At 37.7% G+C, this 72,089-nt stretch overlaps 1 pseudogene; it reads left to right on the top strand.

The window, feature by feature from the left end:
• The first annotated feature begins 29,851 nt into the window (after window positions 1-29,851).
• LOC119255824 (tubulin alpha-1A chain-like) lies at window positions 29,852-31,152 on the top strand (annotated as a pseudogene).
• The last annotated feature ends 40,937 nt before the right edge of the window (window positions 31,153-72,089 follow it).

Consider the following 72,089-nt stretch of genomic DNA (forward strand, 5'->3'; position numbering starts at 1 on the left):
GACTGAGCATAAAGAAGAGAGGATGATCCCATAGTAAAGCTCTGGTGCTGGGGTAATTATTTTTGCCTCACTTTAAAGCAAGAAACCAGTGACTGTTCCTCTTTGCAGCTGCTCCTGGGAAGTATGCTTCCTCATAGACAAGGAAGCCCTTTTTGGCCTTAGAGTAATGCTGTAGAGAGTGAATTCAGTCCTTCCAGCAACTGGACTAAGAAAGGGTAGTTCTGAAAGGGGGTCTGAACAGCATATGGCGTTATCTACTTGTAGATTACTTTAGATCTCAGTCATATCTGTAAAGCCAACTTCCAGCATGGAACCTGACCTGTAATAGGTATAAGTGTGGTTGGCTCTATGAATGTAGGTGGGATGGTGAGAAATGGCTATCATATTAAGTTAGAGATAAAATTTAGGGATCTAGGAATATTGGGCTTGAGCATTCATTGTGACTTGTTATGACTGGTATAGATTTCCAACAAATGTTTGACTGAATTAGCTGAAATACAAGGGGAAATAAGAGTTAAAACAGTAATTTTGGAGGAAATCAGAGTATAAATATGCTTAGAATTCTTCTTCCTTACTAACAGAACTCTTAATTTTAGAAATAAACTATTTTTGCAGTGTCCTTTTCAGATGGATGTAGCTCTATAACAGGGTAATCTTATTGTGTAGAGAGTCTTTAAATGCCCCTAAAACACCTAGTGACAGATTCAACTAGTTCTTGTCTCTCTCCTGCCCTCCTGATGATTGAAGATCTGCAGATCTTACTGTTGGAGCTTCAGGAGCCAATAGTAACTGACCATGAGAATTAGGTCAACAGGCCTCAGCCCTAACATAATTGAGCCACTATACAATCTGAGGATGACTTACCTCAGAACTCTGCAAATTTCTGTTCTGATTCTCTTATGTGATAAATGCCATCTACCAGTGATAATGATCTTGGATGATCTGGCCCCAGAAAAGGATTTAATGTGGAAAGAACTGATGCTATCAGAAACTTTTTGAATGTTAACGTTTAAGAAGACATGAATAAAGGAAGAGTAGTCCAAAGGACATGGGCAAGATAGCTAAGATTAGTTGTAGATACAAGGAGAGGCCACAAAGAATGTGACATCATTGAAGACAAAGGTGTTATCACCACTTTAAAATGCAGCAGACCACACCAGTAGGAGTTAAAACATGCCCATTGGGTTCGGTACTTAGGAATCTACCCAGTTTAGTGCTCCAATAGAGAAGGCAATTGACAGATTGTTACCAACATTGCTTAATCCTGAATTGATTGTTATGATTGCTTCATTCAACAAATAGAAAACCAACAAACAATTTTTAAGCAAGTGTAAAACATTATGTTTATGATGACTATCAAAGTCAACTGAAAGTTTAGAAACTCTAACTTTATAAAGATACTTCCCACTGACTACTAATGAAAATGTGATTATTTACAGCTTTAAATTACTAAAATGCATAGGTTAAAATTCTGTATACAGCCTACATTACACAATTGGTTCTTCATGCTATTTCATATATCACAAATATCCAAATAATTCAGCCACATTACAGATACTAAAGGTAGCTATGGGGTAGGACTTATGTATATGTCTTAGGGAGAGAACTATGAAATTGGGTCATAAGTTAACTACACCCATTTAACCAGATGTGATTGAACTAGTGCTATTCTAACTATGTTGTGTGAATAACTAAAATACCAGAGAAGAGGTCTTGGATCAAATATTATATTTACATGTATAGATAATAGCAACAGGGAATATCTATACAGTGTTTTTGAAATGAAATGAAATAGACTATCATCAAGATGCATGTAAAATCTTTATTCATTTTCATTCTTTTATCTATGATGTAAATAGATCATTTGCAGGCTTGAAAATAAATTCAAATGTATAGCTAGTAGCATATCACCATAATTTATCTTCATTTTGGCAATTGTTGGAATTTACCTGCTGCTTATTGTAGAAATAAAAAAAAAAAAGCACTTCATGGAATACGAGTAGTTATCATATCTTATTATAATGCCCACTTCAGAATTGTATTGCTGTGTTTGAACTCTTTGACGGAGTGAATGGATTTCCATTCTTTCCCCAAGCCACTTTAGCTCTGCAGGTCAGTAACACTGTCGATTTACGGGCAGTTGCAAAGCAAGTCAAAGCAACAATGGGAACTGATTATTATAGGAAAAGAAATAAAAGGGATCGGAAAGATTTTTTAAAAGTGGGCCAGAAAATATATATTTTTTACACTCTGTGTTTGTTAGATATAAATTGAAGTGGGCATGAGGCGGGGCAATGACAAAGAAAGATAAGCATATTTCAACTACTCCTTAGTACTTGTCGGAGATAGATGAGTGAGAATTCTTTATGTTAGAGTTACTACAACTTCAATTTTGAACACTGCTAACTCAACAAGAGCTTTCCCAAGGGCTTCACATAATAAATATGTTTCACAAGTATTAGAAGTTTGTTTCTTCAAGGTATTTTATTATTTTTAAGATGTATGGGTGGTCAGGTCTAAGCTGGGAATATGATCCCTCCCTTAGAAGCCACTCTACTACATTCCCCAGGGCCGTGATGATAGGTAACCTATTGCTTTCAGAGATATTTCTGTTCCATTGAAGGACACTAATCAATGCCTGAGGAACACCCATGAGTTGTTTAAATTGATAATACAGAAGGTGCAGCAGACTTCTCCCGACCCGCCCGCTGCTTCCCTCAACAGTGTGTTTCCGTTGATATGCCTGTTCTGTTCCCTGCTCTGTCTCTAGTGAATCCTCTCACCCCCCCACACATACACCTCTGGCCTGTACCCCAATTCTTGTATGCATACATAGATAAATCTTTTAAAAAGTGATAACACAGAAGAGAGCAACTACTACAGAAATATTATCAATAGTCTTGTCTACCACAGATTGTCCAGTGCCTCCCTGAAACTTGCCCTACTCCTACATGTTCACACAACCCTTTCTTTCTTAGTTAATCTTCCCCTACTTGCCACTTGAGGAGGCAACCTTTCTCAGTACTGGCACTGCTGTCCTCCTGACTAACTAATAAAGTGCTTCCTCTGTGCACACTATCTCATGGTTCACAGTTTGGCTTTCTGAGCATGAATGATGCAACCTGGTTTGGTTGGTAACATATTGAGAGCACAAAGTCAAACAAAAATATAGGGGGACTTTTCTGTTTACCATAGACCCTTTTGGGCATTTTTCATTAGTATCCACATGGAAATTTTATTGAGTACCGTCGTATGCAAGGTAGTATGAAGTATTCAGAAAGGGATGGGAAAATGCAATAGTAGTTCAGTGTGATATATTCAACCTGATTAAATGACTAATATAAGGCATATATACTTTATGAATGATATGCATCATATATAAAGGACAAAAGTCAGAATAAAGTTAATCACAATAAGATATATTGAGAATTAAATAATTTGATTAATATCAATGGCAATATGTATTCAATTTTAAGCACTGTACATGTATTATAAAACTCAAACAAATTGACTAAATTACTTATTATTTGGAGACGTTGACTTGAGAAAGTAAAATTGTGTTGAGCACAGGAACAAAGTCTGATAAGTGACATTTGATGAGATTGAGATTGTAGTGCATAAAATTATGCTGTGCATTTTAAAGAGCCGAACAAATGAATGTAGTAATTATAATAGCTGAAGAAGATGTAGGCAGTATTAAACCACAGTGGGCAAAGAGCAGCTCAGACACATGTTCTTTTTCAAGATGACCCAGAACCACTTAGAGCTGTCCAGCAAAGATTATCATTCAAATATCTATCTGGATAGCTAAGTGCTTAACCACTGTGGTTTTTAGCATCAAGTGTAGCATTTAAATAATATTCAGCCATCTTGGGTTGAAATTAATTGTTGTAGGGAAAGCATATGTGGTTAGTTGGGTTGGTCAGAGAACTGATTGAGTGCTGCCAAGTTTCATGCTGGCTGGCTTAGTTCTACGCCTCAGCTACAGTCTGTATTTCTAAACCCAGTAGTCCAAAACCTCATACTCTTAACTTAAAGGGGATTATTTAGGGGACTGTGGTTAGTCCATACAAATCTATCCACACAACCAAAAATTTGAAATAATCTTCCTCTATAATTGGTAGCTGGTAACACTGACTTTTTATGAAAGATAACATGTTACTATTTTATCATTAATTCTGCTTTACTTCTGCCTCTGGGAATTTTGACTGTTGAAACAATTGTGCTTTCTCTAGGATAAGGCATTGAGAATCTCAAATTTGGAAGATACCACAAAGGTGAATCATCTGTTCTGATGCAGAACAGATTCCTATGAGATAATATAACTCATAAAATGTTATCAAAGTTGAGTGATCTTTTCATCATAAAATTTCTTCCACTGAGTTTTCTTAAAATATTAAAAAATATATCTACCATTGACCCAGCAATTCTACATGTAGATCTCCACCTGAAGAACACAAAAACACTTTGAAGGAATATATGTACTCTGTGTTCTTTGTGGCATTGTTTATAATAACCAAGTTACAGAATCAATCTTAGTGCCACTGACAGATGAGTGGACTAAAAATATGTGGTTTATATTGCAAAATAGAATATTATCCAGCTATTAAAAAAAAGATGAAAATTTGTCATTTGTAACCACATGGTAAAATGAATCAGTAAATATAAATCAGTAAATATAAATCAAGTAAAATAAATCAGGAGGGGGAAAAACAAATGACAAATGATTCCATTCATACATGAAATACAAAGAAACAAAGCAAAGCAACAGACAGGATTAAACAAAAACAAACTTTACACAACTTTAGAATTGAGCTTATCAAGAGGAGCTTACCAAAAGGGAGCTAAGAGAGGAGAGGACCCTATGGACTATGGTGGAGGACTATGAGTACTTTGGTGGTGGCTGTGGTGTGATAACATACACCTGAATAAAGTGAACCTATAACCCTAAGACATTTATAGTGTTGTAAATCAGCATTACCTCAATAAAAATATTAGAATTAAACAATTCTCCATTCTCATCTATTCCTACATATAAAAATCATTTTTAGCCTTTGCAACCACAAAAACAAATAAGAAAAACAGTAGTCATCATAGACTGAAACTTAAATGTTTCATTCTCATAATTTTAAGTATTTCTTTGTGGAATTATGAACAAACTTTTTAAAAACTCACTTCATCTTATTAAGAAATATATGTCCACTACAATTTTCGTTTTCATGCTCAATATGTATGCTCCTAAATGTGTAATAAATTTTGCTATTTTATACCATGGGAACCTAGGTCACAAGAATTTTTGAAATTTCATATTTAAATCTCTATATATCTATATATGTGCATACATATGTATGTATGTATGTTATTTTAAACAAGTTGAAAACTGATTAATAAGGCTTTTAAATATGAAAATATGGAAAACTGGAAGAAAATGATCCATACTTTTAATAAGGACCAATATAAATTGTCATACAATTAAGAGAAGTATTTTCAAGCATTTTATAGTAGATGATCTAAAGTAAAAAAAAAATATTAAATTATCCAAATTCCATTGGCTGTATTTAAAAGATTCAATTAACCATTTTATTTCTTAATGTCAACATCCCAGAAATTGCATTCATTGGAATGACTTAAAGAATCACATTTTTTTAACTACTTGTGATCAAAATTCTTTAAAGCTACAGATATCAAACTGAAACTATGCGAAGGGCACATCTTTTTTCAATGAAAATTAAACAAATTTTAGGCTGATTTTCCTTTTACGACCAAAAGAGCTCAAATACCACTCCCATAAGCCTCTTACTAAGGAACCTGGTGTTACTCACCCACACTCAGGACTAATTAGGACACAGAAACTGTTTGAGCTTATATATCAGCCATATAATCCTTTCCTGCCTTTGTTGAAGGCAAGGTGCTGAGAACTGAAACAATGCACTTAATTGTCAGTATTGCAGTAGATTTGGAGGGATGGGGCAAAGCCAAAAATAATATAGATACCTTTATCCATAGCTCATTACTTAAGCATATTGCAATAGACCTTGTCTACTAGACTTTTCTAATGAAATTGATATTTACCCGATTTACTACATAAAAGTAAAATATTTTATGTTTGTGTATCAGGTGAAAATGCACAGCTCCAAAAGAACATATAGTTTTGTTTGCTTTTGAAATTGTTGAAGGTTTAATGAGTGTCAAAATTCCCTCTATGGGCTCTCCATGGTCAATTTTAGTCATGCTGCTCTTAAATGATTGAAACCACTTCTTGATTATTGATTTTTCATGCCATATGAAATAAAACCCTGTCTCTCATGGAGTTTTGGAAAAGTAGATAAAGATACTACAATGATCTTTCATTTAATTTGAGGGTCTAATTTCCTGCCCGATTGAGCTCATGTTCTTCTATGGAAAATTATTCACTCTCATCAAAACAGTCTCTTAAGTCAGTCCTTTGGGAGAAACAAGAGAGGTGGGCCCCTTCTATTCATGAAAAGAATGTCTTACTCATCAGTTTCCAGCAAGAAGAGAATGCAGCCCTGATGTGATTGATACAAATATGCCCTAAATAGAGTTTCATTTGACAAAATTTACATTTTGGAAATTTACAGGTTTTCATTTAATTTGATAATTACATTTAAATAGAGCTTTTAATGGTCATAGTCATTTCTAGATTTGACTATATGCTGAATGGCTAGGCACATCTGGACTAAAAGCTAAATGTATAAATATTTTATGAAGAATAAAATAGAAAGATTAATTTTCTTCTGCTAGACCAGGGTAACCATACCTCATAGGTAAGGGAGTTGTACACTACTTTATCTCCATGGTTCTTTCCAATTCTATCAATGGTAATCTATACACATAGATGTGGCAAATCAATAGAAAATCATCACTGGAATTTTAAAAGGACCAAAAATTATAATAATACCTTGTCAATAACTAATTAATAGAATCATGGGCTTTGAGAATTAGTGATAATATTAGAGGTTATCCTGGATAGTGTTTATTTCTACATGAGGTAAATTGCAGCCCACCAAGTTCAGATTGCCTATTCAAAGACAAATAATAGCAAAACACACTTGAGAATCCTATTCTATTACCCACTTTTTGTTTTTCAGACCCTTTGTTTCTCTTATCTTGGTGTACAAAAGAGATATACTACAAAATTAATGAAATAGTCCTTTCTTTCTTTGACAGCTCTTTTCATTAGCATACCTAAGAGCCTAAATCCCTCTTTCCTGCCACATTACCTCAAGTGTGGGAGCCAGAGAAGTTAACACTCCCATTCTCTGTGTCCATGGCAGTTAGAGGTGTTCATAGATCCGGTCAATAAAATACAAATGAATGTCTGCCAGGGGCTCAAGAAGATTTTGCCTTTTGGAAAAAAAAAGAAGATATATGGAATGACATTCTCTTTTTCTTTCTTCCTGGCTTGAATACATACTTGCAATCTGGATCTCAGCCAGACATCTTGTAAAGTGACAAACATGAAGAAATACCCAGGAACTTTGTAGAGATGTCCTAATAAGTTTAGACCACTGAAGCATCAACAAGAGCTAGTTATTTCCAGATTTCCTGTTAGATGAGAAAAAATAACCTCTTTGTTTAAGCCACTATATTTGTAGCTTCTGTTATCTGCAGCCAAAAAATTCCATACTGACATTTCCTTTCCCTGTTCTGTGTGTAAAATCATGCTATACCAAAGAGATCCAGAACACCAACTTGGGAGCTTAAGCTGAGAGTAAATATGTGCCATATGAGTTAGGTCACCTGAGGAAATTAGGGGGAAGTGTTCCCTCAGTATCTGCCACCTCTTTCTAAGTTCTCATCTTTCAAACTCACTCTTTGTAGTGGATTGAAGTGTCCCCCAAAGATATTTCTCAGTCCTAACCTTGAATATCTACGAATGGACTTCATTTGAAAATGGGACTTTTACAGATGTAAACAAGTTCAGAATCTTGAGAAAACATCACCCTGATTTTAGGGTGGGTGATAAATCCAATGACCGATGCCTTTATGACAGAAAAGAGAGGGAAAATGGACACCCTCAGACTCAAAGAGAAGAGGACCAAGTGAAGATGCAGGTAGATCAGAGGGCAGTCATAATCTGAGCAACAACAAAAAGCTAGGAGAGAGGCACAGAATGGATTTTCTCTCAAAATTTTCAGAAGGGCAGGGCCCTGCTGACATCTTGCTTTCAGACTTCTGACCTCAAGAACTGTGAGAGCATAAACTTCTGCTGTTTCATGCTATGAGGTTTGTGAAAATTTACTATGACATCCTTAGGAAGTTTATAGCTTCCAAAAATACTTCGTGCTTTGATGCTGCAGGAGAACAGGCTGAAGAAGGGAGACTGAGGCACACTTAACATAAAAAAGAAAACATGTTGGGCCTCCCTGTTGCCGCAAGGGGTTAAGCACCGCACTAAGAAGCAATCTGCAGCCTCTGCAGCACGAGTTTGATCCCCAGCCAGCCAGGGAGCAACCCACATGGTGCAGCAGACCTCTCCCGACGCGTTTGTTGCTCCCCTGAGCAGTGTACTTTAGTCAGTCTGCCTGTTCTGTTCCCCACTCTGTCTCTGGTGAATCCTCTCACCCCCCACATCTCTGGCCTGTTACCCCAACTAATGTATGCATAAATAAATAAATCTTTAAAAAGAAAAGAAAAAAGAAAACATGTTACTAATATGGTGGACTTCTAGGCATCGATAGGATGTTTTTTCAATCAAATTCAGAGCAAAAATAAAGTGTCTTTAATTTCTCATGTAAACACTACTCCAGAATAGAGTGTAGGGCAGGAAACACTAGAAGTTTGATGGAAAAGCTGTTACTTTACTAAGTCTCCTAGGAATTTTTTAAAAGAATGAAGATAAATAGTAGGTAGACATTCTGCCCAAAGGCCAGGCATTATGCAGAATCTTATCTGGTCTTTGAGAGTTAAGTTGAGGAGATGAGCTTGGGAATGAGTACAGTAGTTTATCTTACTGAATCTAAGAAACAGTGATGGTGGGGGAGGGTCACTGTTATTTATTAGTGAAGGTCAGAGGTGCAAGTGTTCTCCAGCTCTCAGGATTCCGCAGAATCAAGCATTATCTCATTGCGAAAGAGTCCTAGAGAATGCTGGGAAAGCTCAGCTACCAACACTCCTATTTCCATTGAGAATCACAGATTTTGTCCCTGTGTCTATGGTACATGGGAAACCACCTCCTTTTCTACACTAACTTTGGCTACATTGTCTATGACCGTGACCATAAGTTTGTGTCATCCTGCTTTCTCCTCAGTTCCCGGGAAGGGGAAGAGAGAATGTAGAAATTCAACTAATTAATTATTAATCAAGAATAAGGGGTTGCATTTTATTTTAAATATCCTCTCTCCATTATGAATTCTAGTAGAGTGCATATTAAAATTGTAATTAATGAAAGAAATGTTAATTCAAGTGATATATTATTTAATGAGTTCATGATTCATTAACTTGAAAAGAATCCATTTGTTTGCATAAAATGAATTTCAATGATGAACTATATAATTATTTAGTATAAATGATGATACCACATTTAATAAAATTAAAACAAATTTTTGTGAATTTTAGAGATTAGGATTAATTAATAACAGTTGCATATAACACTCATATATTACATATGTAAATTACACTATGAAAATAATTAGAATCTTTTAATAAGTTCTAATGTAACAACTTCAATTGTCATACTCTCTCCTTATTTTTACAGTAAACTTTATTCTAACTCACAAAAATGAACCCCCAATATTAAATCTGCTTCTTTAATAACAGCTATATTTGTCATGGTGAGACAGTGGTTTTATTTCATCTGAGTTGATATAATATTCTGTAGCAATTACTGTCACCATAAAGTCTTCATCATGCTCTTAAAAATAAATGGTACACATGAACTGTAGAAGTGCATTGTGTGATAATTTTTGACTCCTAGAAATAAGCAGCAAGGTAAAGAAGACAGTAACTATAGTTCAAAACAACTGCTGCTCTTAGAAACATCATTTGGCTCAATTATTTTTTTTCTGCATAGAAAAAGGATACCCTTTTAAAATTACTGAAAACCAGCTGCATATAAATTATAGACATTTCAGTCATCAAAATCCAGGCAAGACAAATATTTTGGATTATAGAGCATTTATTTGATTATGAGACTCTAATAACAAACTCTTCTGTATTAATGACAAAAAGAGGCAGACTATTTTACACCAAGCAAAAGGGAATCATAGATGCAGGAATGACATGCCCTTGCCAGCAACACGACTGAAACTGAAACCCAGATGTCCTGAATCTCTTCCCAATGAGCCATCAAAATACTAGGAAGTTCCTAGTGGGAAAACAGGGAAAGAAAGAGAATTCCATAAAGGTGAAAACAATCTGTGCCTATGATAGACTTCGACAGTAAAAACGCCCTGCACAAGCTCCGTAATTAATCCAGAAAGCCTGACCTCTCAGTCCACTCATGGGTGAAGGGGTTCCCTTCTGGGTTGCCCTCCAGGATTGTTTTGGGTCAATATCATGCAGACTTTGGCCAACTTAGTTGTATATTCAGCTGTAACAGTATGTGAACCCCCAGCAAGTTCATCTGTGGAGTCTCCTGTGAATGGGGCCTTTTCACAATAGGGTGAACACATGTTTATGTGGAAAAAGGAAGTCCAGATTTGGAACTGAGCCCAGTAAGTTAGGGGGTCACAGAAACCCTAAACAGATAAAACATATTTTCTAAAAATATTCATTAGACTTCATATTACTTGGATATCCCCACAATAACTATGCTGATTGATAAATTACAAATCTCCATTTCAACTAGTACAGTAGACTTAGTTTTAGGCCTGGTGAATTGAATTGTCAGGTGAATTGAATCAGAACAAAAAGCAAAAACAAAAAAAACCCTTTCAAGTGTCAGTTTATGGAAGGGACTGAATTTATCACAGTAAGTGTTTTTCCTACCTTTTCTTAGTCTCAATAATTCTATCAATTCATGTAGGGTTATCATAATTAATTGGCGACTTATTTATCCATCTATTCATTCAACAAGTATTGATTGAGAAGCTTCCATAGGAAAAGCTTGGGCAGAAGAAAACATGGAGACACAACAACCTTGCTCTTAAATTTTCAACAAAACAGCGGGAGATAGTTAGCAACAGTGCTGTATCGACAAGGTTGGGCCAGTGACATGGGAAAGCATTGGAAAAATATGGTCAGCCTTGTTTGGGTAAGCCTGAGGGAAAAGCATCCTGTCTGGGCTGGTTTCTACCTTGAGCCTTGCACTGCTGGGAAAGATTTCAGTCACCCTCAACACTGAATGGGAAGAAGTGAGTTGGAAAACGAATGAATGAATAGAAATGATTGTTTAATATTAGAAGTGATTTGGATCTTTATATAGAAGTGAGATTTCAGTGACAGAAATATGCTGTAAGAACTTAACTATCATTTATTTCAATAAACCTCAGCTAAATTGATTTTGTTATATGTGATCTCATGTAAAGTTTGTAGGCTTCTAAGAAACTATTGAAGGACTACTGTATGAACTTTGAATGCTCACACTAACCCTATGGGATGGATTTACTCATTTGTACGGAATATGAAAACTCAGGTCCAGAATAGCCAGATCACTGTCCCAGGATGTCAGAGGTGGGATTCTAGCCAAAGAAAGACATCTGTATCCTGAGTCCTCACCATCCAACAGCACATAGAGAATTGTGAGTATAGACATGGAAAGTGATTTGGTGTGACTGAAGCATAGTTGGTTTGAAGTAAGATGCAAGGAACCAGGAACCATACATGTAGGAAGCTGTTCACAGTGTCCAAACCTCCATGGCTGACCAGGGAAACCAGCCAGAGCAGAGGAGCTTCCAGAAACATCCAGTGTTCGGTGCGGGGCTGTTATGAAAGCCAGGAAACAGAAAACAAGCACTAAGAAACATGCATCAATCACCATAATGTGGATCTAATTTACATAGACAACTGCATAATTGTTAACCACCATAGTTTTCATTCTTTTGTGACATTTTTGTTCTTTAGTCAGTCCCCCTCAGGAGTTCTATGACGTGTTTATTTTCAATACAGATGTGGTATTGGGATTATTATGAGACTGCCTAACATACCAGGGGACATTCTGAGGTGTGACAAGCCCCAGAATGGATGGTGCTGGGATTTTCTTACTTTGTTTCTCATAGCACAATACACGTGCCCATGGTTTGCTTGTCCTGTGGGTATTTCTCTCTATATAAACAAAAGAGCAGAGTCATCTAATGAAGTACTTGAGTCCAGTCAGGGCCTGGGGTCAGCAGCCTCTCCACCTCCAAACTCCAGCCATCATGCCCCTTGGGGAACTCTGTGCATCTCTGTGACCTCAGCAGGTTCTGAGGGCTTTCAAGCTAATGGCTGGTGACCAGGCTTTAAGATAAAAATATATCCCTGTGTTTCATGTGGAAAATAGCAAATGGACAAAAGATGTTGATCACCTGGAATTTTCATCAGTAAACTTGAGAGCAGTCCGCTGTCTTCTGGGGCACAAGGCTCCACAGCGCCTCACAATATTCTCTCATTGACCCTGATGATGAAGTTAGCTGACAGGCATCGGAACATGGAGAAACTTGATTTTATTCCACACCTACTAGAAGATCAATACAATTATCTTTCTTTGTTTCCTACCATTCTGGGTGGAATTGTCTCCAAGGTGTAAATATATAGAAGATAGGAGCTTGCAAGACAGAGCACTCATTCTTTTCTAACCTCTTAAGACTGATTTTTCTTTGGAGACTAATAATGACAGAGGTGGAAGGGAAGAGAAGAAGAGGAGGTAAGGGGGGAGAGGGCGAGGAGAGAGAAAGCAGTCTCCTCCTTAGGGCAGCAGATATATCTCTGTGTCTGCCATCCTAAATCCCCATGGTCATCTGGTCATGACCTAAAGAAATGTGTCTGGTCACTTGGTCTGAAGCCCCAGGTGCAGAAAGGGAAGCAGAGCCTTCTTTATTTTCAAAGATACTAAAACACACTTGTCTACTCCACTGTTATCCTGCTTCTGGCTATTTCTTACACCATTTTCATCTTGAAGTGCTTAGCAAGAACTGCTTTTGGTCTGCTGACTTTGAAAGAAATGGAAATGTTTTCTTGACTTCTGAGTGCTGAAGGAGAACAAGAATTCTGTGTCCTTTGCACACTTATTCAAAGCCACAATGTGTGGAGCACTTCCTATAAGATGTCAGTTATTTTCTGTATTTGTTTTATTATTTTAGGCAACCATTTCCAAGCATTTTTATTGTCAGTCACAATGAAATTGTTATCTGCTTTTTCTTTCTCATTTAATCTTCTAAACAACTATGTGAGATAACTTAAGTATTCCCTCACTAGGGTCTTGGAGAGTTGGAAATAATCAGCAAAATCACATACCTGGTTAAGTTACAGAGCTGAGATTCAAACTCCAAATCCAGTGGCAATGTTTTAGCCACTCAATTGCACTTCAAGGAACTTTCTGAGAAGGCATCAAGCCACTCTTTTGGATACTTACCACATTCTGCTTTGTATGATTTCTATCGATGCTTAAAGCACTAGAATGAAACTATTTCTGGTATGAAATAACACTTAAAAATCTGTGTTGGAGCCCCATTTTTGCTTACTTGTTTTAAAATTTTTTATTGACTTACTTTAAGGTAACAGTGGTTGACACCATTGCATATGATTAAGAGAAATAGGTCCACACCACCTCAGATGTGCGTCATCACACCCCCTCCCCAAGAGCGCCCATACCCCTAATGGTTTACTATTGCACACCCCCTAATTTGATCTTGCCTGCATCTTCCCCCTCTAGTAGTTTTCTTTTCTTGTCTTTTTTTTGGGATTTTTTTGAGACTGCCTAACTACCAGGGGACATTCTGAGAAATGCTGGTTCAGTCTTCCCTTTGGTGGTTGGGGTCACATATTGGTGCTCAGTCTAGCTCATGATGTGGGATTTACTTTTTATAGAAGTATTGTCAAAGGGGTTGGGGTTCAGCTCCTTCCAGAGGCAAAACTTGTTCACAGGGTGACAAGCTAATGGCTGGTGACCAGGCTTTAAGATAAAAATATATCCCTGTTTTCATGTGGAAAATAGCAAATGGACAAAAGATGTTGATCACCTGGAATTTTCATCAGTAAACTTGAGAGCAGTCCGCTGTCTTCTGGGGCACAAGGCTCCACAGCGCCTCACAATATTCTCTCATTGACCCTGATGATGAAGTTAGCTGACAGGCATCGGAACATGGAGAAACTTGATTTTATTCCACACCTACTAGAAGATCAATACAATTATCTTTCTTTGTTTCCTACCATTCTGGGTGGAATTGTCTCCAAGGTGTAAATATATAGAAGATAGGAGCTTGCAAGACAGAGCACTCATTCTTTTCTAACCTCTTAAGACTGATTTTTCTTTGGAGACTAATAATGACAGAGGTGGAAGGGAAGAGAAGAAGAGGAGGTAAGGGGGGAGAGGGCGAGGAGAGAGAAAGCAGTCTCCTCCTTAGGGCAGCAGATATATCTCTGTGTCTGCCATCCTAAATCCCCATGGTCATCTGGTCATGACCTAAAGAAATGTGTCTGGTCACTTGGTCTGAAGCCCCAGGTGCAGAAAGGGAAGCAGAGCCTTCTTTATTTTCAAAGATACTAAAACACACTTGTCTACTCCACTGTTATCCTGCTTCTGGCTATTTCTTACACCATTTTCATCTTGAAGTGCTTAGCAAGAACTGCTTTTGGTCTGCTGACTTTGAAAGAAATGGAAATGTTTTCTTGACTTCTGAGTGCTGAAGGAGAACAAGAATTCTGTGTCCTTTGCACACTTATTCAAAGCCACAATGTGTGGAGCACTTCCTATAAGATGTCAGTTATTTTCTGTATTTGTTTTATTATTTTAGGCAACCATTTCCAAGCATTTTTATTGTCAGTCACAATGAAATTGTTATCTGCTTTTTCTTTCTCATTTAATCTTCTAAACAACTATGTGAGATAACTTAAGTATTCCCTCACTAGGGTCTTGGAGAGTTGGAAATAATCAGCAAAATCACATACCTGGTTAAGTTACAGAGCTGAGATTCAAACTCCAAATCCAGTGGCAATGTTTTAGCCACTCAATTGCACTTCAAGGAACTTTCTGAAGAAGGCATCAAGCCACTCTTTTGGATACTTACCACATTCTGCTTTGTATGATTTCTTTATCGATGCTTAAAGCACTAGAATGAAAACTATTTCTGGTATGAAATAACACTTAAAAATCTGTGTTGGAGCCCCATTTTTGCTTACTTGTTTTAAAATTTTTTATTGACTTACTTTTAAGGTAACAGTGGTTGACACCATTGCATATGATTAAGAGAAATAGGTCCACACCACCTCAGATGTGCGTCATCACACCCCACTCCCCCAAGAGCGCCCATACCCCTAATGGTTTACTATTGCACACCCCCTAATTTGATCCTGCCTGCATCTTCCCCCTCTAGTAGTTTTCTTTTCTTGTCTTTTTTTTTTTTTTTTTTTTTTTTGCTGCTTACTAAACGTGGACTTTGAGAAATGCTGGTAAACCCTCAGTCTTCCCTTTGGTGGTTGGGGTCAGCATATTGGTGCTCAGTCTAGCTCATGATAGAGAGGATTTAGACTTTTTATAGTCTTCACAACACCTAGTATTGTCAAAGGGGGTTGGGGGTTCGCTCCTTTTAGATTCATAAGGCAAAACTTGAGAAACAAGAGTTCATGGAAGGAAATTGGGTTTAAACAGGTGTGACAAACCTGAGGACATAGTGAACTAAGGTCACAAAAGCCTTTTCCCCACAGTGGGGAGAAGCAGGGACTTATATGGGGTATAGGGTTTGAAGAAGTTTTAAGTTGGTACACCCATAGAGGTAGTCAAATCTCTTCCCAATGAGTCATCAAAATGCTACTTAAGAATTTGGTTTGCTTATTTGTTTCCTCATAGGTTTAAATTTGTTGTCATATACAAGATATTCACCAAAAAAAATTTTTTTTGTCTTAAAAGTTGGGGAATTTGACAATATTGGGACATATTATCCTTAGATGACTTGCAAAACTGACCCAAGTCAGTTTTGTCATATCTAACTCTTCAGTTCTTTTGATAGGCAGACTGTAACTCTTAACAAAATCTAGGAATCTGGGATTTAGCAATTTTCCCAACTCCTCAGTATGTTTCAAGAAACTCTGCCATAATGCAGCATTTAGCAAATAAGCATGTTTGCAAAGAATCTTTGCTATGGGGTTGATAAAGATCCCCAAGCTTTTGGTCTTTTTAGGTACTCTGACCTAGCCTTAGACAAAAGTTTCACTTCAAGAAGTTGTGACATGATGCTAAGAGTCTTGTAACTCCTACTGCCAACATCTGGTAAACCTCTGACCCAATGACTGGATGTGGGGATCAAAGTTTGGGTACCCTCTTTACAGGTAACAGACTCATTGGAGTCATTAGAGTCTTCTACAATATTTATTTGAGTTTGGGGAGTGTTTCTAACATATACTTTATTTTTTTTTTAAATATTTATTTATTTATTTATACAAGCACTGGGTACAGTCAGAAGCGCGGGAGGGTGAGAGAATTCACCAGAGCCAGAGCGGGGAGCAGAACAGGCAGAAGGACTGAAGTACACTGCTGAGGGGAGCAGTGGGAGGCAGGAGAGGTCTGCGCGCCATATGGGACCCTCGCCAGTGGCCGGGGATCGAACCAGAATTGCAGAGGCTGCGGGGAACTTCGCAGCCCAGTGCTCAACTGCTGCACCACCAGGGGAGGCTCTATACTTTATTTTTTTAAAGATTTGTTTATGCATACAAGAACTGGGGTACAGGCCATAGGTGCAGGGGAGTGAAAGGATTCACCAGAGACAGAGTGGGGAGCAGAATAGGCAGATCAACTGAAATACACTGCTGAAGGGAGCAGTGGGCAAGTCAGGAGAGGTCCACTGCACCATATGGGTAGCTCCCTGGACAGCGATCTTTTGCAGATAGCCTCATAGCACTATCTGCAAAAAGGGATCTTTTGCAGATAGCCTCATAGCACTATCTCCCTTTGTGCCACCAGGGAGGCCCCTCTAACATATACTTAAATTCTACAAGAGCCCATTTCTCAAATCCATTATGGTCTTTAAAAAAATTCTTACATTCAATTAGCTGATTAACTAAACTTCTTCTGTTGACCTGACAAAAGCACTTGTAGTAGCCACTTCTGGAGTGTGGGCTTTTTGGGCATAATATTGGTAATTTTCCCTGCAATGTGTGTTACTTACTGACCATAATGCTTGCCATGCCTTTTTTTTTTTTTTTAATATAGAGGCATGTTTTATTTGTTTGTTTGTTTGTTTGTTTATACATGCACTGGATACAGTCAGAAGCGCGCGGGAGGGTGAGAGAATTCACCAGAGCCAGAGCGGGGAGCAGAGCGGGCAGAAGGACCGAAGTACACTGCTGAAGGGAGCAGCGGGCGGCAGGGGAGGTCTGCGCGCCATGTGGGGCCCTCCTCCGGTGGCCGGGGAGCAGCTGGGGATCGAACCGGCGCCACAGAGGCCGCGGGCAGCTTCGCAACCCAGCGTTCAACCGCTGCGCCACCGGGGAGGCCCCCATGCCTGGTTTGTTATCTCACACTGCCTAGCTGGCTTACTTACCCTGGGTGCACATTAGAATCACTGGGATGCCTTAAAAAAAAAAAATTCCATTCCCCAAACACCCAAACACCATCCCCAAAGACTGATTTAATGACTCAGGTAGGACCCAGATATCAGTATATTTTTCAATGCCCTCCAGTGATTTTAAAAACCAGGGCTGACATGACTGGTTTCTGCTAAGTATTTGAAAAATACATGGCTATCACAGTAATAAGCAGCTGGAGCTGAGTGGAGTCTGCTCTGTTTTGATGGAATGGGGCTTGCACTCCAGTGAACCTTGTGGCTTGGAGTCCCATAGCAGCCCTGGAGCCCGCAGACAATCTATTTCTAGCCTCCAAAATGCTTTTAGGCTTTCCTAGTCCCAAGCCCTGCACAATCAGCCCAGTCTTTACTACCCAGCCCCTGGCAAGATAAAAGAAAATAAAGTAAAAATTAATTGGAAAATTGCATTTTCATGCAAAACAGCATTTTTTTACTCAAAGGAATTTGCTAAAAAGAGTCCATGCCTGAAGATGTTTTAACAGATGCCAGCACAGGTCTAAAGGAGATTTTAAATTTTTCTAAGTCCTTACACCTCATCAAGATGCTATGCCCAGGTAAATGACAGAGATGTAGCAATTAGGCTTATTTAAACTGTCATTCACTAAAGAATATATCAAATATATCCCACCATTGACTTGAGATGGTTTTACATAAGAAAATTTGTACAAGGAAAGAGTATTTACTATTTATTTTACTTACTTATTCATAGTGATTATTTACATTCCTTATTTCTTTCCACCATATTTGAGCAAATGTCAACTGGTTTCTATGTATTACTAAACTATGTAGCCATTTATCCTACGATTGAAAACTACTTATTCCAAAAATTTGCTTATTGTCTTTATTCCCCTTTCTGGTTGTCCTAAGCTATTTTCATGATTATGCTCCTCTTTTATTTCAATTTGTTTCCACTGACAGCTAGAGTAATAGCTCTCTTTCTAGTTAGGGATGGGTTTAGAGAAAGAAAAATCTAAAATTCCTTGGAGTAGGAATGGACTGGATAAGCCAGATGTGAGTATTTGGACAAAATTCTAGGCGACTCTAATACCTAGTACCAATCTCTTCCCCTAATCACTCCTTCCCGTCTCCCACTCCCCATCTCCATCACATACACAAAACTTAGCAATCACTGACCTTAGTGATGTCTGTGCTGACCCTTGACCATTGTATGCTATATTCCAATTTTAATGTTTGTATTCTTAATAAGAATTTCAGTGCTCTCTGTACATCGCTCTTCCATTCCTGGTTCTCAAATTTGATTGCACGCTGAATCACCTAAGGAATTTTTCTTTTTGGATTATAAGTGCAGGATTAATTGATTGATTGATTGATTGATTGATCATTGTGGTAACATTGGTTCACAATATTGTATATGATTTAGGGGAATATGTTCACACCTCCTCAAATGTATATCACCACACCACACTTAGTACCAAAGCACCCTTACCAGTGTACCTTAGAGCACAACTCCCTTTATCTCCTCTGTCCCTCTCCCCTTGAGTACCTCAATTCTGCAGTTGTATTTCTAGGGTTTGTTTTGGTTCAGTTTGGTCAGTTCCTATGCTTTGTTTCTCTATATTCAATACATGCATGAAATTGTTTGGTATTTGTCTTTCTCCAAATTTATTTTGCTCATTAGAATACCTCCAGTTCCATCCAGGTTGTGAAAAATGGCATGATTTCATCCTTTTTTTAAAAAAATAGCTAAGTAGTATTCCATCATGTGCATATATAACACATCTTTTTAATTCACTTATCTGTCATTGTGGACTAAGGTTTCTTCCATAGTGTGGCTACTGCAAAGAGTGCTGCAATTAATGTAAAAGTACACATATCCTTGTGAATTAGGATTTTTAAGGAACTTTTAAAAATATCCAATGCCTGAGGTACACTACAGATTAAGTCAGATGGAGTTTCAATAGTAGGATGGAGTTTCGTCAGTAGGATCAATACATTTTAGAGCACCCAAAGTGATCTCAATGGCTGAAAAGTACTGCTATAAATTTATTAAGAGATGAGCTACTTCTTTTTTTTTTTTTTTTAAATAGAGGCATGTTATTTATTTATTTATTTATTTATTTATTTATTTATTTGTTTGTTTGTTTGTTTGTTTGTTTGTTTGTTTTGTTTATACATGCACTGGGTACAGTCAGAAGCACGGGAGGGTGAGAGAATTCACCAGAGCCAGAGCGGGGAGCAGAGCAGGCAGAAGGACCGAAGTACACTGCTGAGGGGAGCAGCGGGCGGCAGGAGAGGTCTGCGCGCCATGTGGGACCCTCCTCTGGTGGCCGGGGAGCAGCCGGGGATCGAACTGGCGCTGCAGAGGCCACGGGCAGCTTCGCAACCCAGGGCTCAACCGCTGCGCCACCGGGGAGGCCACTACTTCTTTTTTTTTTAATTCTTTTTTTTTTTTTTTTAAGATTTGTTTGTTTATTTATTTATTTATTTATACAAGCACTGGATACAGTCAGAAGCGCGGGAGGGTGAGAGCATTCACCAGAGCCAGAGTGGGGAGCAGAGCAGGCAGAAGGACAGAAGTACACTGCTGAGGGGAGCAGCGGGAGGCAGGAGAGGTCTGTGGGCCGTGCGGGACCCTCCTCCGGTGGCCGGGGAGCAGCCCAGGAGCAGCCGGGCGCTGCAGAGGCTGCGGGCAGCTTCGCAATCCAGCGCTCAACTGCTGCGCCACCAGGGAGGCACAGAAATGAGCTACTTCTAATCCACTCATCAAATTCCCCCCAAAAGTTTAAAGGCCAATGATTCTTAGGCTTTATTGTGCAAAAAAATTCTTCTTGGAGAAGGATGGAAAGATAACAAATAAAAATACAAATCTGTTAAATTTGAATCTCAGATATACCAAATACAATTTTTTAGCATTTCAGTATGTCCTATTTAGATTACCTGAAGTTGTAATTTACTTAAGTGTCTGCTTTTTATCAAGCAGGCCCACCCTATGAGCTTTCAATTCCTGTGCTCTAATTCAGCATATCCAGAGTAAATCAAGCAATTTGCATTTTCAAATGTTTGCATACCTTTCATCAAGCAGAATAACTGTGAATCTTAAGGAATCTGTACTTTTAACAAGCACATCAGGCAATTTGGTTGCAGGTCATGGACTATGCATTTTAGTATTTTTTTTTTCCTTTTATCATCTTTTTTTTTCAATCAGTGTACAGTTTTGGCCTCTTTAAAATGTTAAAATAAAACATCACTCTATATAGGCTGTGACACTATTTTTATCTAATCAATCCAGGAACTAGAATTGGAGCCCAGAAGCTGGAGGTACAGTTAACTCCCTTAAAATTAGACAGTAAACATTTTAGAAGCACCTATTTACTTCACCTTGTCTTTGCCCATAAAAAAACGTGATGATGCTTTCAAAAATGAAACAACAGTCTCAAAGTAGAGTCACTTATGCTAAGTCCCATGTCACCACAACAAGATTTACTATAATTACAATTTCCAATCTCCCAGAAATGGAATCTTAAACGAGTGAGGAATCACCTGATCAACACTAGTTACACAGCCTTCTGGATAGACCCCTGCCATCCATAAAGGAAAGTGACCTTGCAATAACCAGCCCGCTTTTCAATATAACTTTCTTGTTCCCGAGTCTTTTGTCTATAAAGGCCTTTTATTTTGTACAACTCTTCAGAAGTTCTTTCTATCTGATAGATTGGATGCTGCCCATTTAAAATCAATTTTTGCTCATATAACTTTAAAAATGCATCAAGTTATCCTTATGCATTTATATATTTATTCATATATATATTTTTGCATCAATTTGTCTTTTAATAGTAGCAAGCTCTATTGGGGTATAAGAAGATATGAAAAAGATGCAAACCTTATCTAGAAAAGTGAATGAACTCATGAAGTATCAGGTTAGATTTTTTTTTATTTAATTCAGTTATTCATTCATACACCTTAATAGAAGTCTCTGATGTGTCAGCTTTGTGCCAACAGCAGAGTCAAACAGATGAATACAATATGGTATTTGCACTGCAGCCACAGTTCTCAATATTGGATTCAGGAGCCCTTTATGTCCTAAATATTAAAGATACCAAGAGCCTTTGTTTATTTGTTTAAATATTTATTTCCCAATTCATTTAAAAATAGCAATTGTGAAGCATTGTGTTAAAATAAATAATATATTGTAAAAATAATTTTATGAATAAAACATTAAAAACAATGTCATTGTTTTACTTTTTGCAAATTTCTTAATCTAAGTTAATAAAAGACAGTAGGATTCTTATATCTACTTCCACACTCAGACTGTTGAATTCTGTGATTTAGTTGAAGTATTTAAAGAAAATCTGGCCTCACACAGACATATAGCTTCACCAGGACACAAGCTAAATATTTTTATTTGTACTATATATATATTTATTAGAACTATATACATATATTTATATGCATAACATGTTTTATTATATATTATGTACATTAATATCACTTAAGGTACAAAATCCACTCAAGGTTGGGATCCTTTTTGAACTACAGGGAGTGTAAAATCCATATTTTAAATAGTCTTCTTGATAGTTTCACTTTTTCTTTTCCCCTAAATCTTGAGAAATCTGATTTCATGATATGTCTCATTAGGAATAAAAGTATCTTTTCTGTAGTTTTCTTATTATTCACTTATGCTTCCATGTTTATTTTATTTTAATCTGTGTTTCCTATTTACGGATCTTTTAAAGTCACTTATTCATCTGATAAGGGTTAATTCAACTTTAACTCAGAAAATATAATGCAAAGCTCTATGCACCAGACCACCTGAGCCACAAGGAAACCACACCAATGAAGGCACCACTGACATTCTGACAACACAGAGAATCCCATTCTCTGAGTACACTGGATAACACAACTAACCCATTACTGTCTGAAAATGGGATTGAGGGAAGATACCAAGGTCAAATAATGTATTAAAGATTAGTCACACTTCTTTTTTTTTTCTCCCTTTCTTGATTTTTGCCTCCAAAATAGGTTTTCTAATATTGTCTTCTCACCTCAGGTGTGTGATCTGGGATGTACTCCAGGGCAAGTCGCTTTGGATTGGTGTCAGGTGCTCACAAACATGGGAGACCAGGTACGATGGGACACTGATAGAATCACTAAGGCACTGTGGGAGCTTCAGGAAAGGTTTGCTCGAGAAAAGATATGTGAGCTAAGATTTTGAAGAACAAGTAATTATATGTTTGTGGTGGGGGTGTTGTGTTCTACAAAAGGAGGACTAATTATTTTAATGTGAATGAGTTTTGAATATCCTTCTCTAGAAATCTCAAATAAAAACAGATAACATTTATTGATCAATAACTAGGGATCAGAACTAATGGTTTGTCATACATTTGCTCATGTGCTATCCCAACAACTCAATGAATTGGTCACTAAGCAGAGAAAACTTAAGTTCAAAAAATGTAAATTGTTCAAGATCATAGATAGTGACCAGCAAAGCCACAGCACAGGTCCATCTTTTCATTCACTGTGTGACATTTCCTAATAAATGCTTTGCCAATTAAGCCTAAATTCTTGTCATCAATATGCCAAGAGAGGTTTTTCATTTATCTGCTTATTCATTCAATCAGAACTATAGCCATAAAACAGATCCTGAACTCAGGTGCAGTTCTGGGGATACAATTTTAAACAACAGAGATGAGTCCCTCCTCTGTGGAACATATATTGGAATGAGAGGCAGCAGAAAGTGGAATGACCACAACCATTTCCAAATGTGATTAGTGCTATGAAAAGGGGAAAAATGGTCAGAGAGAGAAAGTGATGAAAAACCTCATTGGGTACTTAAAGACTGCATCTCCAACATGCCATTTAAGGTGAAATTTAAAGGATGAAAAGACTATGGCCAAGCACAGGATGATAAGAAAAACACTCTGGGGAAGCAGAGGTTCACCGCAAGGCTGTGATGTGGGATAGAGTCATCAAAGGGCTCTGACTCCTGCCTTTGGTTGGCCACGGGGAAATGTGGTGGGCTGAGCAGGTGCTCTGAGAGGCTGGCTGCAGTGTTTTGGTTTGTATTCTGTGTGTTACATCTCATTTGCGTCTTCTCGGAGTGATTGGAATATTAAAACATAAACTTGTCATCTGAGCCATGACCACTGTGTTGTCATCTAGAGACTCTTATCACTTTGATAAGATCACTCAGGCGTTACATGTGAACAAGGTAGAGCTTGGCCAGCAAGCAAACGGAAAATCAGATGCAATTTGCAAGGTATAAAACAGAGCTGAACAGGCTTTAGGTTTCAGATGAAAATCTAAAGTTACATGAAACGCTAAAAATATTTATTTCTAAGGTACTTTAATAATATATATTATCTATTTTGTCATATTTTCATAGAATGATGTTATCTCTAAAGAAGCTTCAGAAGATAATGTGTGATTTTGCTGTGTAATAACTTACTATACAATAATAAAAATGCAGAAAATACATTTTTCATCATTAACTACACTTATGATAAATATTAGATAGTCCTCACAACTAATTTACTTAGTCTTGAAGGCCTAACATTTTATATCCAATTCCATTTAAGTGATGTCCACTGAGAACAGAGATTTGTAGCATCAAAGTGCTTGGGATTTAGACATGTGTAGGGTACATTTAATTTTCCTGGTCTCTGACACTCACTTAGCAACAATCAATAAGGCACTGATAGCATTATTGATCATAGGGATGGCATTGTTGATATTAGGAGTCTTTGTAAGCCCTGCTGGCCTATGAACAAGGGATCCTATTTCACAAAAGAGAATGATTTTCAAAATGTGCAGAGTGTGATGCTTTATCCTTTTGTAAAATAAGGAGCACCTGGTTGGAAATTGGGATTAGCCTGAGACAGAATCTCAGACATTGTGAGTTTACAATTTTCATGTAAAGAAATTTTAGGGCTGGTTGGCCTGAATCCCAACCACACCCACCTGTGTGGGACTCCATTTTGAACTGTAACCATTCAAGATCTGACATTCTCAGGAAATTGACACTACTCTAGCCCTGACTTTGAAGAGAGAAGTTTTCACAGAGTAATCAACAGGTTGAACAGGCACAATTTGAGTTATAGTCAGAATTTAACTCTTTTGTTGTCACTATGGCTTTAAATTTATTCATATTTTATTAAGCTTACATGAAAACTAAGATACTCTCATAACATAATTGTATGACCACTTTAAATCACAGATGAGTTCTTAAATAAAAAAAAAAATAGAATCCAACCCAATATTTTAAACAATGGCCAGAAATGGATTCAATTGCAGATCTGTTTCCCACCTCCAGCCTAAGTCAGTTTTAAGCTAAAAGTTAAAATGAGAAAAGATGGCAGGATTGGCCACCTCTCTATTTCCCTATAAGCTTCCCCATCCCTACATCTTCCCCTCACCTCATCTCATTTATTTTTCTAGCCAGTTTCTAACTAGTGCACAAGAGAGAGAAAGGTGGTACAGGGATCTAAAAACTTTTACTTTTACTTGAGCTAGTTCCTTGCAAACTGGCTTCATGCTTTTTGGTGATGGTTTTGCTAGTGGGCAGACTTAGGTGCAAATCCTCATATTTACACATTCTAAAGGGATTCTGCCATCCACCACAAAAAGACAAAGTGTACTTTTAGTATGAAAGATCTTTGATAAAAAAGAACTTTAATAGAATTAGTGTGCAAATAGAAGAGAATAAAGTATAATAGTTCCCCAATAAAACACCCAAGTTACCCATGCCCTCATGAGTAAATACCCAGTCAAACAGGCTTAGCCCAAAAACAGGGCAGCTGAGGCTCTAAAACTTGCCTCAAGTAGAAGGGATCTTCTTGCAGGAAACTGCAATTATGTGGCCCATAGGAATTATGGAACTAAAAAGGCAAAAATAAAGTACAAATCAAGATGAAGGCTGCCATTGTCAGCAGCCCCACTGGTTTTTCACCCACGTCTCATTCAACTGTCTCTACATATCTCCACTCCATGTGTCTCCTTCCATGTCTCTCAAAGCCCTGGTGCAGGTTGAAAGCTGAGAAGCAAATGGGCCTTCTTCTTCACATGACTCTGCACCAGGTGCTTCCTCCAAATCTTTTTTCTGTGTCTCCTCCAAGTCTCCTTCAGCTTCCTCTCTCCCTGCTGAGCTCCACCCTTCACTAGGTGGAGCAGGGAACTAAGAACCTCTCCTTCTTTATGGCGATTACACTGCTACAGCCTGTGCTCACAATCTGGTTTATTAATTAGTTGCTGGCAATAGCTAAATATTAGAAATGCTGTCCAATAGAACTTGTTTTTTTAAGTAGTTTTTGAATATATGTCTTTTCACTCAAAAAAACTCAGGAAAGCATTTTTAAGGAGTGCTTCATTTTTTCCTAAGAGGTGTTTGTACTGAAACTCCATCTGTATATTATAATAGAATGTGAAAATGGAGGATTTTTATCATCCCCAAAAAGTTCCTTTTCAATCACTACCTGCTCCTACACCTAGTTGAAGGCAACCATAATCTACTTACTGTCTGTAGATTTGACTTTTTTTTTTTTTTTTAATTTTTTGATATTTTTTTTTATTTATAGAGGCATGTTTTGATCTATTATTTGTTTGTTGTTTGTTCTGTTTATACATGCACTGGGCACAGTCAGAGAAGCGTGCGGGAGGGCGAGAGAACTCACCAGAGCCAGAGCAGGGAGCAGAGCAGGCAAAGGACCGAAGCACACTGCTTGGGGAGCAGCAGGCGGCAGGAGAGGTCTGCGCACCATGCGGACCCTCCCCGGGTGGCGGGGAGCAGCCAGGGATTGAACCGGCGCCACAGAGGCCGCGGGCAGCTTCGCAACCAGCGCTCAACCGCTGCACCACGGGGAGCCCTGTAGATTTGACTTTTCTAGACATTTCATATTAATGGAGTCATGATATATGGCCTTTTGCTTCTCTTCCTAAGCACATTTTTGATGCTTATCTATGTCTGCCGCGGACCAGCACAGCAGTAGGCAGTAGACGATGAGGCCACCTCAGGGTTGAGAGAAGCGTGCAGGGTGGTCAGGGCGTCGGCGAAAGAAATGACAAACAGACACACTTCAAAAGTGAAAATCTGAGTGTAATTTTCTCTAAATTTGTGACCAGTATATATATGTTTTCAAAGCACAGGAATGAATATCAAGGAAATTAGCTTGCTCATGGGCTCAGTCTACCACTATCAGGGAGGTGATCTACATAACAAGCAATGACCATTATGGAAGAAAGAAGGAAGTTTAGAAAGACAAATAAGGGATTAAAGTTTGTAGTTCTAGAAAGAGGGGGAAAAGATTTTTAGCATTCTTGTAGTGGTTCTTGGTGGTCATTATCTATTGATAAGCTTCTGCCTTTTCAGGGAACTTCCGTTGCACTTCCTCTGCTTCAGGCTGTTTCCCCCCCCCCCCCCCCCCCCGCGCGCTGGTTGCCCAGCCAGATCTAGGGACCTTGGCGAAAGCCATTCCTAAAGATCACTGCGGGGGGAGGTGATGTCTTAGCATAATTCGGTATTTTTCTAATTTTTTTGTCAAATAGATTACATCAATGGTTATAATACTCTTTACCATTCCCAGTTGATGGCTATTTTGGTTGTTTCAAGTTTGGGCCTATTATGAATAGTGCTGCTTTGAACATTCATGAACAAGTCTTTGTGTGGACATATACTTTATTTTTTTGGTCAACTTTTAGGAGTTGTGTAACAGGGTGGTCCCCAGGAAAGGGGGAGGTTCCCTGCCCCACCCAAGGGAGGGTGGAGCTGAGCAGCAAGAGAAGAAGCTGCAGAAGAGACTGAGGAAGGAAGCAGGATGGAGCCAGGAGACCTGGAGGAGACGCATGGAGCCTAGAAACACGTAAAGAAACTGCGCTTGTCTTTTGGTCGTGGACTGGGTGACACAGATGTGGGTGAGACCTGTGTGGAGGTGACAATGGCAGCTTTTATCTTGATGTTGATTTTGCTCTTTTCCTTCCGGGCTTGTCCAGTTGTTTGTGACCCTTTTCTGTGGGTCCCCACTGGAAGATGTTTTAGACTTGTGGTAGACTTTGGGGCCTTGTTCTGGGCCGATCCCATATGGATGGACTTTTACCCACGAGGGGATGGGTAACTTTGGGTGCTTCATTTAGAAACTAGACTCTTTGCCTTACCTGTATTGTTTCCTAGTTTAATTAAAGTTCCTTCCCATTAAAGTCTCCTATGTTTTGTGTTGATGCGGCGGATGGCAGAACCCATGTAGAATAGGCAGGTTTGCAGGGTTTGGGCTGACCCTCTCCCTGTCCTATAACAGTTGGATTACTGAGAAGTATGGTAAATTCATAAATTATATTTAATTTATGAAGCAACTGATGTTCTTTTCCAAAGTGGTTGGAGAATTTCTAATTTCTAATTCTTATTTATATATTCTTGAACTTACAAAGATCTAAGAGTCAGGGTACTGGTCCTCCTTATTTCCTTTAAACATTCTTCACATAGAAGTCTCTATATTTGGCATCTAATAATTATCATGTAGTTATGTCTGTAGATATTAAATCTGAGAAAGTTCCATTTTAACATCTTATTTTAATATAGGGATTGATTATCAGCACAAGCACCTCTTTGGAAAAACAGTATCCTGTAATTCTTTAGAGTGAGTTAGAAAACATAGTCTTCAAAATTACTGGAAAACAAGGTCTATTGGCACAGCATTTCTAATATGTGACTATTGTCAACAATTACTAAAAGATGAACCACACAGATCTTTAAATGTCTCCTAGTATCTTGGGAGGGGCAGAAATCCAAATAAGTGTCTCTAAAGGGCAGCCTGATTGTAAAAGAGATTTTCTCTCTCATGAGTGCATCTTTGATAGTGAAAATTTAAATAACAGCCCCAATGGAGGAATAATGGGGAGAAACACTGGATGCAATCTCTGTAGATTAGAAGGAACTATTCTGTTTCTTGATTTTATCAGTTTAATAATCCTGTTGAGGTTTCCAAGAGCATTTCAAGTCAATGTCTCATGATTCCAGTGATTTTTCTTGGTGTTCACTGGAGGAGAATGGGAAAAGCAATGTGCAGATTTAATCAACATTTGATTTTTTTTTTTTCTCAATCCCTTTGCATGAGGAGAGGAGCAGCTGGTAGTAGGTAATCTTGCCCTTGGGAATTATCAAGTAAAAGAAAGAGACAAGCAGCAGCTTCTACAAAAGCTGCTTTTATGAGGCTGAGCTAAAGAATCACCAGGGAAGCAGCTGGGTTCACCATTTTCATCCAAGTAATTACTGGAAGAGATAGATGGTTTTCAAGGTCACTGGTAGAAAGAGGAACTAATGGACAGTCTTTCCTCTGGGAGAACGTTCACAGGAGAGAGAATGGATGAAGACGTCAATTTCTCAGCCTTCCTGAAAGTAGCAAGGGCAGGTGCTTTTCCCACTGCATGTTAAAGACCAGAGTTCAAATCCTACCTTTATCCACTCAAGTGGTATGACTTTAAGTACATATCTTAACCTTGAAGACTTAGTTTCCTCATTTGCAATATGGAGATAATAATATCCTTCTTACAGGTATTTTGTGAGTGTTAACTGAAATAATTGGATAGGGCTTATTTTCATACCATTTCTAGAAACTAACTCAACTAAGTTTTTAGAAATCTCCATTAAATATGATTAACATCTAGCAGTTCTCTTGTAATTCTTCCCATTAAAGAAATTTTAGAAAAATGTTGATTTCTGTTTATCACAAGAGTTATAATAAATCAGACATGGGACCTTTTAAAACATATCATCTTCGAAAATATGAATCAAAATAAGTTGATGTCTTCTGGGAAATAAAATTCACTAAAAACTTGTATTGCATAGCTACTCTTGTATTTAAAACCAGTTAATAATGTACCCTCTGCATCAATTTCTTTCTTTTAACAATTTATCTTATTGAAATAGTTTAAAATGAAATTAAAATGTGTATCAAAATGCTCATTACAGTGTGTTTAAATTTTTTAAAAGGTGGCAACAACCTCTATGTTTAAAATTCAAGGTAGGGAGTAATAAAATAAATGACAATACTTTCATATGAGAAAATTATGTAGACAAAACTATCTTGAAGTGACTTTTAATAATCTTGGAAAATGCTGAAGAAAAATAGCAGATGATTGGCGTCTTAAAAATTTGTACATACACTTTCTCTTGCATCAGTCACCTTCTTCTCTACCTCCTGCTCAGCAGCTGCAGAGCAACAACCATGCATGAGTGCATCTCCAATCACTTGAGCCAGGCTGGTATCCAGATTGGCCATGCCTGCTGGGAGCTTTACTGCCCAGATCACAGCATTCAATGTAATGGCCAGATGCCCAGTGACAAGGCCATTAGGGGAGGAGGTGATGCCTCAACACCTTTTTCAGTGAGACAGGCTCAGGAAAATATGTGCCCAGGGCAGTGTTTGTAGCCTGGGAACCCAACCACAGTCACTGAAATTCTCACTGGCAGCTACCAACAGCCCCTCCAGCTTAAGCAACTCATCACAGTGTTGTAGACACTACACCATTGAAAAGCAGTTTACTGACTTCATCTTGAATCAAATTCAGGGACTGGGTGACCAATGCACTGATCTTCAAGACTTCTTGGTTTTTCACAGCTTTGGTGTGGAAACTGGTTCTGGGTTCATATCCTGTTGATGGACCATCTCTTTGATGATTATGGCAAGAAGTCCAAGTTGGAATTCTTCACTTCTCCAGTTCCTTCCCTTAGGTTGCTACAACTGTACTTGAGTTGTCCAGCTCCATCCTCACCACATACACTACCCTGGAGCACTCTGATTGTGCCTTCATGGTAGACAATGAGACCTTTTGTGTCATCCATCATAGAAACCTCAATATTGGACACCAATCCTATAATAACCTAAATAGTTTCATTGCCAAGTTGTGCTCTCCATCACTGTTTCCCTCAGGTTAAATTGGTACCTGAATATTAATGTGGTAGAATTCCAGACCAACCTGGTGTGTTATCACCTAATGCTTCCTCTGGCCACATATTCCCCTATCATATCTATTGAGAAAACCTATCACACATAATTTCTATCGCAAAGATTGCCAATGTGATCTTTGAGCCAGCCGACCAAAAGGTGAGATGTGTTCCTTATCATGGTACATACGTTTATTGCTGCCTATTTTACCATGATGACAGGGTTCCCAAAGATGTCAATGTTGTTATTGTCACCATCATGATCAAGTGCATCATCTAGTTTATGGATTGGTGCCTATGAGTTTCAAAGTTGACATAAATTATCAGCCTCACATTGTAGTGCTTGGTGAATTGGCCAAGTATAACAAGTTGTGTGCCTGCTGAGTGACACCACAGGCATTGCTGAACCTAGCTCAGATCATAAGATTGACCCACATGCCAAGTGTGCCTTTTATCATTGGCACGAACTGAGGGTATGGAGGAAGGGGAGTTTTCTGAGGCCTGTGAAGACTTAGCTGTATTTGAGAAGGAAATGAGGAAGTTGGTATATATTCTGTTGATGGAGAGGGCAAAAAAGAATGAGAGAAATACTAAAAAATTGTCACAATGGTGTTGCTTTTATAGGGAAGTTTATTCTATTTTAAACATTTAAATGTTGTGGTCTCACCAGTAAATTCATATATAGACGCATGTACTCTCATATGTAATTATTGACTTATGCTTTAAAATATCCTGCTTTATGATAGGCCTAAGTCATTAATTTCAATGATGTTTTTGGACAAAGTAATGCTTGTCTTAAATGAGAAAAAAATAATTGTACATAAGAAGGACTGAAAAAACTAAATCAGTATGTTACCATCAATAAATGATAAGCCGTCCCAACCTATGAATCTCCTTAGTTTGCTTTAATCCTGCCCTTGTGATTCAAACTTGTTCCAGAGAGAGTTGGCCGTTGCTGTGACAGCACTAAGGCCTCTTGGGTTCCCTGCTATGCAGAAATGGGGTTTGGCACCATAGTACTGTATTTTGCCATCCAGCCTGTGAGGGCTATTAATAGCAATACTGAGTCAAGCCTGACTGCTATTACAGACCCCACTGAAAACCAAACTATACTGTTAAATTTGTTACTCAGCACTCAAGGAACTGATTTCTTAGAAATAAGAACTTTTTGTGTGTTTTGAGGGAAAATACACACACACACACACACACACACACAATTTCCTCGAAAGTCCTAGTAATCAGTGTTTAAAAGCCTGTGTTCCAATCCCACATGCTTCAGAACCCTCAGGAATGCTGGATGAGATGCAGATGCTTGGGCCCAGTCTCTCATCTATCAAGTTGGTATTGTGAATGGTCTAAAAATTAGAATTTTACTAAGTCTTCCAAATAAGACCACAAACTAAAGCTGAAGAAGCTGCATTTTCAGAGTAGGCATAAGTTTCTATAATAGCAAGAAGCCATCTTCCTCTCCATGCTTTGTACACAAGTACATTTCCCCTGTATTTTTTGCTGGACTTGTTCTATGTTGACAGCTAAAATCACTGAAGTAGCACTAGACAGCTGAGTTGAACTTTCCTGTGAACAGAGGAAGCAATCTTATGCATACAGTCTTTGTTATTGGTAAGAAAAGAAAGAGGTCTTTTTAAAGTCAGGCGTTTGTGTCACTTGCTCCATTTTCTGTCAAAGATGGCAACAATCTCAATTTCAGCCTTCTGACCTGGAGTTTAAAAAATTCTGTTCTTTTAAATATCAAAGGTGACAGATATCCTACTGACAGTTTCAGAAGATTCAGCTGTGCACAGCTTTTTCTTTCTTGTAATACTCTTCATTTTGATCTTTATTTTCTTAATAAAAAATTTTATCTTACTGCTTTTCCATCCACTAGAGAGTAATCAATATGCTTCCTAACTTTTTTGCTTTTCAGACTTCAAATAAATCAGTTTCATTATACACACAATTAATGCTTGGTATTTGGACCTTAGGACCTTAGGCCCATTTGTTCCTGCTTTCTCTCTTGGGACAAGGCTGATCCCCCCACTAAGGGCTTATAAATGGACCGGCTGCAGTTTGCAGGTGCAATCATTTTGTTGGAGTTCCAGTAAAGATTTACATATGCAAATTGTGTAGAAGTGCCCAAACTGAGTAATTGTGCATGCAAATAGGTGATTAAATAGACAATTACCAAATTTGCATGAACAAATGAAAGTTGTGCATATTCAAAAACCAGGAGCACCTGAACAGTATGCAAACAGGCAGCTTTCCTCAAAGCTATGGAAACCCAGCCCTGGGGCCTCAGAATTGCTTAAATCCCAGAGCAAGCTGGTGTCTCAAATTGCAGAAGTGGAATGTAATCTTTGACCTCAGCTGCCATGGCAATGATCAGATCTCTAAGAAGGTCATCTTCAGGAAGTACCGTGGGAAAGGGTTTTGATTTTGTCATTTCTTTCCAGGTTTATATATATATATATATATTAAAGAGCAGATTTATTAGGGAAAGGGACGGAAGTGTAAAAGACACTTGCATAGACACAAACTGGCTGAAAGAGCTGCCCTGAAAGGGACAGGTTTGCTAAAAGAGGCCTGCATGGTTGCAGGCGGGCGGCCTTGAGGAGAGCTGCCTCCACTGAGAACGTCCAGGTTTAAAACAGAAATTTGTACTAAATATTCTCTATAATCCATAGTAAGAAATGAATTTTGGATATATCAGCAAGGGACATGGCCTATCCAATCCTCCAAGCCAGTCCTCCAACCAGGTATGGGGAATCAGTCCCAGTTAATCTACCAGACTACAGAGAGTGTGACTTTGTAATGCTCCCTCCCACAACTGTGAGGCCAAAAATAGGGAAGGGAATTTATTTGCTCTTAGATAGCAAGTTTTTACTTCATCTTTTCTGGCTAGAGAAAATACCCATTGATTTAATAGTTCATTTCTTCAAAATTTGAGATCTTGGTACTCTACCCCCATCCCAGTGATGGATGGTGTTGTCAGAGGGTATTTCAATGAGAAATGATTTCATATAAGGTGGAGGTGGTGATGGGGAGGTATCTGACAAAAGATTAGTAGTGATACCTGGAAGTCCACTAAGTGTTAGAGGTAAGTAGAGTCGACAGCAGCTTGAGAATGCTGATTGCTGAAATCCTCACATTTTTCACAAAAATATCTCATCTCTAGGATACCCTATTTTCCCCACATTTCCCCGCATTTAGTTTTATATGAATTGCTTAGAGTCTTTCATTTTACAGCATGAGGTGATGTTCTGAAGACTCAATTACTCAATTCAATCAATAAACCAGTTACGTGTAATAATTTCTTTACCTAGTATATGTCAAGAAATTTCAAAATATTTTCACCAGTTTTCAGAAGTGAATGGAGTAGCCATGTCCCACAGAAAGAGCAGCCAAATCTTTGTGCAAAAATGGAGGCTATCCCATAAGGCCTGCAGCTGCAGAGAAATGCTGACCAGCCATAACAAGGCTTCCAGAGAGAGATGCCAGGAAACAACTTCTCTGCAGACATTCCTGCAGCATTATCTTGTAATGAAGATAATCAAGGATGCCTTGGAGCTTCAAGTCACATAAATATTGTCCATTTGACCAGGAATATTTTAGTAGAGAAACTGACCTCACCAGTTTAATTGCAGAAGCCAAAGAAAATTGTCTTTTTTACCTAGTATAATGGAATTGTCAGTTCTTTTTTTTCATGAGTGTATAAATAAATTCTCACCAATGAAGCAAAAACCAGTGGTACAAATACTGCAAAACAATATATCTGTGTGTATGTGTGTGTATATATACACATATGCATATATATGTATATATTTGTGAAGATAGGTGCATTTATATAAACACATTCATGTCGCATTCATTAAGTAGTATATAGCAGCAAAAAAAGTCTAATAACAAACTTCAGATCACTGTATGCACAACAAAAATCTATCAGATTGTACCCTTTGAAATAATAGTCTTCCTCCCATGTCATCCTGCATATCTTTAACTAGTGGTCATGCCCCGTATGTCCCCCCAACACACACATACACAAAACTCCCAGAACATATTATGTATGCCTCTCTTTTGTTGCTAAGCAATTTTCTTTGATTGAACTTATTTATAATTGTGTTTTTCCTTCTTATTAGAATGTACGATAATTGAGGGTCATTGCTGAGGTCAGTAGCTGTGCTTCCAGTATTCCAAGCAGCTCATCACACTCTTTCATGTGTGTTATCTCATCCTGCTTTACAAATCTCAATTAGGTTGGTGCTATTAGCATTTTACAAACAATAAGAATATGATCTGAGGGCATCGGTAACAGATCAAGGCCAGCTCTTTAATCCAAATATCAGCCCCAATACTTACTATCCACGTGATTTTTTTAAAAAGATTTATTTATTTATTTATTCAAAAAACGGGGTACAGGCCAGATGCGTGGGAGCGTGAGAGGATTCACCAGAGACAGAGTGGGGAACAGAACAGGCAGACTAATGAAATACACTGCTAAGGGGAGCAGCGGGTGAGACAGGAGAGGTCTGCTCCCCAAGTGGGATACTTGCAGGACGGCCAGGAATCAAACCTATGCTGCAGAGGCTGTGGACAGCTTCACAGTGTGGCGCTCAAACTGCCTGCGCCACCAGGGGAGGCCCTATCCATGTGATTTTGAACATTTTTCTTAACCTTTTATTTTTATTTTTTTCTTGTACATACATATATACACATATATATGTATATATTTTACATCATTTTTCCATTTTTGTACAAAGCATGTTGTACGCTTTCTCCTTTCAGGTGTATTCCCCCATAAATTTCCCACCACCAATTCACCTGTGAACCATCACCATAGTTCTTTGTGCTCTTCTTGCCCTTGTTTTGATTCCTCTACATCCCCTTCCCTTGCAGAATCAGAGAACATGTTTCTTAACCTTTATAAGTCATATTTTTCTCATCTATAAGAAATAGACAGAAATGATGCCTATTTACTGTACCAAACAATCTCATTGAAATTATGGTAAGGATTAAAAGAGGCAATTCATAAAACACGATTAACACAGTGCTTGACTGTTGGAGTACTCCAGTTACTGCTAATGTTAATATTCTAATTAGCTTAAAATAAACCTTTGTACTACATTATCTATAAATTATATATAAAATTTGCCAGTATTTTGTGTGTGTGTGCTGACAATGAATACACAGATGAGGTCAAATAATTTTCCAACACTTAGAGCATATTCAAGGGATCCTTGATATACTTCATCAGCAGTTACCAGAAAAGCATTTCAATTTTGTCATATATCCCTCCAGTATTTCACAACTTCCAGAAGTAAAGCAGAGGGCAGCAAGATTCTTGCAAATTTGTGATTATAATTTATCATGCCCTCCCAGAGATCTGTGTGCATTTTGTTCTTCATTAGATAAAGCTCAAACCCAGAGATTCTTCCACATCCCCTTGCATATGTTCCTTCTCTAGATTTACTGTTTAAAATAGTGACTCTCAAAGAGTGACCTTCAGCACCCTAGGGGGTCCTCAGGTTCATTTAAGGAATGCACAAGGTCCAAACTATTTTCATAGCAGTAAAGAAGTATGTACTTTTTTCACTGTAGTGACATTCTCACTATTGCTAAAAACAAGTAGATGCGAGTGAAATTCTGATACTTTAGCCAGAGGCCAGGCAGTGCCACCACTCATGAATGTCACCTGTGTATACTTGCAACATCAAGCGCTCACAAAAAAAAGAGGTGGTTTCACTTAAGCATTTCCTTGAGAAAGAATAAATAAGATATTTTTAGTTTGGTTAGATCTCTACTTTTGTGTACAGGTCTGTAGAATATTTTGTGATGAAATTCTAGGAGTGCATAGGCAGTTCTTGGCTGGGTATGGAAGTGTAGTGGCCACCTGAGCAGAGGCACTAGCATGTGTGGTGATGTCACTTGCAAGCTGAACCTCATATTCTTCCCATGAAACATAATTTCACTCGAATGACTCACAGACAACCCATGGTTACTCAGACGTGGGTATTTTGCAGACATTTTTGGAAAGTAAAGTAAACCTGTTACTTCGAGTAAAACAGCTGATGGTATCTGTTGCCAATAACATAAAGCTTTCCAACAAAACTAGGATTTTGAAAAACTTGTCTCTAGCACTAGGAGTCTGAAGGTTTCCCAATACTTAAAGATTTTTCTGATGAGATTGGTGGTAATATTGAATACAATGCGGGGAGATTTTAGAATGATGTATCAATTTGAAAATCAACATTACTCAGCAAACTTCTATTTTCCAGATGATCAATACCTGAAGTTACAAAGTTATGCATGGGTAAAAGATCTATCCAAAGTGCAAGACAGACCAATATATTTCATTGTTACACAGTTCAAATTGTTTATTGATATGGGTTCTGATTCCACATTGCAATTAACCTTTGAGAAGCTACTATTTGTCAAGTTTTGATGGGGTGTCAAAGAAATATCCACAATAATCTGAAAAAAACTATTAGCACACTCCTCCTACTACTACTAGATAGCTCTGTGAGAGCCCCCTTTTTTTCACATACTTCAACCAAAACCACATATTACAATGGATTTAATGTAGAGGAGATATGAAAATCTGTCTTCTACTACATCAAACATTAAAGAGATTTGCAAAAATTTAAAATAATGCCTATCTTCTCAATTATTTTTTAGAAAATGTAGTTAATTCTCACAAAAATATGCTATTTATGTTATCATGTAATGAGTTTATTATTTCTATTTCTAAATGAGTTAATACAATATCTAAAATTATTTTGTGTTAATTTCAAATATGATAACTCTAACATATAAACCCACACAAATGCATGCTTTTTGAGGTCCTCAATAATTTTTAAAATCTAACAGTATCTTGCAACCAAAAAGGATTTGAGAACTTAAATTTGAAAGCAATGGTTTGTAAACTTGTTTTTAACATCAGAACTCTGTCCTCAAAAGACATTTATATAAAGGCCTAATTTATAAAAAAGATGTTAGACTTGCTCTAACTAAACAGGAAAAAGGACTCAGAGTCACCCAGTTTTGTTCCTCTTCTATCTCCTTCCTGCCTCCATGAATCCCAGATAAATTATGTGTGTGCAAGCATCACTGATGCTGATGTACCTGGCCATGGGACTGCAGCATCTTGGGCCTTGTGGGAGTGGAGGAGGTAAGGTGCTAAGGTGAACTGATCAGTGATGGGAGACCCTCGAATCAGACTGTAGTTGGGGTTGCCTTTTCTGTCAATCAACTGGCGTCTTGATTGACAGGAATTGGAAGATTTCTTACTTAAAAATATTTCCCTTATGACCACTGATCTCTTAACTATGTATGGAATACTGGTGAGCATGCCCTAAATTGGTTAATTTGGAAGGTGGTGTCTGAGTATAGGGTGTATACTGGGACATTCTTAACACATTCTTTTCTCTGAATTATCATTGTTGAGGTTGGGCAATTGAGGATTAACTTCCTTCCGACTGTAGACAAAATACTATTTTGAAACACTAGGGAGTAGGATGAAATACAGGAATACACAGGAAGGTGAGATAATCACAAAGCTATAGATGAGTAGAATTCTTCAGGTGGTTCTGAATGGACAGAGAGTAGTGATAAAAAGAGTACAATATTGCCAGATAGTGGAACTCACCAGTCTTTACTTTTACCTCTAAATTTTGTCCTGATATCCTGTCCACAATCTCCAACTTCCCGGGTTTTACTTAACTTTCTCAAAGGTATCTCAAATTTATTTTTTCCCAACTCTGTAACTTGCTATTGCATTCTTTCTGGTTCTGTGTCCTATGTCAGTGATGACCTCGTTCACTCTACCAATAAATCTAGATCCCCTGGAGTACTAATGATAAAGAGTTAATATCCTTAGAGTGTACAATGTATTTCCTTGTAAAAAAACGAAAGCAACCAGATTTTCATGGCTTCCTTTTGCTTTCAGAATAATGTTTGAAATTCTATAATATATACCATTCAAGGTCTTTCAATCTACTGTCTAATAGGTCACACTCAGCTCCTTGACAATAAATAGGAGTCAATTCAAAATTATCTTTGTTCCCCTGGGCCCTAGCAAAATGTCTAACATAGAGTAAAATCCAAAAAATGTTTGGAACAAATAAATGAATGAAAAAATGTTTGTTATTGAGAAACTCTATGCACTAGGCACAAAGAAGTATTTACAATTACTCAAACGCTCTACAGAAACATTCAGAATTTCTCTATACATTGAAAATATATGTATAAAGTAAAATATATATTTTGGGTGGTTTGTCCTCACAGTACTCTGTATTGCTGACATATACTTATCACAATGTATTATAGTCAGTTTGGTTCTGCATGCCTTGTCTAACACATCAGCTCTCCCAGGGCAGGACCATGTCTTACTCATCTTTGTACCTTAATGCTTAAGTACACAGTAGATATTGCATATATCCTTCCTGAACTTGCTTCCTAGAGAGGCAGTGTGCAGTTGTGAGAAAGAAGTGATAAAAGTTGTGTTTGGCAAAAATTCCACTTAAATCCTTCAAGAAAGCTTTCAATATTTCAACACTAAGTGTGATCTTTGCTGTAAGTTATTTTTATTTTATTTTTAATTTATTTTTGCCAAATTAAGGACTCTTCCTTTTGCTCCTATTCCATGACAGTGGTGATCCTGAGAGCCTGACCTTTGCAAATGGGAAGTTTTATTGACTTCGACATTGCCTCACATCCTTGACAACAGAGTTTCTGGGTCATGGTACTCACACAGTAAATTGCACAGACAAAATTGAAATAAAATCTCTAAACCATTTCTGATAATGAAGAGAGTTCTGAAAATATCTATAATTATCTCAAGTGAAACCTTCTTATTAAATTTTAAACTCTTTTCATTTTGGTTATTGTCTTTTATATGACATGGGGCGAATAAGAATGAAGCCTGGGAAAATTATGAAGTTGTTAATCCTGGTTATGTTCATTCAGTATAGAGCTCGGGCTTAAAAGGTGAAGTATGTGTGGAGGAGGCAATTGAAGCATTTTTATGAACTAAACCCAATAGTAATTAACAGATAACTGTGGCTTGTTTTTCCTTGGCTGGGAAAGAGAGAAGGGTCAGCCATAGGTGATGTACTTTCTGTCTTGCTTGTGCTGAACAACTTTGAAGAGTTTAGTGTGCTCAGCAACTTTTTTGCAAGACCAAACAGGGATTTTATTTAGCTCTTTCTTGTATGAAGCTAAGATATATTAAGTAACGTAAATGTTGCCAATTTAGGAATTGGTTTCCAGTGATTATAAACGGAGCTTATAGTTCCATTTACAAGGCTTTCTTAGAGGGGTCTGCAAGCTCCCTTTTTTCCAGAATTGTCTCAATTGGGGGAACTGTGCCATGAAGGCATGAGAGGCGTGGACAAACAGCAGCCTGGGCATGCCAAGTGGTGATATCTGCTCATCCATCATTCCATTTAGACAAATGAAAGATTACAGCCCTATGAGAAAAGGCAGCCACAGCCACACAATGCTTTGTGCACAAAGAAAATTGCTAGTTTCCTGTGATCTTTCTGACAAGTAAATTACTGCAGAAAATAACATAGATGGGAACACAATGACAAAAACGCAGAGACTTGGTCCTTCAAAGGAGTTATTAGACCTCCAATACAATCATTTCTAAAGAACTTCAGAACCTCACCCCTACACTAATGGAAAAAGGATTTCCCCCCTCATATTTCTATAGCATATCTTGAAAAAAAAAAAGAAATATGACTTGCAGAGTGGAAAGTAGATTCCTCAGTGATCAAATATCCTTTTTTCATGAGCAGGAAGATGTTAAAGAAGATAAGATTGGAGCTCATCACAAGAATTGCTGTGCCTATGATCATATTTCTCTAGCATGGCACCCAAAGGCCAAAGTGACTGAGGATGTTCTATATTACAAAAGATAGCCTTTGAGAAATTTATTTCTTAATAGTGTCTAGCTCTCCATATTATTTTTGTTCAATAATAAAATGTGAATTCTCATTTTATGTGAACTGAGAAAAATCTATCCCATTAGAATTCATTTCCCTTTGCCTATTCAAAGTTCAGACTCTGAAACACTCTCTAAAGGCTCTATGAAACCCCAGGGCAGAACAATAAAAGGTTTATTAGCTAAGTCAAATGGAGCAGAGTAGGGAAATTTATTGAAGATAATAGGAGTAATAAACAAATCACAAATATCATAAATTTTTGAGCTTCAATTTCATCAGAGCAATGTCTTGAAGTTGACAGACTTCATAAACTTTTAGAGTCAATTAGAATTTTTAGCAAGACTTAGTGAGATAAAATGATCTACCCAATACTGAAAATATTGCACAGTTATGCTGACACGAGAATCCTGTATTGGAGTCTATTGAGTTTCCTGCTAGTAAAGTAGGGATTTCTGCTAGAAAATCTTATAACAAGGAATTATGGCCAGTAGAGTCTTTAACAGGAACACCAAACCCCAACCCACCTCTACTGATGTCTTCTTGTGTGATCTTTGGCAGGAGGCATAAACTCTTTGGGCATCATGGAAGGGTCAGATGGGATCAGGACTACTCAAGTGGCAGCAGGGTTATGTGTACTTAACCAGCCCATCGCCAACACCACTTTCATAATTTTATATTAAAAATTAAAAATCACTTGCTTAAGAATAAAAACTACAGAAAGCAGAGTTAGACCAAATTGGCTATTGAGGCATATGTTAAATGGACTAAAACATATGGGCATAAAGTGCTAAGATCTTTGCCAAAAACATGTAGTCTCTGTGGTCCTGAGTGATAGATGACAACTCCTCTTTGGTCAGACTGTGCTGACCAAAGGTAGTTGATTTATTTGTTCCTTAAGGTAGTTGGTTTGTTTCTGCCTTGAGTTTACCTCCATGTTTTGGGAAAAATTGACCTAATAGCATAAAAATCAGTGACTATATTTAGATACTGAACATGTAACTTCTTCCATTGCATTTAAATATCACCATTTATATTCACGTCAACAAATATCTTTGTGTCATTATTGTATAAATAAGAGTTGGTCACTGCCTTTAGAGATACACAGCCTTTGCAGAAGATAGAACTTTATCAGAAAATGACCTTAAGACTATATAGTTTTATCCCAAATAATCCTCCACTCCAAGAAATAGTATGGGAATTCACTGCTAAGGGAAGAAACTGTATTTGTGTGAAAGAGCAAGGAGAATGGCCTTTTCTGCAGGTTATTCATTTGAGGAGCAGAGGAATTTACTCTTATTTGAATACAATAGGGTTTTTCTATTTGAGATGACTCAACAGCTATCAATGTCTAATTTTAAGGTGCAACCTAAGAATCTTATGTAAGGGCAGGAATGACACAGTGTAGGTTTTCTATGATCCCATGCAGACGGGCTAAAGGAGAAAAGAGTCCTGGAGCCCTCAGTGGCTTTTCAGGCTTTTATTGGGATTTACCCGGTACACAGCAGGTAAGGGTGCCTCTCAGTTCTGCTCTCTCAGTTCTGCTCTCTCAGTTCTGCTTCTGCTTCTCTGCTTCTTTCTCGGCTTCTGCTGGCGTCCCTGTGACACCGCCCCTAAAAAGCCCAGTCTCAGCCCAGGTGAATCCCATCTACCTATGCCCACACCCTATTCCAGGTGCCCGCCATCAGGCATGCATTCAGGACCACAGGTTTCCCTCATCTGTCCTAATGGTGGGAGGGCAGAAAACCCTGACACTTTTTACCTTACCCTACACTGTATTTCTAACAAATTCCCAAGTGATATGATGGTGCTGGTGTGGTATCATATTTGAGGACCCTGAGTTAGACAAACAACATTCAAACTGAGTATTCAAACTGAGTTGTGTGTACATTTAGAGAGACAGAAGAACTTCTCCAAGTTACACAGGAGTAGGTAGGGTTTTTTTAATATTTTATTTTATATAATTCTTACATCATTTTTCTTCTTTGTACAATGTATGCATTTTCATTTTGGTTATATATCCCCCAGACAATTGCACTCCTCCCTTATTTTGACTCTAGTTCTTCCTTTCCCTACCCCTCCCTAACCCCCCCCCGCCCCATAGTGTGTCTCTGGGTTATAGTTGCTTGTTGATTATGATTATTACTTTGCATTGATTAGTCTTTTTCCTGGTCTCTTATTTAGGTTTTCTCAATTCCTGCAATGAGTGAGACCATCCGGTATTTTTCTTTTTCTTTCTGACTTATTTCACTGAGCATAATCCCTTCTAGCTCCATCCATGTAGCTGCAAACTGCATGTGTTTATCTTTTTTGATTGCTCAGTAATATTCCATTGTGTATATGTACCACATCTTGATCCAATCATCTATTTCTGGGCATTTGGGTTGTTTCCATATCTTAGCTATTGTAAATAGTGCTGCTATAAACATAGGGGTGCAGGTGCCCTTTGGAATCACTGTTTCTGTGTCATTTGGATAAATACCTAGGAGTGGAATTGCTGGATCATATGGAAGCTCTATGTTTAGTAGGTCCAGAAATCTCCACACAGCTCTCCATAGTGGTTGGACCAGTTTGCACTCCCACCAACAGTGCAAGAGAGTTCCTTTTTCTCCACAACCTCGCCAACATTTGTTGTTGCTAGTTTTTTTAATATGTGCTATTCTCACTGGTGTAATGTAGTTTTAATTGCATCAAATTTCCAGATATTCAATCTCTATACTGCTCTTTCCTAATTAATAAAGTATGTATCTGAGAATTCACCAGTGGTTCTAGTTTTTTCTTTTGCAATTATTTTTTCTCTCACCTTAAGAAGAAAAAACATAGCTTTCCTCATCAGCAAATGATTCAAAGAATCGAGTGAGATTATTATTTAAAAATTCTTCCCATTTGTATCTACTTACTTGTCTGAATGAAGTTTCTTTGTTTTTATATTTATTTGAACAAAATAACAATAGTATTAAGGATGAAATCTGTCTCCTCTAGCACAGGTCATTTTTGTGCTAGAAGAATATTCATAGGTCCATGAACCCATTAAAAATAAAAGATCTCCACTCCTTATTAAGGACATCTTTCAATAAAATATTTCTACATGTGATTATCCACATTTAAATACATTTATTTGTTTTGATCAACTGTGATAGAAAACTCAATCCAAGAAAAATTCTTATCACTTAAGGCCTGTGATTATAGAAAATAAAAATGAATTTTCAATGTATATAAATACTATTACAGTACATAAGTATGATAAGATCATAAATAGAAAGCTCTCAAACATGAAGGTATTAGGCTAGGATACTCAGCAAAAGTAAAATGGAAACATCAGGTCAAGGAAAAAATAAAACAATGCATAATTTCACACTGTTAAAGCAGAACTCATTCACGGTGTTTTTAAAACAGATGAAAGTGGGAATCAGCTCATAAAGGCATTTTGATTCTTTGGATCTATTTAAAAGGGTAATTAATATCTTGTAATCTATAATTTAATAAAATGCCCTTATTTACAGTATGAAAGGGATTTTTTTTTTTTTGCTGTTACTTAAATGTAAGATAAAATGCGTACCTAAAATAGGTGATGGACTACACCTTTTTTTCCCCATAATACTGGCAGGAGGAACTTCAACAAAAATGTGAAGACCATTTGCTTGTATTGTACTATTAGTCAGAAGAAACCAGTATTACACGTATTGATATTGTAAAGATCATGACTATCCTAGAGGTAGAGGCAACTGAGATGGACTGACTTAAATTATCAACTAAAAGACAACCACTTATCAATTGTAAATAGACATAGGAGGCAAGGACAGGATAAAACCTAATTGTGCAGGAGGTCAAACCCAAATTAAAAGTAACAGGTGGGCCCCATAACACACTTCTGAAAGTAATATAAGTCTAGGAGCTAAAAAAGCCAGTCTGGGCCTCCCTGTGGCTCAAGGAGTTAAGCACAGCACTGTGAAGCTATCTGCAGCCTCTGCAGCACGGGTTCAATCCCAGGCCCACCAGGGAGCAACCCACATGGCGCAGCAGACCTCTCCTACCTCGCCTGCTGCTCCCCTCAGCAATGTATTTCAGTAGATCCACCTGTTCTGGTCCCCACTCTGTCTCTGGTGAATCCTCTCACCCCCACTCCCCACACCGCTGGCCTGTACCCCAGTTCTAATATGCATAAATAAATAAATCTTTAAAAAAACATTAAAAATAAAATAAGCCAATCTGATATGCTTGGTCTTCCTGTCCATGAGATCTCTGAATTCTTCTTCAGGTTTGCCATCTGCCCACAGAACCTCTGCCCAGAGATGAAACAGCCCCTCTCTGACAAGGTGACACAAACGAAGGAAACTCCAGACAGACCCCAATGCTGCTCTGTCATGTTGGCCTTCCTGAACATGCGTAACCTTCCTCCTTTTTACTTAGCATTGCATAACCTTCCTCCTTTTTACTTCCAATTAAACTTTATGCTTGTATTGTTGTAATGTCAATTCCTATCAATCAAAATAGCTCATATTATAAGCAGTTGGTTTGAGTCTTAAGTGAACGGTCTCTACTCCCATGGGAGTTAGCATTTTTGAGATCTGAACCTCATGTTATAGTTTTTCTGAATCATCAACTATCAATTTCATTAATTTTCTGCAGATGGCTCAAATAACTTTTTGAAAAGTTTGATAGCTGACATGAGTTGTGGGCATTCTCTGCACCCTGGGGGCTATGAGGAGTTCACCTCTGCAGTCCATTGAGACTTTCTGCCCTAACTTTGACATCTTACAGGTATCTTTTCAAAAGAGTCTATGCATGCCATCTTCACAGGTATATGAAATCAGAGGTAAATGGAATATACTACAAAGCATTTTTACATTAAAAAGATCAGATCATGATGCTTAATGTGAGAGAGGAGAAATAATGAGGAAGGGAAGACAAATGCATTATCTTTCCAACAGTTAACAAGTATCCAACAGCTCTACAAACAAAATGAGAAAGGTATAGAAAAACAATAAAATTAATTGTCCTTCGTATTTGAAGATGATTTGGGCAATGCTCTCACTTCCTCTGGAAAGGTTAGGCACTGAAGTTTGGGATGGCATTATCTACTATTTGTGAATGTCATGGAAAATTATTAGAATAATCAGGAGTTTAGGGAATTAAATGCGTATTCTTTATGATATTTCTGCCCATCTGAGTTCCCCATTTCTGATTGCTATGTACCTGGTTAGTCAGCTACCCTCATATTCAAATTCTGTAGATGGCAATGACTCACTACAGAGGTCCCATGAGTTATAAAAGTGCCTGGATTTCCAAACTGTGCTTGAGAGTGCTCCAGGGCATCTCCCTGGATCATTCTGTTTATCATTAACACTGGTCACCACACCACAGAGAAGTTTACAGAGACTGCAAAGCCAGGGTCAAAGGCATGGGCAGCTTTTCCTGGTATAATCAATTTCTACTGTTGAACATCTTGTAGACATGAAAATTGCAGCTTGCTGACAATTTTAAAAATATCTTCCCACATATAAAGTCAATATCAAGATGGAATTTAGTTTTGTACCACTGCTTAAGAAAATTAAACTTTCATGTTTCAAAAATCATTATCAATATTATGAAAATGCACTTTAATTGAGAAATAAGATGATTCAAAAACTTCAAAGCACTCTGTGTTCAAGAAAACCATTAAGGAAATAGGAGATATGGGAAGACTTTCTACCTTTCACTCAATAGTGCTTTGAATAAAAACTACTCTAAAAATGAAATCCATTAAAAAGAAGATAGGAGATAAATGATAGCTTGGAAAAACACCTCATATATATGGGTGGGAAGGGTTAATTTTTTATCAGTGAGTTTTGAGGGGCTCTTCATATTTTGTAAATGTTAGTCCTTTATCACATGAATGATTTTTTTTTTTTTTTTTTTTTAATTTTCTAGAGGCATGTCTTATTTATTTATTTATTATTTGTTTGTTTGTTTGGTTTATACATGCACTGGGTACAGTCAGAAGCGCGGGAGGGTGAGAGAATTCACCAGAGCCAGAGCGGGGAGCAGAGCAGGCAGAAGGACCGAAGGACACTGCTGAGGGGAGCAGTGGGCGGCAGGAGAGGTCTGCGCGCCATGTGGGACCCTCCTCCGTGGCCGGGAGCAGCGGGGATTGAACCGGCTGCAGAGGTTGCAGGCAGCTTCGCAACCCAGCGCTCAACCGCTGCGCCACCGGGGAGGCCCTCACATGAATGATTTTTTAATGTTTTCTCCCCATCTTTGTCTTGTCTTCTTGTTCTCTTTGTCACGTATTTAAAGAATAAAAGTTTTTATTTTATAAAGTCTAATTTATCAATTTGGTCCCTATGGATGATGTTTTAGCATCATAACTAAGAAATCTTAGATACAAAGATTATTAAAAAGATATTCTAATGCTTACTTCTAAAAGATTTATAGTTTTGATTTTATACTTGGGTTTATGATCCATTTTTTAGTTAAATTTTGTTTATGGTGTGATGTATAGATTGAAGCTATTTTATTTTTGCATGGAAAGACCTAATTGTTCATGTGTCACTGATTGAAAACATTCTTTTTCTACTGAATTACCTTGCTTTTCAGCCATTGTCAAGAATTATTTTTCCATATATTTGTGGGCATATTTTTGGACTTTCTATTTTGTTCCATTGATCTGTTTGGCTATCAATTTATATCAATACTACATTATTCCAGTTAGTGCAGTGATGTCTTGAAACCAGATTGTGTTACTCCTCCAATGTTATTTTTCCTTTTTGAATGTTGTTTGGCTATTCTTATACCTTTGCACTTTCATTTGAATATTAAAATTAGCTTGCAAATTTCTACAAAATACTTTCTGGAAATTTGATTTATAATATACTGAGTCTAAAGATATTTCTAGAACAACTGATAACTTAAAAATATTGAGTAATCTTGGGGGCCTTAATCACTGTGGCATGAGTTCGATTCCAAGCCAGGGAGTTAACTCATTGGCGCAACAGAACTTTCCTGTCTTCCCTGCTGTTCCCCTTAACAGTATATTTCAGTGGATCTGCCTGTTCTATTCCCCACTCTGTCTCTGGTGACTCCTCTCCCAAACCCCCTCCCTGTACCTCTGGACTACACCCCAGTTCTTGTATGCATAAATAAATAAAAATTAATCTTTTAAAAAATATTGAGTGATCTGCTCTTTTTGCGAGGTATGTTCTTAAATTTATTTATAACTTCTTTCATTTCTCTCAACAATGGTTCAGTTTTCAGTATACTATTCTTATTTCTCTTTACTCAGACTAATCCATGTTATTTCAGAAGTTCTATGCTCTTTTAAAACTGCATTGCATTTTAAATTTCCATCTCCTACTGTTGCTATTAGTATAGAGAATTGTAACTGATTTATATATGCAATTTATTTTTCATTCTTAATAAACTCCTTGACTTATTATAGTAGATTTTTTTTAGATTCTTGCTGATGTTATTCATTGGCAATAATACCAAATATGAATAAAAACATTTTTAGTTCTTTCTTTCCAATCTGAATGTATGTTATTTCCCCTTTTTGACTAATTACAATGGCTAGAATGACAATTTTGAATAGAAATGGTGAGTTCATAAATAATTGCCTTGTTCCCAATTTGGGGGAGAGAAAATTCAAATTTTCTCCTTCAGGTATATTGTTACTGTAGCTTTTATGCAAGCATCCTTTGACAAGTTGAGCAAATTCTCTGCTATTTCCTTGTGTACTGATAGTATCTTTGTTATGAGAAGATATTAAATTTTGTTGACTTTTTATTCACATCTATCAAGGTGATCACATGATTTTTCTTTTTTAGTTTGTTCATGTGATACATTCATTGATTGACTTTCAAGTGTGTAGTAGTGTTCCTGGATGAATACCACATGGTCACTATTATTCTTTTCATTTAGTGTTGGATTCAATTTCAAAATGGGCAAAGAAATTGAATAAATATTTCAAAAAGAAAACATATGGTAAAGTATATGGTAAATATATGGTAAATAAGTACATGAATATGCCAGATATTATTTGTGACTAGACAAATGCAAAATAAAATTGCAGTAAAATAACATTCCCTCATTGGAATGACTAAAATTAAATAAATGACAAAAACAAAGTATTAGCAAGAATATGAGGCTACTAGAACTCTACTTCCTTCTCATGAGACTATAAAATGGCATAACCACTTTCAAAAAGAGATTAGTAGTTTCTAATTAAAAAAACATACATGTATCATGTTATCCAGTAATTCCACTCCTTAGAGAAATGAAGGTCTATGTCTATTCAAATATGTGTACAGTGGTGTTTGTAAAAGCTGTATTTTAATAGTTCAAAACTGGAAGCAACCCATAGTTCCACCTATAAGCAGATGGTTAAACTGTTTGCCCCTACAGTATAATAATAATACAGCAGAAGAAAAATAAGGAAAGAAAGACCTATTGGTATATGACAGAATTTGGATAAATCTTAAAATAATTAGGAGTGAAAGAAACTAGGCAAGAAAAAAAAGAGGCCAAACTCGATGATACCATTTCTTAAAATAAAAAGAAACCTATAGTAACAAAAATAAGATCAGATCTTGCTCTGGGACACAGAAGGACAGAAAGGTGTGTGAGAGAAGGGAGCACTACAAAAGGATACAGGGATAATTTTGAGGCCAAAGGATATGTTTATTGTCTTGATGATGGTGATGCTTTCTGGATCAAAAGTATACTTTTTTTATTTTTATATACATATATATAAGTTTTATATATATTATATATATATGAAATTTCTCTATGTGGCTGCTAGAAATTTAGAAGGGTAAATATTCTTATCTATGAACACCCTTCTAATCCACAGAGAAAATATAAACAGAAAGTCGAACAACTTGCAAAGGACTGAACAGAAAATTTACAAGCAAAAAGGAGGAATATATATTCTTAATAGTCACATTTTAAAAATTCAATCTTGCTCAAAATCCAAGAATTTTTTAAGGATTTATTTATTGATGCATAGAAGAACTGGGGTGTAGGCCAGAGGTGCTGGGCGGTGAGGGGATTCACCAGAGACAGAGTGGAGAAGAGAACTGGCTGACTGAAATACACTGCTAAGGGGACCAGAGAATGAGACAGGAGAGGTCTGCTGTGTTACAGTGCTGTGCTTAACCCCTCGTGCCACCATGTAGGCCCAATCCAAGAAATTTTTTGAGTTAAAACAGAGATAGTTGAATCACATGTATGTTTAAATTTTGTGGAAAATGCTATATTAAAAATAATATTATCTATGTTGGAATTATGTTTGGTGAAAAAGTATGTTCACACTCTGCTACCTGAGTAAAAACTAATACAACCTTTTTTTTTTTTTAAAAGAGTTTTATTTATTTATTTATTTATTTATACAAGAACGGGTGTACAGGCCAGATTCGCGGGAGGGTGAGAGGATTCACCAGAGACAGATTGGGGAACAAAACAGGCAGACTGACTGAAATACACTGCTGAGGGGAGCAGCAGGAGTGACAGGAGAGGTCTGCTGCGCCATGTGGGACCCTCGCAGGCTGGCTGGAATCAAAGCAGCGCTGCAGAGGCTGCGGACAGCTTCACAGCGCTGCGCTCAACCACCTGCGCCATCAGGGAGGCCCTTAATGTAAACTTTTAAAGTGCAGAACATATATTTTTAAAAGAAGAAAATAAATGATTGCTTGTTTGGAGAGAGAGAAGATAAATGATAGCTGATGGATGAGAGACAGACAAATAGGTGAGAGGTGATAGATTAGATAGATAGATAGATAGATAATGCCAGAAGCAATCATAACTTTTTAACCTTGATATTTCAACTCCTTGGAATTTATCCAAAGGGATCAGAGAAAAGTATAAAGATTAATGTCATGAAGGTTGAAATTACTATAACTTATAAACAGAATTTCAGAAATACATTAATGTCCATAAAACAAAGGTTGCTTAAAAATTTTAAGATATGAAATATTGCAGAGTTCAGTAAAAATCAGACTTTCAAATAATATTTAATAATACAAAAATACACATGATGAAATATTCAGAATTTATATATCTATAGTGAGAGTCTGGTTTTAATAGTACTGTATCATGCCATAGACATACATGTCTGAATTCCTTTATGGTAGTGCATTCCTTAATGTAGTGCAACGTTCAGAGATGTTAACTTTAACCAGTGTTGAAACAGCAAATAATTATTTATATTTGCCTTTTTATGTGTTTTTCAATTTCTAACTTTTTAAAATCACAGAATACATAATTTTATAAAGGCATAAATAAATGTGGGAAATTTTTGTTTCCTTCTGTCAACCATGTTCAATATAACACATGTGTTTATAGTCAGTCATGTTTGAGTATGGAAGGAAAAGTGACAGACTATGATCAGGAAGACTGTGCAAAGAATGATTTAAGATCCTTTTCTCAGAGAACTAAAATAATCTGTTAAAAAAAAAAACTAACACAATTATAAAAATGTTCAGCCTCACCAATCCTCTTCTATGTTCTTTTCTTATGAATCATTACAAAGCATGTTATACACACACAGACAAACACACATATTCCCTCGCCCACCCCAAGCATGTGGGATTTGAAGCTTTGTGCCCCCAGGAAAGTTAGTTTAAGCTAGCCATGAAGAAGATGAAAAAGAGAGAAAAATTCCCAAGCCAGTCAAATATTTCACTTTGTCCAAGAAGGAAGCAAGGGACCTAAAGAAAGGGGGAAATCAATGATTGATAGCAGCGTTTGTGATAGACTTTTTGATCAAAGGGTGAAATGGTAGTCACCCATATCCTAAGATCTTCTCCCTGTCCCACAAATGGTCAGTCCCAAGTCCTGCTCTGGAACACAAGATTAGTGAGACTGACTCTCGAACAGGCTGACTAATTTCCCTGAGGAATAATTGCAGGTGTTTTGACAGATCTGAATTACGTTACCAGTTAAGGTTTGGTGACCTTTCCCATACATCTTATTTTATGGGCGAGTTAATCAGAACATTCTGTAATTATAATTCCATATTCTCTAACTTATAGGTTTTTTTTTTTTTACAAAGCAGTGCAATATTTTCCTTTTACCCCTTTACATGACCCTGAGTTTTGTTGGAGAAATTATTTATTATGGTCTTGACATAAATGTTTGAATCTCATATTTGTATATATCCCTCTAGCATGGTCTCTAGCCCTAGCGAATGCCCTGAGACCATTTTTCTTAGAAACAAATTGTATCCTTCATATTTGCTGATGCTTAGCAATCTGCCACATCCTTACTTGTCAAGGCTTAGCCATGAATTACAAGAAGAGACACACACAACCTGAACTCTTTAGATCTTTATGGTTTTGTTGACCATTTCAGCTCTTTCCTGCCATAGTCGGTCCCTCAGCTGCTCCTGTCCAAGGATCGAGCTCTGATGATAAACACCTGACATTTCAACAAGGCACAAGTCTTCAAATTTTCAGATAAGCAATCATATCACAATAGTACATCTCTACCTTTTTCATTCAACTTCTAGAAACATAAGGATCAATAGCATTTCCTGTTAAACAAATGCTTGTGAATACTAATTCTAGTTGTTTACATTTCAAAACATCTTTGTAATAAATAAAAACATTCTAATAGAATCATCTAATAGAATCATCTGACATGTGTAGATTTCTGAAAAAAATCTATTTGGGGGAATACTTACTAGGCTTTGTACTGAGTGCTCAACACAATACACAATAATAGACCTGCATCCAGATCCATCAGTGTGAAATTTCTCATCAGTAGGAACAAAGTAAAGACCGTGCACCTTTCCAGAGTTAAAAGAAATGTTCACATACAAGATATCAGGAATTATAATGTCTTTGAATTTCTCAGCAATGGCTACTAGAAGCTTGAAAATAATGAAACAGCACTTTCAAAATTCTGACTGAACCTATTTACAACCAGCATTCTTTACAAAGCCAATATCAATCAAACCTGAGGCTAGAACAAGGGTTTTTTTTAGACCTTTCAGGTATTAATAATTTTATCTTCTCTGCAAGGTTTGTTAGAAATTTTTCTGAGAGAGTGTATTACTTAAGCAAGGAAGAAAAGACAAGGTTTCCAACCCTGGAGAGATGAAGAGGTTTCCAGAGATGATGGCACAGCGTTTCAGCAGGACAATTGTATAGGAGGAGATGCCATTCCAGACTGAGCAGGACAGGAGGCCCCAGGAGAAATCTATTCAATAAGAGGTCATTGATTAAATACTGATGGGCCTGAAAATATAAAGAAGCAAATTTAAAATTAAAGGAGAGCTTGGGGTTTTAACTACAGAAGAGTATAGGAAAAACTAAGAAAGGGTAGAACAATGATTAACTCCAGAGAAAAGATAAAAATGTTTACAAAGAAAGCTAATCAGGGTATGCTATATAGATCATAATTATGCCAATACTATTACTCTACCCAAATTAAAATTTAACTATATTCAAGTTTGTCTTCAAAATTGAGCGTCAGTGGCAAGTGTGGAATGGTGCAAAAAAATTAGATTATCTTTCATAGTAGGAAGTCAATAAGAAAAGCCAAAGTGTGAAAAAAATCAAGAGTTTTTCAATCAAGCAATTGAGAGATATAGAGGTAATAGAAAAACAAAGGGCGAAAACAATGAAATGGTTTCCTCTGGATCTTTAGGCAGGTCACCACTGTTTTGCAATAAGCCACCTAGAGATATTTAAGTCTTTCACTATGAATATCAATACTTTTTATGAAACTGTTCATCAGAAACTGAACAAAAGGAGGTGGTAAGATAAAACAAAAAGCTTATTCTTATGTATTTTTTTCTTATCATTATTACTTTCATTTAGTAAAAATTGCCTGGCCCCTCCTTTGTGCTTTGGTTCACAGAGGTAGCAGATACAATCGTTGACCTCTGGTTTATCATCTAGTGGAAGTGATAAAGCATGTACTATTATAAACAGTAGACAATCAAAAGTGTCATAAGAGGGCCTCCCGGTAGTGCAGCGGTTGAGCGCTGGGTTGCGAAGCTGCCCGCAGCCTCTTCAGCGCCGGTTCAATCCCCGGCTGCTCCCTGGCCAGTGGAGGAGGGTCCCACATGGTGCACAGACCTCTCCTGCTGCCCGCTGCTCCCCTCACCAGCGTACTTCATCCGTCTGCCTGCTCTGCTCTCGCTCTGGCTCTGGTGAATTCTCTAACTACCGCACTTCTGACTGTACCCAGTGCTTGTATAAATAAGTAAATAAATAAATCTTTTTTTTAAAAAAAAAGTGTCATGAGAGATGAACAAGATGACAGGAAATTTAGAGGGACATTCAGCTGAAGGAGGCTCACTGGGGAGGCTGCAACTGGCCCATTCTCTGCAAGAGGACACTACCCAGAGAAAAACAGCCACAGCCAAGACGCTGGGTGGGGGAGGGGTGGAGAGCCCTCTGGGTAGTTGCAGGAGACCCCACGTGGTTTAGTTTGTGCCCAGAGCATGTGTAAGAGGAATTAAGCTGGGAAGGCGGCTGCAAATATATTGTGGAGGCTGCTTCTACCAGCTTAGAGGTTTCTGGGACTTCAAATGCTTTTCCCACGTACTTTGACCCTTTGTTTCAGAAATGTAAATCTACAGAGAGAGAGATGGCAAGTCTAGCTATTGCATTATTCATCAGGCATGCTGTCTCTTAAAGTTCTCACCTACTGAATCTTCTTCTGTCCCACAAGAGACTTTACCAGTCTCTCTAATTAAACTTTCATTTCCCAAAAGATATTTTTCATGTTAAGAACATCTTTACATGAGGAAATTCGTTCCTCCACTCAACTTTTCTCCCTCCAAGAATGAAACAAAAGTAAATGTATTAGTTTCCTGCACTCTTTCACATTTCAAGTGATTATTTAAAGTTTTAATAGTGCTCTGGATAGACAGTGTCAATTTATTAACGACATCAGGTGCATTAAAAAGTCCTTATATTAGATAGGGCAGCTTGTAAAGCCTTTTTAAATTACCCTTCTCATTTCCCACTTTTCTATTGAGTTCTGGAATGACAAAATAACCCTCTGGTCCAGTGGGATCACCACCTTTCATTCCCTGATACAGAAGTATGTCAAAGCTTAAATATCCCTTTTAGGTAATCTGAAGGGATGCTACTTTAAGAAATACAGCCCCTCTAAAGCTATAAGAAAGGATAAGAGGATATCCATCAGGGAAAATTTATCTGAGCCATCCATGTCTGGGCCTTTGCTCTGATTTCCATCCAATTAGGTCTCTTTAACTCCCAACTTGGCTTTCCCCCAATTCTGAGCGTTGGGTTTTTAACTCTTTATTGACATATCTCAGAATTGCAATGTGAATCCCTCTCTCAGTTCTCTAGGATCTGCATACTTCCAGATTATGGATTCAATACAATCTCTGATATTGCAGTCTGTGTAATGATCCAGCATATTTCAGATTTTTTTGTAGCCATCCATTGGACTTGATAGAAATAAAATCAACAACAGACTGATTAAAGGATAAAGTCCATTTAGCCAGCATGCTCATAGAACAATGTCCCGCCTTTGGGCCCTAGTCTTTTATTTTCATCTCCTTCTTATTAGTTTCTATGGAGCACAGCTAAATATTTGGGGTTGGCAAGTCTGAAACGCCTATCTGTTGCCTCTGGACCAGAGTTTGTAGCAAAAGAGCAGCCACTGAACTACTAATGTAATGCTGAGACCTCTAACCTAGCAACAGGACTTTTTGCAGTGTAAAAACTTAGGGGGCAAAATTGATCCAACTATAGGCTGATGGATTCTGCTCACCCGTAAAGCAATTGTAGTGATGAAAAATTAACACAACAATTTGATATAGGGTGGAGCCGAAGAAAGATTAGATTAATGCCCCCAACAATGTCCTACCACTTGGTAAGGATGGTACTTACCAAGCCACTGTCATGTGACATGAGGAAGGAACCATGAGGAAGGTTAGAATGCTAAGTAACAGCTCCATCTAAATATCTAGATTTTAAATAAAAGTCAGAGAAATTATTAAACCAGCGGGGTAGGGGAGAGTAAGCAGAATGTGAGGAAGAAGGAGAGACAACCAGCCAACAAAGACAACAAATAAATTTATGGAATTTATTTACATTATCTCATTTAATTTGCACAAAAACTTGATGAGGAAAAAGGGAATGCACAAACACTCTTGAACACAATTTAACTTTTGCTGTAGTATTAATCAACATTAAACTCTAGTTGTTTTTAACAAAAGATAAATTTTTTGCTTTCAAGTTGGCAGGTTGGTCCTGATCCTTTAGACTCTGATGGGTTCAGCTAGATGTGAATGGATTGCTGGTATCATATTTGGGGAGCATTCGCTGGGATAAACATTTTATGATGGAGCAGAAAATCTGTAGAGGAGTGAGCAGGATTAAGTAATAGCATAAATTCTCTTCTTAGAATCAATGCTTCTACCCACATTTTACTGTTCTAAGCAAGTCAACTGGCCACAGTCAGAAGTCAGCGGAGGGCCTCCGCAGTGGCGCAGCGGGTTGAGTGCCGCGCTGTGAAGCTGTCCGCAGCCTCTGCTGGGCCGGTTTGATTCCCTGCCGGCCAGGGAAAAACCCACATGAAGCAGCAGACCTCTCCTGCCTTGCCCGCTGCTCCCCTCAGCAGTGTCTTTGGTCTGCCTGCCTGTTCTGCTCCCCTCTCTGTCTCTGGTGAATTCTCTCACCCTCCTGCGCCTCTGACTGTACCCCAGTTCTTGTATAAATAAATCAATCTTTAAAAAATAAAGTCAGCGGGGTGAGGATGCTATAGCTGGCATGTACAAGTCACATGACATTGGCTTGGTATATTGTTGAGGGCAGTAATCTAATCTTTCCTCAGCCCCACCCCATATCAAATTGCTGTTGTGTTATTTTTTCATCATGAAAATTGCTTTTAGAGATAGGAGAGGTACCTGACTTTATAGGTAAGGAATTTGAGATGTTGCAAGGTTAATTACCTAAGGACTGGTAGATATTGTATCAAGGATTTAAATTAATCTATCCAATTCTCAAATAATGTTCTTTTTATAACACTACAGTCTAGAGACACTAGAAGTCAAAGATTTAAAGAATCTAAGACTACTAGAAATTATGCATAAATTATGCATGAAGCAGAAACTGTGGGACTCATCCCAATATAAAGATTAAATCTGATGTTTAATGAGTATAAATGTTAGAAAGTTATTTTAGAAACCCTCTTTGACAATGCCATTCTTTGGAAGGATGGATAGGATGAGGTAACAATGTAGTGGAAGTTTCTTTCCCATATCTTTCTACCCTCTTCATTGATTTTGATTTTTGTGAGGCACACCAGCTATCTGATCCAGAAGTTTGCTACTCCTAACTCCTTGTTTGCAGCCCCTCTCTATGTCAGTCTTCCCCAAAAGTGTCCAAGTTGTATATTATTCCTCTTTTCTCAACCACAGAAAATCTCCAGGTTGTTAGTGTTCCCTTTAGAAGGTATCTGTTTTGATAGAGGATTCCTGAAAAGCTATTTCTGATCCCCAGATAATGTTTGTTGATTTTGACCATCTGACCATGGGCCTATCGCCAAAGAAAGTATAACTACAGCTAAGCTTGTATACTTCAATTAACCTGTACACGTAGAAAATGATTTAGTTTTTATAAAGGGGGTTACTCCTTCCCCCTTCCTTTCATTCATACTCTATTGTCAAGTGGATTTTATGCCTTGCAGAAAATAGATATGCGACTCCCAGCTGGGATGGCACTGTGCCTTTTTCCCATGAGATGCCTCTTATTTAGAAGAAAAGGGGTTTTGGTCTGTTAACTTTGGGAAAGTCACTATACATATTGATTCTGAGGAAAAGAAACAGATAGGATTATTTTTACAAACTCCCCTAAAATATTTTCTTAGCTGTCTACTCCACTGAAACTGAGAACCTTCCCTTTAAAGGAGGTAAGAGGGCCTCCCTGGTGGAGCAACAGGTTGAGCACTGCACTGTGAGGCAATCCGCAGCCTCTGCAGCACAAGTTCCATCCCCAGCCAACCAGAGAGAAACCCACATGGCGAAGCAGACCTCTCCTGTCACCCCCACTACTCCCCTCAGCAGTGTATTTCAGTCAGTCTGCCTGTTCTGCTCCCCACTCTGTCTCTGGTGAATCCTCTCACCTCCCTCCCTCCCCACACCTCTGGCCTATACCCCAGCTCTTATATGCATAAATAAATAAAAATAAATCTTCTAAAAAATAGAGCGATTATTCCACAAATTTCTTACTGTGCACTTGGCACACACTTGACATTCAACATCTATTTGTTGAATGAATTAAAAAATGAATGAAACAATGAATGAGTGAGTGAGTGAATGTGTTCGTGAGTATGAATAGTGGTTGGAGTCCACTAATATGTCAAAGCACTATTCAGTTGTGTTTATTTAATATTTGAACATTCATCTCTCTCTCTCTATATATATATATATCTTATGAGCTTTTTGTAATGTACAATGGTATCTGAACCACGATAAATACTATTGTCATTTGGAAATATCTGCAACAAGTTTTTTTTTAAAAAGTCATTAGCTGTAAGAGCTATTATGATTTTGTTTTACATATTTATATGTGCATTACCAAAATATTTTATATGATAAAATTCTGAATAAATTATCAAGAGAGGAGCTTTGTAAATTCTAGAAATTGTATTTGCACATTTAAAAAGAAACATCCATCAGTTAAGAAACCTTTGTTTTATGCAGAACATACTCATGCACACAGACTTAGCATCTTGCAGTGAAGCAAGCGTTTCTTTCAAGTGCTGCTTTTCAGCGTCTTGGTTGATTGACTTCATGGTATGACCTGGTGGAAAGGGAATAGAGGTCAATTAAAGGAGAATGGTGTGGTAGAGAGAAGACAAAGAGTGAATAAGTGGATCATTGCTAATGTCAGAATTCCAGAAATGCCTGAGATGCTTGGAACATTCCTGCTGGAGACTGAAATAGCATAACAGAGTGACCCCAGCTCTGGAGAGTCTTACCTCATTCATTTTGTACTGGAAACCACTATAAAAATGGTCCTGCGTCTCACTTGAGCACTGACCTACACTTAAATCGAAAGAAACCAATAACAGTTTTACTTACAATCCCTAGTGCCAATATGTCTAAAAATATGTTGTGAAGGAAAAGGGAGGGGAAAAAAGCTTTCATGAGCATAACTTATCTTTGACTGTCACAAAATCAATAGGCTTTACAGAGCTGAGGAAATTCAATAGCTCAGCATTCATAATAAAGATTGGTTTGGGTGATTTGTCTCTCTCTAATAGGGCAGGCTGTGGACCCCAGCTCCCCTTCCTTTCAAACTCAAGGGGGGTGGGGATTTCTTCATCACAGCCAAGTCCTCCTGCTTGTCTATTGTCAGGACTTTACAATGGTACTGCTTGTCTGGCCAAGTCTTGCTTCACCCAGGAGAACAGACCTCACATTGGGGCGTGGAGTAACAGATGCACAGTTTTATACCAGCATTCAACCTCCCTCAGCTGGCCTGACAGGCTTTTCATGCATCATGGATTCATCTGTTTCAATGAAAAACCCAGAGCAAAGCTGCAAGTATTTCTTGTTTTTTTTTTTTTGTTTTTTTTCTTGGAGAACACTTTATAGAATGTGTCCAGATATTCACTCTGGAAACTAGACCCATTACAGAAACATGTGAAAAAAGATTTAAGTGCCCTGACCTGACCCAGTGCTCATCTGAGTTGTAGTAGATGGAAAACCAGGCCACAGGCTTGTCATCCCATTGGTTGCATGGTGCAACCAATGGCATCCCATTGGTTGCATGGTGCAACCAATGGTGCCTTGAACATGGCAGAGAATTGATAAGAATCAACTGAATTGAAGTACATGTCTAATGTATATTGAATTCCTTAGATGTGCCAGTCACTTCATTCACTGTGCATTAGTCCTAATCTTCATAACATGCCAAAAAATAGATACATCAATATTCCTGTTTAACAACAAAAACCTGAGCTTCAAAAAGATTAAAATGCATGCTCAAAATCATACAAAAAGCCAATGTTTAAAGCATAAATTCAGTCAACATTATGAGAATCTTAAGTTTTTTGGCTACTCCAGAAGACCTCTTCTTAGTGGTATTGTCAGACCAAGGAGAACAAACAAATCCCATGGTAAGTGATATTGCTTGAGAGATGTCAGTATTCGAGATCTCTTTCTCAAACTTAAGATTCTCTAACTTTATTAACTTATAAAGTCCGGGATTCCATGTTGTTTCTGCAACTAACTCAGTTATTTTGCTATGTACCAGTAGATACATTTCAAGCATGTGAATGCACTTTCTAAATCCTAGATGGCCTAGAAATGTGTGCTAACAATCGTAGTCCAGGAAGTCAGTCTGGTCACAGAGAGAAGTGATTGGCAAACAAAGGAGGGATTGAGCAGTACCAGTTGGGTGACAGCTGTCTTCCTTCCCAAAGCTGTTTTAACGGCCCCTCCTAGAAAAGCAGAAGATGAAACATCAATCAATCAGTCATCAGGAAACCATTGCACGCTTACTCTGTGTTCCCATTAATTGATCTGCAGACCACTTGCAATGTGGACCAGAGGATTTGGAGTTATTAAGAAATAAGGTGATGGGAGCCTGGCTGAGTGTGGCAGCAGAGGGTCCTTTAAGAGGTCAGGTCTATAGCGCCATTGGTGCCTCATGCACCCTTCCTAGGTAAGAGCCCCTCTCCTGACTTCTCCTACCTGTATTCAAAGAGTGTCTGGTTCAGAATTGCCAGAGTGGGGAGAATGTTGGCTTCCTGCCCCAGGAGGAGCAGCTGGTAGATGAGCCAAGTAGAGAAGTTTAAAAGAGAAAAGGAAACCAAGCAGTGAATCGTGGAAACAGCTGTTAGTTACTTGGAACATGATGAGTGAAGAGCGTGGCACAGTCAAATACCAGCATCAACCTGTCTGCGCACATGTTTAAAAACCTCAAGGTTTAAACATGGGCATCGAAAAATCAAGATTCATGTTTAAGACCATCAATGTTGTATGTGTTGGGATTGAGTTACTACGAGTGACAGAAAATTGAAATAAATATGGTTTAAGTAAATTTTGAAGTATATTACACACACACACACACACACACACACATACACACACACACACACAAAAGAGTCTGAAGATGGTGAACCAGGCTGATAGGGTAGACTCAGGGAGTCCTAAGTCAAGAGACTCCTCTAATGTTTTGCCATGCCATCTTTATCCTGTGACAACTACTTTGTGATGCAAGGCAAAAACTCAAACTTTAACTGTCATCTCTGAATTCCAACCAACAAAAAAGAGGAAGGACACTTTCTGTTGTTTTTACTGCACATCTCAAATGTCTCACCTAACGCCTTTTATTTTCTGTGGGCCAAACCCCATAGCTTGTCCTAGTCGTAAGAATGGTTATTGCCTGTTTCCAGCTAAAAACTTTTCTGTTTTGTCATTATGGAATAAAAAGAGGATGAATATCAGGAGAAAATGTACAGTGTGTATCATACAAGATAAATGAAAAATAATGCCAAAGCCTTTTAACCTCAATTCTTAGGGAAAAAAACTGTCAAAGAAGTCCCCAAACTCTTTTCTATCCTATCTAGATGTCTGCTATTCCACCTGCATATATTAGTTAACAGGTCATTCACAGGTACTATGCCATTCTACCAAATGAGCTTACTTCAGAAAGTAACAGAATAACACTTTTCAAAAAAAGCAAAAGAAGGATGCATGGGGGAAAAAATTCAAAAACAATGAATCTGAAGAGGAAAATTAATAAAGTTTGATAATTCTCTCACATACCCAACAGATACACACACACCCCTTATATTCACATTCTTGTATCCATTTGGGACAAATGGGTATATATATACATATATATATGCACTATATGTGCATATATATATTTACACACACATACATATACACCTATATGTATCTTGTGACCAAGTATATGTATGTGTGTATGTATGTATGTATGTATACACACACACACTTTGTCACGGTTAACTCCTGTTTGCTACATGCTGTTGTTTTATAAAAGACTATTTACACAAGATCAACTTTCTTAGTACTGTATTACTCCCTAGGATGACCAACCATTGGTAACCTATTTTATATGTGTGTATGTGTGTGTGTGTGTGTGTGTGTACTAACAGTTGTTTGGTAGTGTAACTCATATCAGATGTAGAGGGAAGAGGTGTTCTCCTCCTTCCTCTCTTCCTGGAGGTAGTAGATGGCAACAAATTTATTAAATCTTGCTTAAAAAGAATTCTTTGTTTTGGGTTGCTTTGTTTTTTGACAGAACTTTCACAGGTCTAGTGAACCATGTAATCAGACTGCCAGTGAATTTGTTGTTATATAAAGGAAAGTGTATTTTTTAAGATAAGCACTACAAAGCAGATAAGGTGGCACTAGAGAATTATGATTCAAAGCTCATTAAATGGAACAGTCAGAACATTTTGGATTGTATGATAAAGCAGAGCCAGTGAGAAAGCCTGGTATCTTTTGGAAAAAGTAAATTGAATTATTTACTTTAATTGCAAATATTGATGAATTAGAAAAAATGGTTTCTTGCTTGGAAGTAAAGCTTTGATTTTTGTGAGCCAATTTAAAAACTGCCAATTCAAGAGAAATAGGATATATAGTAATGTTCACCAAATATTCAATTTGTGTACATTTCTGAGTCCTCTTACAATTAGGTTGGACCACTTGACTAATTTTGTCCAATTAAGTGTAAATTGATGTGACTTATTAATACTTCCAATGTGAGGCAACAAAGAGTCCATGATTAATTCTCTAATTTATCTCTCTTCTCTTATCATTATAACTGAGGAAGTTTCATGTTTCTAACAGTTAAATAGTGATGTATCTTCTGTCCCACTTGACTTCCTGGGTGACTCTTTGGAACAAAGCTCCAGGGACCAATGTAGATCTTGTTGTGTGAATAATGAAAAAAAAAACTTGTTAATTTTCTTTGATGGGAATGTTAATTTGCATGGCACAATTCAGCTAATACTTCCTAAAACAAGGAAAAAGTAATCAAATATCAGGGAGGAAGCCAAACTCATATTAGAAATGAAACAAAGGCAATAATCTTAACTTCCCAAGTTCTCAGTAACTCACTAAGCAGAAATTTTGCTTTAATTAGGTTAAGATTATTTCCAAAATGGTGTATCTAGCTTTAACTTTTGTTTTTTCCACTTTTGTTTTTTCCAACTCTCAAAAATGTTTCTGAATTCAGCAACAATTGGTTATTTGTTGATCAATCAATTTTAGAAAATGGTTTTTGTTATTCATTTTTATTGAGCTATTTTACTATTGAGTTGAATAAAATTTTAGTGTGCATAAGCTTCCCTTCCAAATGTCTGATCTGTTGGAAATCTGATAGTCATGAGGCTTAACTTCCTCAGGTCAAATCTTTGATAGAGAAAATTACCCTGGTTTGGAAGAATATGTCTCATAGATTCTGCCAAATTGCAAAATGCAACACTATGTGTTGGAAAGCCCTCAATTAGGACCCAAGCTACAAAATGATAGCAATACAAATTAGGGACTGTGAATGATATAAAATTGGTTGCCTGGAATAATAGGTTGATGGTACTTGTGTCAAATTGCTGAGAGAAAGACTTGTACTGTGATTAGCCTGAGGCGCCCAGGTATTACCTGATGGTGCTCTCAAATTTCTTCTGTGTCTCAGAGCCAGGAAATTGAAGCAACCAGTTGGAGAGTAATAATATTTATTGAAGATCTACATTCTACTAATTGCTACACTATGTATTTTCTTTTTTTTAAAATAAATTTTATTTTTATATTCCCCATACAATTGCAACCCCCCCATTCTGACCTCAATCCCTCCCCTCCCTGCCCCCCACATCCATAGAGTGTCTCTGGTTCATAGCTTTTTGTTGATTTTGATTTTCACTTTCTTATAGTTATTCATTTTCCTGGTCCCTTATTTAAGTTTTCTAGATTCCTGCTATGAGTGAGACCATCTGGTATTTTTCTTTTTCTTTCTGGCTTATTTCGCTGAGCATGATCCCTTCCGGCGCCATCCATGTTGTTGCAAATTGCATGTGTTTGTCTTTTTTGAATGCTGAGTAATATTCCATGGTATATATGTACCACATCTTCTTGATCCAGTCATCTATTTTTGGGCATTTGGGTTGTTTCCAAAGCTTAGCTATTATAAACAGTGCTGCTATAAACTACACTATGTATTTTCTAAAGTAGATTTCTATTTGGCAGATAAGGCAACTGAAACTAATAGCAATTAAGTAATTCAAGAAACAGGGGAAGAATTCAACCTGGATCCAGGTTTTTCCATCAAATCATACAACAGCATTAACCAGAATATAAATGTATTTCCACAGAGCTGTACTCAACTTGATGGAAATATCCTTGGTGAGGGGATCTAATTAAAATTGATGCCGATTTTTCAAAAAGATTTATTTATTTATGCATATAAGACCTGTGTTACAAGCCAGAGGTGCAGGGGGTGTGAGGATTCACCAGAGAGAGAGTAGAGAGCAGAACAGGCAGACTGACTGAAATGCACTGTTGAGGGGAGCAGCGGGTGAGACAGGAGAGGTCTGCTGTGCCATGTGGGTAGCTCCCTGGCTGAAGGGTATCAAACTCATGCTGCAGTGGCTGCAAATAGCTTCACTTTTCTGTGCTCAACCACTTGCGCCACCAGGGAGGACCCTGATGTCGATTCTTTAACTAAAAATACCTGAGTCAATATTGGGCTATGAATTCCTAATGTTACAGATTAAATATGTAAAATATTCACAAATTTTGGTGAAATCCCACTTTAAAAAAAACATGTTTTTTAAATTAAAATTGTTAGAAACTATAATATTTCTCATGCGTAAATTTTCTTACTGTCCAGGGTCACATTTTAAAATATTTTACTAAAATATTCACAAACCATGTTTCTGCCTTTTTTAAATTAATATAAATTGACATGACATACTGTAAGTTTAAGGTGAAAATCCTACTTTGGAATGAAAAAGCAATAATGCAGCTCCAAGAGACAAGATTTATCATATTAAATTCATGCTCAGCAATCAATAAAAAGGAGGTGGCTGGAGGAAGAATGCTAAAAGTTATAATTAAAAACAATATTGACACCTTGCTGGTGAGGACTCAGCATAGTAAAAAAGCTTTCTTTGTTTTACTGTCTATATAGGTTTTGCTCCTGAAAAATGGATATTAAAATTTGTTTATATATCTGTTTTTATTTTTATGTTTATTTATTTATTGATTTTAAATAATAAATTTTATTTTTATATTCCCCATACAATTGCAACCCCCCATTCTGACCCCAATCCCTCCCCTCCCGCCCCCCACCCCCCAAAAAGTGTCTCTGGTTCATAGTTTTTTGTTGATTTTGATTTTCACTTTCTTACAGTTATTCATTTTCCTGGTCCCTTATTTAAGTTTTCTAGATTCCTGCTATGAGTGAGACCATCCGGTATTTTTCTTTTTCATTTTGGCTTATTTCGCTGAGCATGATCCCTTCCAGCTCCATCCATGTTGCTGCAAATTGCATGTGTTTATCTTTTTTGAATGCTGAGTAATATTCCATGGTATATATGTACCACATCTTCTTGATCCAGTCATCTATTTTGGGCATTTGGGCTGTTTTAAATAAATGTAAGAAAGGGATATATACAAGCAATCTAAGTTACATTCCTTTCATTCATTTTTTTTAAAATTAGAATTGGAAAAACAGTTTTATTTTCTTATTAAACACATTGCTAATAAATTTTCTTTCTGATAACCTTCTTGAATTTATTTTATTGTTTGATCAGCAGACTTATTCCTATCATGTGTGAACAGTATTCATTTCATATTCACTTTAAATTCTTACATTATGCAAATATGTAGAGACTTTAGTCTTTTGCAAAGGACCTGAACTAGGAAGATACATAGGGAATTAAAACAGAAGAACTATACCAATTCTTTAACACTGCTAACTTTGAGCTCTCCAGGCAAAACCAGCTGGTATACCATGGGACACAGGATTCCCAAAATTTTCATCCCCTCAACCATGAAGAGGGAAAGGGAGGGATTGTTGAAAAGGTTTGCTTTGTTTTGTTTTGTATATTATGCTGAGAGGAAACTCTTCCATTCACTCCTAGTGCAGTACAAACCAAACTCTGTCATTTTCGATGTTTGTTATATCTGAAAGAGTTTGGAAAGCAGTTCCCTAGAGGATCCAATCCTTGGTCTGTGCTCTTAAAAAAGTAAACCTCTAGGGCCTCCCTGGTGGCGCAAGGGGTTAAGACGCAACCTATGAAGCAATCCACAGCCACTGTAGCACGAATTAGATTCCCTGGCCAGGGAGCAACCCACATAGTGCAGCAGACCTCTCCTGACTTGCCTGCTGCTCCCCTCAGCAGAGTATTTCAGTCAGTCTGTCTGTTCTGTTCCCCATTCTGTCTCTGGTGAGTCCTCTCACCCTCCCGCACATGTGGCCTGTACCCTGGTTCTTGTATAAAATAAATAAATAAATCTTTAAAAAAATAAACCTCTAAAATAAATTTAACTTTCTAAAAGCAATGATTTATGGTACTGTAAGAGAGGAGTTATTTCAAAGAGGAGGGGGGCTGAGTGGAGTATGTGGATTGTTAGTACTTTGCTGGTGAGTGTGGTTTAGTCACATACATTTAAAGAGGTGTAAAACCATACTCTTAAATCATACATAGTATTGTAAACAAACATTTCCTCAACAAGAAATAAATAACAATATCTCTTTCTGAAAAGTTTAAAACCATACAAGATAATTCTAAATTTTAATTTCACTGCGGTCTTTTGATACATTATTCAATTTGATTCTCCATCTCATTGAAATAATATTCCAATTTCTTTAGAGGGAATTGCAAAGATCTTATTCATGTTCTGACTCTACATTTTTCTATAGATGGTTTTGATGAGTAAAAAACGGCTTCAAATGTTTTTCTACTATGTATGTACTCATAATGTTCAAAGTCTCAATTGCTTAAAAACATTATAAGTCAGAATAAGAACTAGTCATGTTTGTTGTTTTGTTTTGTTTGTTTCATATCACAGGGAGTTAAAAAGAACAGATAAACAAAGCAATTATAGTTTTCTAGCTTTTGAATATAGTGTAGATAGGTAATTGATCTACTCCTTTATCTTTTTAATCCCCCCTTCTTTCCACAATAACACTTGTAAACTATTGTTTTCTACTCATTTCTGAGGGAATAACATTTTGGGAGGACAAACATACTTAGTTCAACATTTTTGTTCAAATGCAAAGTAATGCTATGAAATTGTACCTGCCTTTATTATGGGAAAAGCAAAACCAACCCAAACATTCTTTGCCTTCACACTTCAGTCTTGTCTTTGAAATGGTTTTACAGTAACTAATCTTTGGTGGGACAACCCAAAACAAAACTTCTATTTATAATGCCTACATATGAATCCAGAAGAGAGAAGCAAAGAAGAAAATTATATGCACAGAGCTTTATTTAGTCTCCAGAATCACAACCCAAAGTGAGCTGTTTAACCAGAGAATGGGGAGTGGGTTGGGATGGTGAGTTTACTGCTCTCAATATAAATGTGGCCTGGTTTCAGTTTGTATGAAGTGGTAACCCTCAATCAAACCTCATTGTTTGGGGAGTGAACTATCAACCATTATAACTGTGCAGCTAAGAAAGCGTCCCCATGTGGCAAGTTCATTGCTCTTCACAAGAAGAGAAAGTGAATAGAGCTGAATAAGTTACTTTGAAAGTTGTGTGAGAAAACTGAAGTTAATCAGAAGAAAACAAACAAGAAGTATCAGGTAGTGTTTGTCTTAACAACCCCCTAACTTCTCACCTTTCTACTGTCATGTCTCCCTTCCTACACACCCTTCCATTAATCTTTTGAAAACACTAGTCTGATGGAATCTCTCCCCACTGCCAAAGTCTCTAAGACAGAAGCTTAAGCTCTTTGCACAATAGAAAGCATCCCTTCTAAGTTGGTCTCCTACCTGTGTCTTGACCACTGTCTTCATTAACAATCAAATAATATTTAGGCAATAGCAAACTCCTTATCACTCCCCTGACTTTGATGCTTATTATATATTTTTAAAGATTTATTTATACAAGAACCGTGGTACAGGCCAGATTTGCGGGAGGATGAGAGAGGATTCACCAGAGACAGAGCAGGAGAGGTCTGCCGCGCCATGTGGGACCCTCGCTGGCCGGCCAGCCGGGATCGAACCGGTGCTGCAGAGGCTGCGGAAAGCTTCACAGTGCTGCGCTCAACCACCTGTGCCACCAGGGGAGGCCTGATGCTTATTATTCTTGTGCCCGGAAAGTCTCTGTCACTCTGTGTTCCCAGAAGGCAATCATTTTCTTCTTTGTGCTGTCTTTGCATTTAGTGCCTATTTTTATTACTGTATCGATCACAGTATATCTTAAGTTATTAATTGACAAATCTCGTCTCTACCTTCTTCTAATGTTACATATGACTAGGCAATATATTCCATTCCCCCTCACAACTCTAGAAAGCATTGCTCACACTCTAGATTACCTGAGCTACTGGTGACACAGCTCTGTGTGTACTGCCAGCAATAGTAACAGCAGCTGCTGTTATACGTTTTGAATATATCCACACACTACTCCTCATTTTCTTTTACTTATATACCAAAATCATGTAGTGAGCACTACTCCTACCTCCTGTTTGTAGATGAGGAAACTGAGCAGACAAAGCATAAGTAGTCAGATCAAGTTCAATTGTGAATTTAGGAGCCAAGTATGGATCTAATTATTCATATATCTCCGGTGCTAGCATAGTATCTAGAGTGGAGGAACACTTGATATATGTTTAATTGAATGAATGAATAAGGAGATTGAGGGAGAAGGTGTTTACTCTCCTCAAATACTGGAAGGGTTTCATGTAAGTCAGGCCTTTTTTGGTTGCACAAAATTCTGGAACACGAATGTATTTAGGTAAAAGGAAAATTTTAAGCTCAAGGAAATTAAAGAGAAAGAGCACCAATCCCCATTATTCATTTGACATTTGTTTGTAAAGCACTGCTTTCTCTATATTCTTTTGAATTTGAGATATACCAGATCCCTGCCATCATGGAACTCACATTCTAGTAGAGGAATATAAATAATAAAAACTAACATAATATATAATCAAGGGGATAAAGTATATTCCAGTGGTATATGCTGTGAGAAAAGAAAACTTAGAACAGGGTATGTATGGTAGGGAGAAGGGTAAAGGTGGTCAGTGTGAAATTTGGTCATACTCATCGCTGACTGAGAAGAAAACATTGGAATCTAAGCAAATATTGAAGGGGTGAAAATTTTAGCCTGGTGGGTGTATATCTGGGGGAAGAAGAACCTTGACAGATAGAACAATCCAGACATAGTCCCTGGAATGGCAAGAGAATGTCTGGAATGTCAATGAACAGTGACCAGTGACGAGGCAACATATTTGCAGTAAGGTTGCCAGAAAATATATAAGATTCCAGTTAGTTTGAATTTTTAGGTATAATTTCTGTCATCACTATAGCCACTGTGAGGGTAACAAGATGAAGAGGTATCTATGGCAAAGGAAAATTACAAACATGTCATGGAATGTGTTTATATTGAAAATTATTGGTTACTTGAATTTGAAATTTAATGGACCATTCTTTTTTTTTTTTAAGATTTATTTATTTTTATACAAGAGCTGGGGTATAGGCCAGAGTCACAGGACGGTGAGAGGATTCACCAGAGACAGAGTGGGGAGCAGAACAGGCAGATCCACTGAAATATACTGCTGAGGGGAAGCAGTGGGCAAGGCAGGAGAGGTCTGCTGTGCCATGTGGGTTTCTCCTTGGCCGCTTGGGAATCGAACCCACACTGCAGAGGCTGTGGACAGCTTCACAGCACTGGGCTCAACCTGCTGTGCCACCAGGCCCCCATTCTATATTTTTATTTGCCCACTATGGCAACTCTCATTTAGAGCAGAGTGTGAAGGGAAGAACATTCTCCCTCTGCAGAACCTGCTATTACCACCATAGCTTTCCATATTTCTCACAGGCAGGAAACTTCAGAGCTTAATCCAACAAAGTTTGCAATTGTGGAATATGTTGTATACTTTTAAGGGTCTGAATATGTTGTATACTTTTAAGGCTCTGAATATGTTGTATACTTTTAAGTCACAGGTTCAGGGGAGGATTCTAAATGACCCAATAAGAGTCAGGGCCATTGTAGCCAAGAGGACAGGTACTGCAAGAGCTCAGTTTGAGTCAAGGGATTTCCTTCAGTCAATTCCCAGGGAAGCTTTGGCTGTCTCTGAGGGAAGATACAGTGATGTGGGGGTATCTTGTTCTATTCAGGTTAATAGTTAAAATTGCCATCAATTGGTTGTCTTATAAACAGTAATCATTTCTTATAAACAGTAATCATTTCTAGCTCTTGAGGCTGAAAAGTTCAAGATGCTGGTGCTGGTAGATTAAGTGTCTGATGAGCTCCCATTTCCTCATAGGCAACTAGCTTTTTGCTATAACCTCACATGGCAGAGGAGCAAAGGGCTGTCTGGGGTCTCATTGATAAGAACACCAATTCTATTCATGAAGGCACCTCCCTTTCGACCTGATCACTCCCAAAGACTTATCAACTAATACTACCACCTTGGTGGTTAGGTTTCAATGTATACATTTTGTAGTGACACAAACATTCAGGCCATTGCAGGAAGGAAATATGCATGCAAAAGTTAATTCGCATGTGGCTTTCTTGGTAGATCCATAGCACTAACTGCTTCATTATTTTCACCGGTGGCTAGAGCAACAAAGACAATTTTTAAAATCTAACTTGAATTTAAAATGTATTGCCCATCTATTTTTATGTGTGTGTGTTTTATTTAAACAATTATCTTTCAGATTATTATTTCATTAATTAAACTAATATCATCTTAATTGTCAATATAAACGAAGTGCCTTTAAACGAGTGATGTTCCAGAGGCATGCTTGGAAATAAATGAATAGAGCTTCCTAGAACTCATTTCTCATAATAATCCATCACTGAGATAGTCCACATTTAGCTGATTATAAAGTTAACCTCCTATGCTAACTTCAGTGCTGCCTGAATGGACATAAATTTCCCCGCATAGAAATGCAACTCCACCTGGAATACAGAAGTTGGACTCATATTTTAAAAAATATTATTGGAATACCCTGAAGACCTGAACACCTGCAGTTCTCTCTCTCACAGAAGCTGTGGATGTACTGGTGACAGTAATTTCACAGAACTCAAGCGATTTTTCACCAGATTTTGCAATACTTCTTGCTGGATAACTGTAATTATGAGGTGTCACCATGATAGCTGGCTGTTGGGCTGCCAAGGTGGAGAAGTGTCTGTAATGAAAGAAATTTACAGGCAAACTTGGGTGAAAGAGTCTTTTTCTAACAGGAGAAGAAGAGGGTCGTCAGTTCTGGTGTTTGTGGCTGTAGGAGACTGTTGGCGCCACACAGCTGGAATAAAAATGGTGTCGGGGTTCACAGCCAACATCCATCAGAAACCACACATTATAGCTTGAAGTGTCCTTTCTGTGTTCCCTGTAGCACAGGACTTCTTTATTTCATATATCATTTATTCCTCCTGATGGAGGGATTTTACAAAGGAATGGTCTAGAATACTTATCAAGTTACTTGGGACAGTAGCTTGTGTGGGGCCTCCATATGGGGACCTGATCACAACCACTCAGGTTTCACACTCTCCTTTTCTTTTGAGACAAACTTGTTTGATAATTTGTCTATTAAATGAAGCTTTACATTCCTCTGGAGACCAACTCACTAACCATGTTCCTAGTCACACTTTTACTTAGTAATATTGCTAGAATAACATCCAGTAGAGGAATAACATTCAAGAAGAATGTTCTGGTCCTTTCTCTGTCAAAATACATAAACAATGCTGACAGGAGGTAAAGCAAAGAGGAACATTCGTCGGTTTTGTCAGAGTAACTTCCTGACCACTTTCACAGGCTTTGTCTACACGCACACATCAAATATTCTTAATGGTGGCTTATCAAAAATAACATTAAAATCTGTTGTGAGATCTTGGAGTACCCTAGTGGTCTGATACAAAAAGCATCACCAGATATGATGATGAGTTTGAAATATGAAATGAGTTTTCATTTTCTTTATTTTCAAAATACTAACATGCCCTCCAGCTCTTTCAAGAGGAGGGGGCCAAAGAGAGCCCATGCAGGTCCATGTGGGTTGAGATATGAAGCTGGATGTTCTTGGGCATTGGATCATGTCCCAACCACTGGCTTCCATTATTCTTTTTTTTTCACTCCGTTTCAGCATGGCTCAATGGAGCATCCACTATGTGCCAGGCATGTGTGTGTAGTGGGAAAAAATAATTTTATAACCTTTCATCATACTCTTGTGAAGCAAGTTTTCATCCTTGTAGTGTCTCAACAAGTTCCTACAGACTTTCTTCCTGCTGCTAGTTCTGTTTGCAGAGTTTTTCTTTTCCCAAGCCCCCAAAGGCCAAGCAGAGGGAGATAATGCTCCCTGATTACCCCAGGGTCCCTGTGTTCACTAAAGATAACCCGAGGCAGGAGGGCCTGGGACACTTTCCCAGAGGACATTTATTCTCCTTTTCCCCCAGCCAAAGTGCCATTATGGAGAG

The sequence above is a fragment of the Talpa occidentalis genome, unplaced genomic scaffold, assembly GCF_014898055.3.
Source record: "Talpa occidentalis isolate TD23 unplaced genomic scaffold, MPIMG_talOcc4v2.1 talOcc4.3, whole genome shotgun sequence".
NCBI lineage: Eukaryota > Metazoa > Chordata > Mammalia > Eulipotyphla > Talpidae > Talpa > Talpa occidentalis.